The following is a 72,089-nucleotide window of genomic DNA, read 5'->3' as shown; positions in this document are numbered from 1 at the left end:
GCTAAATTGCGGAAAGAGACCAAAAGACATGGTTTGCCAGCAATGCATGAAATGGACCCTCCATTCTGAGACCTATTCAGAATAACCTCAAAGAATGACGTCTTTAATGAAGGCCTCTGAAAAAGTGTCTTGAAAAAGAAATGGGAGAACCAAGCATCATGAGACTGGGCAAAGTATGCTGTGAGGGGCCACTGGCTGGAGGGCCCAGAGGGCAATCTTGAGCAAATGGCTGAAGAACCCCAAGAATCTGAGGAGATCAGCAGTCCCCAATGGGAAGACATAAAGCCACCAACTGGAAGGTGACAAGAGGAACTACTTCTGTGAAAGACTTTGAGAAAGCTTTCCCTCACATACACACATACACACACACACACACACACACACACACACACATACACACGAGAATTAATTAAGAAGAAGGATGTTACAGCATCTCCTATGAGCATGAAGATATGAATCTTGGTGGGATTCAAACTCAGGTGGGAGTGAAAGAGCACACTGTACTTTATACAATTCAACTTAATGTTGATCTCCTGAGCTCTCTCCTACCAGAATGAAAGAAATTCAATCTCACGTTTCTTCAGGATCCCTTCATTTCCTGAGGTTGTATCAGTGACTCTAGGGTCTCACTTGGTACCAAGCTATTATGGAGATCCTTCCGTGGTTATAATGGTTTGCCCAGAGCCCTTTCTCCTAAGACACCCACCCCTCCCCCTCCATTGTCTAGTCTACATGGTCCCTTTGCATCTAACACCCTGCTGTGTGACAGCAGGTTTTCTGGATAGGGGAGCCCTGGTATACTGCTAGCCTCCTGGGTGAACCATGAAGAGATCCCCTCTAAGGTCTTACCATATGCTTAGGGTACTTCAGGGGTCAAGGTAAAGATCCCTCTGCTCAAAGAATCCACACTGACAACCCCTCTCTGCCCACAGCCTGGGTGAATTTGTCTTTCATCTGGGGGAATCGTTCTCTCCTCAAACCCTGTATCCCTTGGCCACACCAAAGGCCCACCTACAACTGCCAGGATGGGTTTTATTCAGTAGAGTGTAGACCTGTGCCTGTCTTAAAAATCTAAGTTGAATTAATTGCAAAATGTTAAATCAGGAGATTTTACACGGAGATCCAGAATTGTCTCTTCTTTGAAAAGCTCGAAGATCTGGCCTCTCTCGGACCAGAAACGTAGTTGACCATTCCACGCCGACATAGCACGCACTCTTCATTTTGCCCCAACCCCTTCACCACTGCTCATTAGATTTATGCGCAGCCTGTTTCCTCTGTGTTTTGCTTTTATCTCACCTACGTGACCCCTGAAGGACGTTGCTTTTCAACACTTAGCTTAGGCCGCAAACCTCCCATCATGAGCCTCCTGTTATAAACCTCTGAGATAAGGAGTTGCAGACTTTCTACCAACTTGAATGGGGGAAAGTGAAAGAGAAAGGAAAAGAGGAAAATCCAGGGAGACAAAAACAAATCAGTATTTGAAATGACCCTGCCTCAGAGCTATTAACCAGGATCATGCTGGGGGCATAAAAGCACACCTCTGGGCTTCTCAAATCCCTCAATGCCCATCTCCCTTGTCAATGAGGGAGTGAGGAAAACCTTCAGACGCCACCACTCTGCCAGCAAGACAGAAGGGCCGACGATGGAACAGTGCCTGCGGAGCCACCAAGTACTTTGAGGCCCACATTGCAGTGCAGCCCAGGGGCGGGAGAAAGACTTTACAGGGTGGTATCGGGCATAGGGATGTGGGTCCTCGGTGCCTACAGAGTGCGAGGAAAGGGCCTGGCACATTCTGGGCATCCAGTCAACGGGAGTCCTCATTATTTTAAAATTCAAAACGCCATATCCATATTTGTTCTCACAATAACCACAACTAGCTCAGATACTCCTGTGTTACAGGTGCAAAAACTAGGGCTTCGGGAGATGAAGCCTCAAAGCTTGTGAGGGGCAGAGAGGACTTTGGTCAGACAGTCTCGTTAGAACTCTTTGCACTATTTCCAGCAAGCGAAAGAATCAAGGACTCCAAAGGGCTTGGGGGTCCCAGATATTCTGGGCAGAGTCAAGGCACTTTAGGCACCAGCCGTGGAGCACTTGGCGTCGGAAAAGGGAGCACCCAGTGAAGAGTAGCAGCTGACGAGCAGGCCGCTCGCACACACTCTGGCTGGAGGGCTTGGGTTCCAACCCCTGTTTGGCCCCCGTTTACCCATGAGAGTTACTTAGCTTTTATGTGCCTCAGTTTCCCCTTGACGGTTTCCCCATCTATGAAATAGGGAAAGTGACAGTACCATCCTCGTAGAGTTGCCAAGTGTTTCAAAGTAGTATGGACATATGCCCAATGTTTGGCAAGTGTTGTACAGAGTGACTGTTGACTACGCATCCTCATGGCAATACAAGCAATGGAAGCAAAGCAAAGGAGACTCAACCACTGGGCACTGAAGACCTTACTATGTGCCGCTCACTTTTACACATGATCTTATATTACCTTCACCAGCAGAAGAGCAATCTGAGAAGACAGAGGGTCAAAGTCCCATGGGCCAGATGAGAAAACCACACTTCTGTGAGGACCTTGCCTAACATCTCATCACTAGTAACCAGTGGACACACGATTTGAAACCATGCCAGTCTAGGGGCGCCTGGGTGGCTCAGTTGGTTAAATGTCTGACTTTGACTCAGGCATGTTCTCAGGGTTCTGGAATCGAGCCCCACATTGAGCCCCGCATCAGGCCCCTCCCTCAGCATGGAGTGTGCTTGTCCTTCTCCCTCTATCGCTCCCCCTGCTCGTGCTCGCTCTCTCTCAAATAAATAAATTTTTTAAAAAATCTTTGCAACCACACCAGGCCAGCTCTAAATCCCATGCTCTAGGCTCTTTCCTTGCTGCCTCTGGAGAATTTGATGAGCTCTGTGCATCTGAAAAGCTGCACTGCCTAATACTTTTTTTCCTTTTGGGTATCAAATATTTATTAAGCACTTATAATGGGCCAAGCACTATTCTACAATCACGCTGGGAGAGATGGACCATACAGCTCCATTTTACAGGGGCAAAAACTTACCAGCCAGGTGGGAGAATCTGTTGCCCCGGCAAAGACCTCTCCCAGTGTGGACCTCAAGCAATTCTGTGACCCCAAGAAGAAGAAAGAAGAGCAAAGGCTGAGCTTATCTACCACACACGTGTTTTCACTCTTTCTCTCCAGCTGGTCTTATCTGCCCACTGTGCTCGAGTCCTGTTTGCAGGCAGAGCACATCTGAGAAAGCCTTTCATCTGCCTTCTCCAAATCTTCCACATACGATCGTTCTTGCAGGATCCTAAGAAGTTACAGACTGTTCTCCCATTTTTCCAGATGGAGAAACTGAGAGGAGGGGCTGAGTCTGAGACCACACAGGGAGCAAAGCCCACAGCCTCCAGGGAGGGGCCTGGAGTTCCAGACCGAGGGTCCTGGTATAGAACCCCTCTGTCCCCCCACTCAGGCCCCCCTGCACCAGACCCCACTGCCTCTGAGACAAGCAGATAGGCACTTTCACTTACCACAGTGACAGATGTGGACACTGCTTCAGTGAAACAACTGTCCCTTCTTAGACAGTTCACGTTATAACCTGTAGGGCTGTGTCAGGTAAGATGGAAGTTTAAGCTGGAATGCCTGGCAAGGTTGCTGAGCTTGAGGCCAGAGTGTCTCCTTTTTGTCCACCCAAGGAAAGATGTAGACCTTAACAAATGAAGCTCTTATTTGGCAAGAATAAACTTTCAAAATTTAAATCTAACCAAGAAATTCCTTTCCTTAAGAACTTTGAGTGCTCCAAACCACTCTAGTTACCATCAGGATTATGTCCAAGCAGCTTAACCAGATGTCAGGAGCTGACCTCAGCCTACCTCTCCAGCCTCATCTCCCTCTTCATGAATACTGTGTTTCCGTCAAGATGAGCAACTTGCCCATCTCCAAGTACCCCGTGCTGCAGAGTGACTCAGTCTTTTTGCTGTTGCTTTTCTCCATCTCGGGAATTCATAGCCTCCTTTCTATAACTGGACAACATGCTCTCAAGCTTTAAGACTGATGCTTGAACATCCCCTCATCCCATGGCACCATCCCTTAATGTACCCCACAACCATCATCACGACAACTTGATAAAATCCACACACATCACCCTTGATGTTCCCTTGCCTCCCACACCACACAGGCATGCAAAAATCTCCATGCTCTGGCATTTAACACTATCATTGTGTCTCTTCATTTTCCTATCTCCTTCCCCCCACCAAGACTGTGGGCCCTCAGGGGCAGGGTCTGGGTCCCATCAGACTCCAGCTGCCCAGTATCAGCACACAGCCTGGCCCTGGGTTCCATTTGGTGAGTCTGCTAAATGGTTGGGCCAACAGTCCTCTTCTCATGGACATTTTCCTCTCTGCTGAAACTTCAGGACGTGTGTTGAGAGACAGAGGGGGAGAAAAATAAGCAACGTGCCTTGGATTACAGTGGTCCTTTCGTTTGGAATAAGATTCCTGATGTCTGGCACTGAACTGCCATGTCCTGATCAAAGGGCAGTAGTGACTCAATTTTAGTAATGTCTAAGATGACTCCCTTTTCTGGTCTGCTCTGAAACCCACCCCATATCCAATCTTTCATCAAGTCCTAAGGGGTACCCTGATAGAATACATCTTGAATCCAAACACTTCTCCCTAAGTCCAACACTTCCACACAGGTCCAGACCATCCCTGTCCTTCATATGGCTTATTGCTATTGCCACCAAATTGTTCTCCCTGCTCCCAACTTTGTCCTCCTACAGCCCATTCTCCACCCAGCAGCCAGAGGATGGTTTTTCACAAACTGAAAGCCAGATCATGTTTTTCTTCTGCTTCAGACTTTCCAGTGGCTTCCACTCCCATTTATAATAAGATCCAAACTCTCTCCCACAGCCTCTGAGGCCCTCATAATCCAGCTCTGCTTCCATCTGATCTCATGTTCCTCACACTCTCACTCCCTCACTTTGGTCCAGATCCACTGGCCTCCTTGACATCCAAACCATGCTCAACTTATTCCCAACCTGGCACCTTTGTGATTGCTCTCCTCCTTGCCCAGGGTTGTTTCTCCCCCAGAAATCCAATGCCCCATACTCCTCATTAATCAAGACTTCTCAAATTTCACTTCCTTAGAGCAAGCTGTCTTGGTCACCCTATCTAAAATAGCATGCCCCATCCCGCCATCCCTGTCCTCTATTTTTCTTCAGAGCAATTGTCCTCACCTGAAATTACATTATAATTATATGGATTTTCATATTCATGGTCTGACTCTTGCACTTGAATGATGACTCCAGGAGAAGCAGTGAATCGGTTATCTTTTCACTGCTGAAATCCTAGTCCCTGGAATAGTTCTTGGAATACAGTAGGAACTCAATAAATATTTGCTGAATGAATACACAAATGAAAAATTAAGAATATGAATGTGATGTATATTTTTGGACAAACTTCTGAATCTAAACTTCACTACTTACTGACCAGATGACACTTGACAAGTGACATAGTGCTCTGAGACTTGGTTGCCTCACGTGGATAGTGTGAGGATTAAGAAAGAGTACTGGGAGGAGGTTGTAGTTACACAGGGGCAATGTAAGGGATCCTTGTGGCATTATGTGTGTTGAAATTAGCAGCAGATACAGAAACTACACAGGCGATAAAACTGCGCAGAACTAAACACACACACACACACACACACACACACACAAATGAGTATAAGTAAACTGGAGAAATGTGAATACAACTGGAAGATGATACCAATGTCAGTACTGTAGTTGTGATATCATACCATACATTTGCAAGGTGATACCACTGGGAAAAACTGAGTATACAAGAATCTCTCTGTATTTTGTTTTACAACTATATGTGAATCTGCAATTATCTCAAAAATTTCAATTAAATATTAAATTAATTTAAATTAGATTAATTAAAGAAAGTGGTCTGTGCGTTGAAGCACTCAGCTCACAGCCTGGCACATGGAATTTACTAAACATGAGTCCCTGCTCCTAAATACTTATTTAATCTTCTATTGGCTTCTTTCATGTTCTATCCCTAAAAGTGATTTATGTCTAACTATTAGTCCCTGCTGGCCCAATCTGGAGCCTTGAGTAAGGGATATAGCTTCAGGCTCCACCTTGCTCTGGTGGAACATTTCTCATGAAGATACACATTCCACCAGCAGGCATACCGTTGTGCGCATGTGCATGCGTGTGTGTGAAAGAGAGAGACAGAGAGATAGAGACAGAGTTTGAGAGGTATACTGAGTTAGGTGGGGAATTAGGGATCCGTACCTGCTGAACAGTTAGTGATCCCTGGCTATCCCTGTGCATTTTCCCAATCATTGCCAAGTTGTTGGGAATTTTGAGGGACTTCTGCCTCAGATTTTCTGTCCTATAGTGGGAATCCTGACACAAAATTCATCATGGTTAGCCAGGCCCTACTATCCTGCAAAGCCCTGACATAGTTCTCCTCCAGGAATAAGATCCTTGTTCCCCCTCAACACAGTCTGGAGTCCCATGCCCAGAGTCTTGACCTGACTCCACACCTACCCACCCAAACCTAAGACCCTTGGATTTGGGCAATGAATCCTTCTTGGAAAGTTTACTTACATTAAGTTAGCATTTACCATTTACTTGTATTAGCTTAGTTTGACAGTGACTCTGGGGAGTGCTGTATCCACAGAGAGGCCCAGTCATAAAGGCTCCGTTTCTACCTGTTTCCATCTCTTCTCCTTCCGCACAAGCTCAAACTGAGATTCCAATATGCCCTAAAGTTAAAGTCCCAAAGGTTTCCCCAGTACTAACTGTGCGTTCGGCTATCTGATTAAGTGTTCAGAGAGCAGTAAGATGCATTTCTCTTCCTTGAGCTCATACAGGCTCATGAAGAAGAGGGAGGAGAGAACAGATGATTCCAAACACTGGATATGGAGGTGTTACAAGATATTACGAGAGGATAAGAGAAGGAAGAACCTCATCTGACTTATGATGTCAGGGAAGGGAGTCTTAGAGCTGAGACTTGCAAGATGTGCAAGGATGATGTAAACAAGGTGAGGAAGGGCTTTTCCAGGAGAAGGATCAACAAGTGCGAAGGCCTGTGTTAGCAGAGCTGCTTGGGAAACACCAGGATGCTGGTACGGCGGGAGCATGAACTGCCAAGGATGAGAGTCCAGAGATGAGGCTGAGAGAAAGACCACAAGGGCCAGATCATGGACAACCTGGGAGTGCCTTCATCAGGTGCTTAGATTTCTAACTTGAAAACTAACAAGGAGGAGGAGTTCATTGTGTAACCATTAGATTAAAAAAAAAAAAAAAAAAAAAACTTTGGACACAGGTTATCTGGAGATGTTAGTAAATCAGTCTACATGATCCCATAAACAGCTGAATTTTACCTGGGTGCTGATTAACGTGGGTCACGTGACTTCCTGCAAGGTCCATGTTACTGGGAAGGTATTACTTACCAGAATTGCTCTTCTCAATTGCTGGGGCATAAAAAGGTAGGAGCCACAGGTGAATCTCCATGCCTCCTTAGCTAAACTCTCACAAAGAGAACAGCAGAGTGACTCATGGTGAAAGCACTCTGCCATGGAGCACTTTCTCAAGATTGCCATCATCTCCAAGAAAAAGCCATATCCTCTTGGCATTCAGCCAGCATATCTGGGCATCTGTTCATCAGATGCTCTTTCCAAAGGCTGGATACAATTGGCTTCATTGCTTTTGGTTCTCCATGCATAAAGGAGAGGACCCAGTGCAAGCACTGGTGCCAGGCACATCTGTGTTCACAACCCAGGTCTACCACTTACCAACTGTTCCAGTGGGGCAAGAGACTCCTAAGCCTGTTTCCCTATCTGTAGCATGGAAATAATCATCCTTGCCTCAGAGTGTTGTGTAATAATATAAAGCAAGGAAAGTACCAGGAAAATAAGAGCTTCTCAAAGAGAGAGAAAGGTATTATTACTGTTGTTGGAGGTCAAGTCCTGTGTTCAGCCCAGTCTGGAGAGTGAAGCATGGAGGACCTCTGAGAGCCAAGCTCTCTTCCAGCCACGGAGCTGTACGTCATCCCAGGGCATGCAGTGGCTCGGCCAAGGAGGAGGTGGCAAGTGGCTGGTCTTCTGGCATGAGCACCTGCCTTCCTCTAGCTGTTTGGCTCACCATCCAGCTATGGGGATGACTGCCCATATGACACTTTTATCACTGCCAAGGAGCTGGCCAAGGGATCTGAGTTTGGAGGATTGAAGGGCAATCCTGGGAAGAAAATACTTGCACAAACCCATTTAGAAGTCCGAAGTTCCAAGGCTGTCATTTCAATGAGGCCCAGAAGCAAATATCTCTCACGTCCACTGTGAATGGACTCGACCCAGCAGGAAAACACAGGGAATGGAATTTAATAGACATCTAGCAGCTACTATATGTCAGTGTGCCCCACGTAATCTTGGGCAATGACTGACTAAACGGCATTAGCCCAAGTTAAATGTACGTCCTGGGGGTGCCTGGGTGGCTCAGTCGTTAAGCGGCTGCCTTCAGCTCAGGTCATGATCCCAGGGTCCTGGGATCGAGCCCCGCATCGGGCTCCCTGCTCGGCAGAGAGCCTGCTTCTCCCTCTCCCTCTGTCTGCTGCTCTGCCTACTTGTGCTCTCTCTCTCTCTCTGTTAAATAAATAAATAAAAATCTTTAAAAAAAAAAAATGTACGTCCTGGTGTCAGAGAATGTCAGACGTGTTACACAGGAAGGGCAGTGGGCCTGCAGTGGTATTCTGCCCATACCTCAGCACGGAGTGATTCTTCCTGCCAACTGGGACTCAAAGGCTCTTCTGAGGGTCACAGCAGAGAATAGTCACCCTGACACAAGACATATTCTTCCAGATAGAGTGTAGACCAGAGTGTTCAAGTTAGAAAAAGACAGCTCCCCACATCCACTGTCAGCAGGCAGAGGACACAGACGGTATTTTAGAAGGGGAACTCTGCAACAGAAGTCAGTGAGGAAGCCCTTTCAGAATCTCCTTCGAGGAAGTCTTTAAGCAAAGACTAAGAACTGTCTGATTAGTGATAACGTCTCTGAAGGCAGAAGCAGGTGTCTCAGTACCTACTGCCTGGAGTCAGATGGCACGGAACATGCCAGAGAACTCCTGAGAGAAGAATCATCATGGCATCAGAGCTGACTCCTCACCCACACTTAGTAAGCTGCAGTTCCTGAACAATACAAGAGAGAACCTCATACCAACAGCCAACGTACAGCCCTTACGAGTAGTTGACATTACAGTCACACACGTCACCTTCATCATTGCTGTTGCCATGATCTTTACAGAGTACAGACTCGGTTCCCAACTCATTCTCAGCAGATCCTCTGTCACCTTCATAAAGTGCTAAGTCAAAGAACTATTCCAGGTACTGGTATGAAAAGATTCCTAGCTTAGAAAGACCCTACCTGACTCTCATAATCACGATTCCGGTACTCAGTGTGGATAAAACCAGGTAAGCAATTCTCTTAGAGACACGGGCTGTAGCCATGCTTATTTCTCTTATTACTTTAGAGGTGTGTTGCTTGTAACACCATGGCTGTGCTCAGCCTTCCAAACTGGGACAGATGTGGAGGGGCCCTGCTTAGATCCCCCTTCAAGAGAGAGCTTGCCATTCAGCCACAAGGAGAAGCAAGCTAATAGCTTCCAACCATAACACTTTAGGTTGCGCCTCAGCTTTCAAAGGAACCCTCTAGCCAATGACTGGGTGTAATGGGCCACTTCTACCCAAAATGAGACTCCTTGCACAGGTATTCTTTGCTCTAGAGCAGCCAACTGGGTTAGCAGAGACTCAATGAGATCTGAATCACTTTCTGAGGCTCTCCTTGTCTTGCTCGTCCTTTTCCTTCCATAGATGTCAGATGCGCATCATGGCCTAAAGGGTGTTTCTGTCCAACTCTGCTTCCTCCCCTGTTATCTGTCACAAGCAATACCCCTCCAAAAAACTGCATATACTCCAAACTCCATTTCATGGGCTGTTTCCCAGAGGATCCAATTGAAAAATACATGTCACCTTGCTTAACGTTACTACCACCTTGCAAAGTAGATGGTAATATCCCTATTTTACAAATGAGGAAATTGAGGACCACAGAAGTAGATGGGGAGCTGTAATTCAAACTCAGGTCTGCTTGACCAGGGAGAAAAAATGGGAGGCAACACTTCCTATTCAAATTGTCAGTGGAATGGAAAGTTTTGCTAGTGTTACCTTAGTCTGAGCAAAAAGAAGACAAGAACCAAAAGTGAGATAAGGGTTTTTTTTGCCCCTTTGGAGATCTGTCTGAGTAAAGGAGAGTTCTGTGTAGGGTCCTGGCCCCTGAGGCTTTCAAGAAACAGCTGCTACCATCATGACAGGCATCATTTTCTGTGCATGAACACTTTTGGCAATCTGATGACACCTATAGACCCCTTCTCAGAGTAATATTTTTTAATGCAAAAAATAAAATATAGAAGATTGTAAAGGAAACCAATCTGGATTAAAATGAAGTTATGAAAATAATTTTTTTAATCTGCAATGTGGCAATACATGTGCTTCTTTATTAATGCATTAAATAACAAGATCTAGCAGCAGGTCTTATAAGTACCATAATTTTGAAGTAGTTTTGAACTTAAACGATATTTTAAGATGTCTATAACAGCTCCAAAAGTGATATGAAAAATGATATGATTTACATTGGTGATAAATCATAGGTCATGCTAATGTTACTGTGATTCATTACATACATTCATAATTGAAAAACATGCTAAATTTCAGGTAGAGATTAATGAAAATAACGATGTAATTTATTCCCATGCAAGTTCACAAACCCAAGGTTAAGAAGCTCTTCAATAAATTCTGGTAATACCTGACCATGCAGCAAAATCTAACTCATCCAAACTTTATAATCATTCTCAAAAAGGCAGTATGTAGACCTTTAGAGAGGGACCAATGATCTCTAGGAGCCATTAAAGGATCCCCAAAAATAAATTATAGCAAGTAACCCTATTTGATTTGTGATAGGATCAAACACTAATAGACTGGGAAGTCCTATGTATAGCCATTTTATGTCTAAAAGTCCCTTGGCCCAAGCTCTCATATCTTTTAGTTAAGGTAAAAAGATGTGTGCTGGACACTAATGCAGTTGGTTGACTTCCCAGCCACTTCAGCCACAGTCTCCAAAGGGTCAAAGCCAAGCTGGACAGTATGTTCTAATCACATCTTGGAGGACTCAGCCCTCATCCCCGGCTGCTCCAACAGTTTTTTTGCAGGGACTTGGCTGAAGACGAAGAAAACCAACGGAGCCAATTCTCAAAGGACGTGAAGCCAGGAGGCTTGGTAAATACTCTGAATAGCAGAGTCAAAATCAGAAGTGATTCTAGGGAGCCAGAAAAAAAAATGAACAAAATTTCTCAAGAAGGAATTTAATAAGGGTGGATGCAAAGTCAGACACTGAAATGCACAAGTATAACTGCAGGTGCAGAGGGCGGCAGCGCCGGGGTGGGGGGAGGGCTCACACGCAATATACATGGGGCTGGAGACAGGGATGCCACGAGCCTCGCGTATATAAGCCTGTGCCACCTTAGGAGGCCAGCTATCCAGAGCAAGGGAGGTGAGACTCTCTCTTCTCTAAGCTGAATGGCCCAAATCCAGGGGTGGGGGTAAGTTGGGGTGTGTGCTGTACTAGGAGTCATACTCAAAAGACTTGTAATCAACAGGATTACACTCGCAGGAGAGCTGAAGGATCCAAACTCTATGACATACAAGTAGCGATTTAAGCCACCAACAGCATTTGGTCTGACGAAGAGCACTTTTGAAAGGAAAGGGACAAGAAGATATGATCATTTTTCTCCAAGGCCATTATATAGAACTAGGGTCAGCAAACATTTTCTGTAAAAGGCCAGATGGTAAATATTTTCTGCTTTGCTGACCTGTGGCGCATCTGATTCTGTCACAGCTACACACACTGCCATTGTACGCAAAAGCAGCTGTAGAGGGGCACCTGGGTGGCTCAGTCAGTTAAGCACCCAACTCCTGATTTTGGCTCAGGTCATGATCTTAGGGTCATGGGATTGAGTCCTACCTTAGGCTCCATGCTCCTCAGGGAGTCTGAGATTCTCTTTCTCCCTCTCCCTCTGCCCCTCCCCCTACCTCTCTCTCTCTCTCTCTCTCTCTCTCTCTAATGAATAAATATTTTAAAAAAACAGCCATAGACAAGACATAAATGAATGAGTACAGCTGTGTCCCAAAAAAGAATCTTCCCTTACAGACGGAAGAAACTGAGGCTCTTAAAAGGTGCCTACATTGGGGCGCCTGGGTGGCTCAGTTGGTTAAGCAACTGCCTTCGGCTCAGGTCATGATCCTGGAGTCCCGGGATCGAGTCCCACATCGGGCTCCCTGCTCGGCAGGGAGTCTGCTTCTCCCTCTGACCCTCCTCCCTCTCACTCCCTCTCATGCTCTCTGTCTCTCGTTCTCTCTCTTGCAAATAAATAAAATCTTAAAAAAAAAAAAAAAAAAAGGTGCCTACATTGAGGCAGAAGGAACTGACAGGGCCTGCTGGAAGCCAGGCCTGCCTCTGTGTCATTCCTCCACCTCGGGCCAGCAAGAATATTTACAAGGATATCAGCCACGTCGCCAGCCTGCACAGCTTTTCTTCAGTGATTACTAAAGGAGATTGATTTTTTTTTTTTTCTGTTTCAAATCAATGTCTAAAGTCCACTTCTACAGCAAACTGAGAATAAACTAACTGGATGGCCAATCCTACCCTGGACCCCCTCGGCCATTTTATTGCTAGAATCACCTTCCTCACGAGTAACTTCCTAGAAACAACATAGTATGAAGAAGAAAGCAAGGCTCTGAAGTCAGACAGACCTAAGATTTAATCCCAGCTCCGCCATTTATCAGCTCTGTGACCTTAAACAGATTGCTTAATCTCCCAGGGCCCTGATTTCCTCAATGGTAAAATGGGGTTAAGGGGAACCCTCTTACACTGTTGGTGGGTATGCAAGCTGGTACAGCCACTCTGGAAAACAGTATGAAGGTTCCTCAAGACGTTAAAAATAGAGCTACCCTGGGGTGCCTGGGTGGCTCAGTCATTAAGCATCTGCCTTCGGCTCAGGTCATGATCCCAGGGTCCTGGGATCGAGTCCCACATCGGGCTCCCTGCTCCACGGGAAGCCTGCTTCTCCCTCTCCCACTCCCCCTGCTTGTGTTTCTGCTCTCACTATGTCTCTCTCTGTCAAATAAATAAATAAAATCTTAAAAAAAAAAAAAATAGAGCTACCCTATGGCCTAGCAATTGCACTACTGGGTATTTACCCCAAAGACACAGATATAGTGAAAAGAAGGGGCAACTCCACCCCAATGTTCATAGCAATGTCCACAATAGCCAAACTGTGGAAGAAGCTGAGATGTCCTTCAACAGATGAATGGATAAAGATGTGGTTCATAGATACAATGGAATATTACTCAGCCATGAGAAAGGATGGATACCTACCATTTAGAGTGACGTGGATAGAACTGAAGGGTTTTATGCTAAGTGAAATAAGTCAATCAGAGAAAGACAATTATCACATGGTTTCACTCATATGTGGAACATAAGAAATAGCACAAAGGATCATAGGGGAAGGGAGGGAAAACTGAGTGGGAAGAAATCAGAGAGGGAGACAAACCATGAGGGACTCTGGACTCTGGGAAACACACTGAGGATTGCAGAAGGGGAGGTGGGTGGGGAGAGGGCACGTGATGTGATGAGCACTGGGTGTTACACGCAACTAATGAAATCATTGAACACTACATCAAACACTAATGATGTACTACATGTTGGTTAATTGAATTTAAATTAAAAAAAAAAAAGGATGGCTATTTTGTAAGCTGGTGAAATTATGAGAAATAATGGGCCAGGAAAAAGCAGTTGTAAAATGTTTACATAGATGAGATAGAGGATACACTGATAAATAGATGATAGATAATGATAGATACAGTATAGATGCTAGACACATGATAGATGACAGATTAGGTAACTAGATGGATAAATTGCAGCATGTAATATGAAGCTTATTTTGTAACTTGAGAAATGGAATGTTAAAAGTTTAGGAAAAGGAAAAGTAAGGACATTCTCATTCGGATGAGGGACCTGAGACTCAGAGATGATAGCTAACTTGCCTACCAGCAGTTATTAGCACACAGCTAATAACTGACCCCATCCCATCATACACCCCACACTTACATGCTGCCCAGCATGAACTAGGCACTCAATGAGCACTTGCAGGTGAATTAACCAAGGAATGATAGGATGTGGTCTAAAAACCCAGCAGCAAAATCCAGGAGTACAGTTCTCTGGTCTTCAGGCAGGATCATTCTTGTTGCATCTTATTGCAATTTACATGAGTTTTAGTGACTCCAACAACCTTTTCAAAGAAGAGAGGCTGGAGCTCAAGAACATAGGAATTTTAACTGCTCCAATCTAGTGTTTACGACTATTCTTAAACAAGTAAGGTCAAGTTCTCTTGCCCTGAGACTATTACAGAAATAGAATTCCACTTAATGATATTCAATACACCATCAGTTCTCATTTGTTTTAACGTTATAGAACTTGGTTGAGTTCCACAAACAGAGCCTTGATGGTATCACAGAAAGAGCGCTGGACACAGTGTTAGAAGACATGGGTTCAAATCTCAGTCCCTATGAACTCTAGGCATGAATCTTAGCCCCTTTGCCTCTGTCTCTTCATGTATAAAATGGAAGTTATACTTGCCCCTATCCATCATAATTAAGGATTAAGTGGTATCACGCATATTAAAGTGCCTGTCTTGATGCGTTGCACATAGAAAGTGCTTAATATTTATCCATTTGATGGAATGCACATGTGGCATCTAGCATAATACACACACTTAATAAGATGCTATCCATTCAGCTCAATCCTAACATTATACCTGAGTCCCTAGAAGGAACGTAACAAATGTTTATTCACTCAATGGAATATTTAACCAATGACTGGCGTAGTAGTTGCTTAACGAATGTTCATTCATTCAGTGGATTCCTAGCACAGTGCATAGCACTTGGTCGACACTCAATAAATGTTGGTTGAATTCAAGTAAGGAAAATGGAACATTATTCATTTAATGAGATTTTGCAATCCCATAAATATTATATGCTGTTGCCAGTGCTCTACAAAGTGAATCAACCATTGCTGAAATGTTCTCAGCTTGTGCTGGTTAACAGACCCTTGTGAACTATTTTCCAAACATCCAGCATTCCGTGAATGTGCCATAATAACACTGGTAATTCTAAACACCCCCGGACCCTAAATGAGGGGCAGGATAGTTCGGCATATGAATTAATTTGGAAGTCAATAAAAGATCCATTTTCACAGAGACAAATGCAACGGCACAATCCTTCCTATGCTTGCCCTGAGCTCAGCTTGACAGTTTTTCGCACAGATCATAGAGACACTGGATTCCAAGGAAAAATTCCCAAGTGTAGGCAGCAACTGTCAGGAATTAGAAATGCATATATGCAAATGTGTGCATACATGAAAGTAGATGTATGCCTAAAATCTTTTAAGGGATTAGTCCTTGAAAGTTTTGCTTTATTTAAGTTCTTTGCAACAATAAAGCAATTCCCTTAGCGAAAAGGGAAATGGCTTTTAATCATGCAGTTTCTCCTTTTAGAGACCACATTCTCCAGAATGATCAGCAAGCAAAAGCTTAAAGAAAGGAGGGAGAGATGACTTCAACAGATATTTGTTTCTCCAGTTAATCAGAGGTCCAGGAGGACCTGATAGGATTCCTTCACAGAGAAGGTAAGTGATACTGGAGTTCAGTTCTGAAGAATATGCATGAGTTCCACAGGCAGAAAAGGTGGAAGAAGAGCTTTCCAGGTCTGAAAGGGAAAAGGGCATTTAAGGTAGAGCAAGGAGTTCCGTATAGCTGGGAAGCTAGTGTGTAGGGCCAAGAGGTTAGTAGCACTAAGGGACACTGAAGAGGTGGGGCAGGCTGAGACTGGAGACTTGGAAGCCATGGCCTGTGATCTGTGAGGAATGCTATGCGTGCATCTCTTCTATAACACTTATCTCCATTAGTCTTATTTTAGACTTGGTTGTTTAATATGTGTTTTTTTTTTTTTTCACTTCCTTCTTCCAGTCTGTTATCCCTTGAGACCAGGGTGTGTGTGTGTGTGTGTGTGTGTTACCTTTATTCATATCTGCAAGTCTAGCTTAGCACATTACCCATAATAAGCACAAAACAAGTTCCAGAGTAAATAAGAAGCCAGGACACCCTCCCAGAAGTCAATATCTGTTGCCTACTATCATCGCCCTTTATACAGAGTCAGCGTGCTGGTTAGGAATTAACGCCAGAAAAAGTCCCTCTAGGTATTTTAAACCAAAGGGCATTTAACACAGGGAATGAGGGGCTTATATAATCCTCGAAAGGCTAGAGGAGCTGCTCTGGGGGGCTACTGGCTCAAGTACACACCTCCAAAGCTAAGGTTCAGAAGTCAGAGCACTGCTAATTCTGACTTAAACTTCCAAACACCTCTCATTCTCAAAGAGCCAGCAACCACATCACGTGCCATAAATCGGAGCCAATCTGCAGATACACATGTGTCTGTGACCCCACTTGCTGGCAGCAATGACAACAGGACTGTGGATTCCAACTCACTTCCAACTTGCAAGTCTCCTAGAATTTCATTTCATTGGTGGGATCGAATTTGCTTCCAGAACCCCTAACTGCAAGGGAGTCAGAGAAATGTACTTTTTAGTCTTCCAGCCCCTGGGGTAAAGAAAGATCCCTAAGGGGATGCCTGGATGGCTCAGTCAGTTAAGCATCTACCTTCAGCTCAGGTCATGATCCTGGGGTCCTGGGATCGAGCCCCACGACAGGCTCCCTGCTCAGTGGGGAGTCTGCTTCTCCCTCTCTCTCTGCCACTCCGCCTGCTTGTGATCTCTCGCTTTCTCTTGCTCTCTGTCAAATAAATAAATAAAAATCTAAAAAAAAGAGAGAAGGAAAGGAAAGGAAAGGAAAGGAAAGGAAAGGAAAGGAAAGGAAAGGAAAGATCCTTAGGAAAGGGATGGGAATGGATGCCTGGTTCTAACTGAAGATACCCAGCACAGTCAAGGCTGATACTCCCTGCTTAATACACATGAAGCATGTTCAAAACAAAAACAACCCAAAATCAAAACAAAAAGGAAACAAACAAAAAAACCCCACCTCCTTCTAGCCTGGATGCAATTTTCTAAGAAATAAAAAGATTATTTTTAGTAGCCTCATTTTTAACTAAAATGAGAAGTACCTGCTTTTTTCCCTTCTCCTTCCTCCTCCTCTTGCTTTCTCTTCCCTTTCCTTTCTGAATAATTCAGTCTGAACCCACTAGTTGGGACAAAGCAGGTCCAGCTGGGGTGAGAAAGCCATGGTGGTTAAGAGTAGGGTATCAGAGCTCAGTGTGCAGAGGGGCAGCCTGGCATGAGGTGTCAGCTCCTGAGCAGGATCAGGAGGAACTCCTGTGGGGACACAGACCAGCATGAGGTGTCAGCTCCTGAGCAGGATCAGGAGGAACTCCTGTGGGGACACAGACCAGCATGAGGTGTCAGCTCCTGAGCAGGATCAGGAGGAACTCCTATGGGGACATAGACCAGCATGGGGTGTCAGAGCCTATGCAAGGAGAAAAGAGCATCCATGTGGGGGGATGGCCCAAAAGGGGGAGTTAAAGCCCAAGAAAGATGAAGAGAAAATCCAGGTGGGGGGATTGTCCTAGTGCAGGGCATCAGCCTGAGCTGGGGTGAGAAGGCATTTACAAAGGAGGAGGGGACAGGGGCAGAAATGGAAGATAGGTTACACACCAGGCCAATCAATCAATAAATATGTTAGGAATAATGGAAGCCAGATTTTTCACTATGGGAGAAGGGAGTCACTATATAAAAAAGGAGAAAACTAAAACGAATCCTATGGTATTAGTCTGTAATAGAACTATGAGTGTAAACTCATTATTTTCAATATATATGTAAATAGACATAGAAAAATGTATATGTAAGTATAAATTTGTGTGTGTGTGTGTGTGTATGTGTGTGTCTTGGCTCTGTGCACACAAAGGACCTGTGAACAGTGACACTTCAGTGAGCACAATTAGCACCCAAATCTCGGCTTTCAAATAACATTCTGTACTAATAGGTACCTGGGTTCAAATTAGCACCCAAATCTCGGCTTTCAAATAACATTCTGTACTAATAGGTACCTGGGTTCCTTGAACAAATGGCTGATTCCAGGACCGGGAAAGGGAAAGTACAAGATGAGCCTGAAACATCTTGTTGTGCCAGAAAATAAGGAAAGACTCAAAGGATGATGGGGACATGCTAAAAGGACACAGAAGCCAGAGTAAAAAGACTCTCGCTGGCCAAATCTGGGACACTTTGAACATCAAATAAATGAGAATAAAGGATGATAATTCCTTAAATAAAATAGAAAACAAGGAGTCTGCCTTGGACATTTGACCAAGAATAAGGTCTTTACATGGTTTCCAAGTAGCTCCCCACAAAATTACAGAGAGAAGAAAGAGGACAATTTGACGTTAGAGAAGCCTGGCCAATCATGCCACAGAAAGTCATCATAATGAACACGATGGGTGATGGGACAAACCGGGACTGCGCACAATGTCACGGAGTGCAGTGAGAAGAAGGGGTGATACTGCTGCCAGAGATGCACAACGGGGGTCACATCATGGAGCAACATCAGACCAACTCAATCCAACGGAGGGACGTCCTATGGACTAACTGACCTGTAATCCTCACCAGTGTCAAGTCTGAGAAACTGTTCCGTGCTAAAGGAGGACAAAGAGATGTGACAACTATGGACAATGATTATAAAGTGGAGTTTTTGAGAAGCACTTACAGGGCATGATTGGTACAATTGGTGAAGTTGGAGTGGAGTCTGAGGGCTTGCAGGAAATACCCACTTAAGTGTTCTGGGGTCGTTGAACATCAGATCGATAACCTATTTCCAAATAATCCAGAAGGGGGGAAAATGTTCTTTGTGTTGTATGTGCAACTCTTCTGTAAGTTTATGGATATTTCAAAATAAAATTTATTTTTTAAAAAGTATAAGTATGCAAGTGCCAGGGGAACCTAAGTTTATGAAATCAATAACCAAAAACCTGACCTGTCTTACAGCTTCAAAAGCATACTCCATTTAAACTCTCCAAACAGATGAGAGTCCTTTGTTTTTCCACATCGGATGTGGGTAATATAAAATGAATCTCTCCTGATGGGTCTTCCGGAACAGGCAGTCCTCCTGGAGGCTGCGCTGGATACATACCCACCTCCAACCTTCCAGTGTCTGTCATAACGTGTGGAAAGAAAACCTGGTTAAGGGGAAGAATAAAACAAGATGAAACCAGAGAGGGAGACAAACCATAAGAGACTCTTAAGCATAGGAAAGAAACTGAGGTTGGCTGGAGGGGAGGGGGGGTGGATGGGGTAACTGGGTGGTGGGCATGAAGGAGGGCACGTGATGGAATGAGCACTGGGTGTTGTGTACAACTGATGAATCACTGAACTCTACCTCTGAAACTAATAATACACTATATGTTAACTAACTGAAGTTAAATTTAAAAAAAGGAAACCCAAAAAGAGTAAGACGACCCAGAGTCTGAATGTCATTTTCGCCCCTTCCTAAGTATGCCACTTTGGGCAATTGCTTACCCTCCCGAAGCTTTGGTTTCCTTAACTATAAAATGGAGATAATAATATTTACTTCACAGTATTGTTGGAAGAATTAAATACAATAATGGGTGTGAACCTGCCTACAGAATGACTGGCATAGGAGCACAAAGGTTTTTGTTCTGTTTTTAATTGCACAACAATTTATAACCCAACAAAGTTCCTTTGACCCTAATATAATTTCTCCTGCTTCAAGCTGGACACATCTGCCATTTACTCATTCATTTTTACTCATTTCTGTACTTACTGTTTGACAAATACTTACTGGGAGCCTATTCTACCCGGTACTATGTTCCCGGTTGGAAGAATAAACCCCAAGTTACCTTTTTTTTTCCCCCTACAGAGAGGAAGATGCAATGGGAAACAGTGCTTTACATACAGCTGTGGATTATGAATTTAAATCAGTTTAATAATCCAACCCAGGGTGTGTTTGCATTTCATTCCCCCTCTTTTATTGTAGCTATTAAACCCACCCGCTTCTCCATCACATACATATTTATTTTCCAATGAGTTCTGAAAGACTTCCAAGGTAGAGCAAGAGACAGGGAATGCAGCTGACGTCTGCCTCCCCCTGGGAATTATGTCACTCCTTGACTTAATTCCTCCTGACATTTTCCCCATTGTACTTTCTGCTCTTCATCAAAATACATCCCTCTCAGAAAACAAATGTACTTATAGACTGTCCAGGACAATCTTGGAAACGGTTGCAACTGGTCATGTGTAGAGTTAAAAAAAACAAAACAACAACAACAAAAAAAAAAAACAGGCAACAAGATGTGGAGACCCATTCCGTAAGGTCTACAGAGCACAAAAGGGTCAATTTGGATATTCAGAGTCCTGGGGTTTCTCTGCAAACCCCACTTAGGCAAGATAGAGGGATTTATGTTTCATTTTTAAGCCACTGACAATTTTGTTTGCTAAAGCTTAATTGTTCCCGGATATTGGGAGAGTACAGAAGGTGACTGTATGTTTGATTTTAATGACTCTTTTTGGCCTTGATTTAACATCCTTGCTGAAAAAATTACCAACGTACATGCAAATAGGGCTTTTCTTATTGTTTTTCAGTTTTCTTTTTCCAGAAGAAATTCTGACGGAGGTGAAATGCGGATAAAATCGAGCTGTGCAGCCCAAGCCCCTTCTGTGAGTGGACAGTTGTCCATGGCTGAGCTGGACATCACGAGCACAGAGGCTGGAGAGTGCCATTCTCTGTCACAGCTGAGCTGACAGCGACAGTGCCCTCAGCCAGCTAGCGGGGAACCCACACGCCTCCCTACCCTCGCATCTCCCACTTGCCCCTCTGCCCCCTGCAATCTGACTTCTGCCTACACCATTTCTTCCAAACTGCCTTGGACCAGTGGCACTGTCTTGGGGTCACACCCTCCCTGACTGCCCAGGGACAGGACAATTTTAACTGCCAGAAATGCGGCAGAACTTTCAGAAGGAGCATGAAATCAGCTACGTCAGTTGTGAAATAACTATTGTGTGACACCCTCAAATCGTGCAGTCAAGGGCCCCTGGAAGTGGGGAGGTGACCTCCACCCTCCCACCCGCCAGCATCTGGTCCCATCTAGGTACAGCAATGGGCACCCCACAGCCTGCCCTTCCAGCCTCATGTCATCAGGCAGCACCTGGCACAGGCGGCCCACCCTAAAAACCCTCTCCTCTCTGGGCCATTCCCCACTCCGCAGCCCCTCCTCCTGCACCTCTGCAGCCCTACCCTCTCTGGTGGCTCTCATCAGGCTCCTTTCTCAGTCCTCCCTTTTAAAGTTGGTATAATCCAGGGGCCAGGCTGGGTGGCTCAGTCATTGGGCGTCTGCCTTCAGCTCAGGTCATGATCCCAGGGGCCTGGGATCGAGCCCCGCATTGGGCTCCCTGCTCGGCGGGAAGCCTGCTTCTCCCTCTCCCGCTCCCCCTGCTTGTGTTCCCTCTCTCGCTGTGTCTCTCTCTGTCAAATAAATAAATAAATCTTTAAAAAAAAAAAAAAAGGTGGTGTAACCCAGGACTCAGGGAGGAGGAGGGAGAGCAAAATGCCAGCCATATCAGAAGCTCGGAGATAGGGTAAATAGATTTTGAAAAAGTATATTCAATAGTATTCCTTAATATTTAATAAACAAAATAGATGTCTATTTTTTTTTTTTTTTTTACTACAAATCCAAAGCTCAGCAAAATCTCTTTGGTTGTGAAGGCACAAGAATGATGCAACGATTCTCTGCTGCACCCATGACCCACAGAATTCTATCAGTTTGTTTCTCTAGGTTCTTTATGTATGTGCGGAGGGGGCGGGGGGCAGATGTTTACCAAAACAGTATGAGCGTTGCATTGAAGGTTGAGAAATGCTGTTCTCAATAACCTCATCCACTCCCACGGCTTCGATTATACCTAAAAGCGACAACTCCCAAAGCTCTATCTCCATCCTCGATCTCTCTATGGAACCTCCAATTCATGTATGGACTGCTAGCTAGATGTTTCCATTTGTGAGTCTCAAACCCAGCAGGTCTGCAGGTGAATTCACCATCCTCCCCACACCCTGCTCCCCATCTCTGCAAGTGGGACCACCACCAGCCCCATTACCTGGGCCACAGACTGGGGATGCCCCCCTTGGCCTTGCTCTTCCCATGCAAGGGTCACCTCTAAAACATCTCATATACCCATCTTCTCCTCTCCTTCACTGCAGACACTGCCTCAGTTCTGGCCCTCCCTGCAGGGTCTCTTAGGAGAGAATAACAGTCTCCAAACTGGGTTCCTTGGCTTCAAATCCTCCTTCTTGCCTATCTTCCACACCATTGGAAAATGGCCCATTTAAAATACAGGTCTAAGCAGTTCACTCACTCCCTTGCTAAACATAGTCTGGTGGGCTCTTTGTCGCTTACAGAATAAACTTCAATATTCTCAGAACCACCATTGGAAGACTCATGGCAGTAGGGCTCCATCCTACCTTCTCTGCTTCTTTTCCTGCCAGCCCTCCTTCAAATGCTACTTTCCAACTACTTTATTTCCTCAGCCCCCACAGTCCTTCTCATCTGCAGATTTTGATGCATACAGCTACCTCCACCTAGAATTCCTGCTCCCCACCTGGCTACCTAGTGAACTCCCTATATCTCCTGCAGAACCCAACTGAGTGTCAGCTTCTTACAGTGCCTTTCCAAACTCCTCCAGGTAAAAATAATTGTTCCCTCTACTGTTTTCCTGCTGTACTACCCATGGGCTTCTTTAAGCCTTTGTCAAATTTGTAAGTTTAATTATTTGGTTAGTGTCTATCTTCCCCTGAATATCATGTACTCTCTGAGTATGGAAACTTAAGCAGCATGTACATCTATGTTTCCCCAGAATTTACTAGAGAGCCTGGTACAGAGTAACTACTGAATGAATGAATGAATGAATGAATGATGCACTGAGGGTGCCTACTACCTTTTCCCAGGATTACTGTCCTCTCAAGTCCTCTGGGACATAATAGGGCCAGACAGGGCCATGAAGGATTGCAGTATCTTTTCAGCAGCTCTCTAATGCTGCATAACAAATTACCTCAAACTTAGTGGCTTAAAAATCAATCATCATTTATAATCAATCATCATTTATGCTCCTCATGGCCTATGCAACTCCTCCAAGTTGAGGAGCTCTGAGGGAGGCAGTAGGGTCTCCACAGTAGATCCATGCTAGCCCATAATAGCAGAGGGCGATGTTCCTTGAAGAAGATACCTCCCATAATAGTTGCAACAGAGACCATCTGAACCCATAAAACCAAAAATATTTACTATCTGGCCCTTTACAGAAAAGTGTGCTGACCTTGCTCGAGACTAGACTAAATCTGTTCACCTGCTTGCATCCATCACAGCGCTGCCATTTATCATGCATTACCTACGGCCAGCCCCTGTGCTGGGACTCCTTCTGTGTGTGATCTTTAAGCTTTACATAGAGCCACCAGGGAACTATTATTATCTTCATCTTGCAGATGGAGAAAACCAAGACTTAAGGAGGTAACAATTTTGTACAAAGCCAGTGGTGGAATTCAAACCCAGGTCAGTAGGATTCCAAAGGCCATGCTCTTTTCTTCACACCTGTCAATAAAAGCACAGGGAATAGACCCTGCTGCTTCCTGGCTGTCTGGGTGAGAAACAACTGCTTTTCTGGCTGGAATCTAGAAACTGTTGTACATGTTTATTAGCCTAAGGAATCTGCACTCGAGCAGAACCACTTTTCCCAGATGACTGCTTGCAGTGGAGATGATTCATCATCTGGGGAGGTGGGGATCCCAGAGGTTGCCCCCGAAGCCCGTGGAATGAACAGAGAGAGATGGGCCACGAAACCCACAGCACGTCCTTCCCACCAGCTGAAACAGGGGACTGGAGCTATAGACACAGAACTGTGGAGACCCCGCTGCCTCGCTCAGAGCGCCTCAGCTTAGAGGAGTTGCACAGGCCATGAGAAGCATCAGGTACAGCAGGCAGCTTTGTCTGGACCGTAGCCACTGCTGTAAGGACACTCCCATCAGCACTTGCCAAATTCCAGGCATCTCCGCTTCGCTGGGAGCTGTGCCCCTGAGTGGAAGTCAGCTCCAAATGGTTAGCATCCCTCCGAGGTGGGACAGACAGATGTTTGGGCGCAAAGGGCAAACAAGACCATGGGCATCTGCCAGATGGTCCCTGAAAACTCACCTATCTCATCCTTATTGACACTGAGACCCAAGTCTTAGCTCTGCTAATGAAAAAGAGGGCTTTGCCTACGGTATACCAAGGTGGGTTTCCACTGTTGCCATTTTTTTTATTCTCTCATTCGTCACACACATTTTTATTGAGCACCCACTATGTGCCACTTCTAGGCATTAAGGATAAGCAATAAATAAAAGAGAAAACATTCCCTGTCCTCAGTAATAATTCTTGTGTGATTATATGCCAGATATTCTTCTAAAACCTGTACAGGTAGAAACATCTTTAAAACTCACCGCAACACTATGAGGTAGGTCCTAGCATCGTCTCATTCCACAAAAGGAAAACCTGAGGCACAGGAATGTTCATTCATTTAGTGAATATATTACACACGCACACATGCTCACAGGCACACATACATACTACTGTGCTCATATTCACAAACACTGGAATGTATACAGTTGGAACCCCAGAGTTTAAAAATAAAATCCTTAACCATACACATTTACACACATTCCTGCTCATTCCACCCTCCCTACTAAGAAGGCCATTTTATGGATGGTAAAGTCCTGAGAGGTTTAGGGGGCGTAAGACCACACAGCTCGGTGTGGTACAACTGTCAGGCCAACGCTGTTCCACGGACAGACTGGATGAAGAGATACAAGAGGCACTTCTCAGCTTTAGAACCTGAGGGATAATTCCCAAGTGCCTTGTTCTCCCACCCTGCCCTGTGTCCCCTCATTAGTCTTCCCACCACGCCCAGGTACCTTCCCACAGAAATTAAATACCACTCAAGTGCAAGGTAAACCTAGAAACCACCGCCACCGCCACCAGGAGGTGAAGAGGCTGGGAACCAGCCGCCTGGCTTCAGAGTCCTACGGCTTTGCTTTAACTGTCAGGGCAGAACTTCCCCACCCAAACCAACCCAGTGGGGCAGCCACGTGCTCCCACGGGAGGCTCACGAAGCCACTGCTGCAGCATGTTTGCCTCTGCCCTGAAAGGCCATGGGGGACTCTGACTATCTGAGAGGCGCAGGGGGAGCAAGCCATCACCCACAGGGAGGAAGGAAGATGGCCTTTGAGAGAGCTAAAAGCAACTTGGGAGTGAAGACAAGGTGCATGGGGAGCTGGGATAGGATACTGTGCCCCCAGTGGAAGTGAGCCTGAAAAGCAGCAGGTCTGACTTCTCGTGCTACTTGTAAATGCATTCGGGAAGCTTCTTGTGAGGCTCTCAGAATCACTGAGGTCCGCTTTCTGGGGCACGGGGCGGGGAGGGGGGTGCCTGAGAACTGTCTCCCTAGACCGGCCCTTCCACAGGGTTTTACTGCCCTGGCTTAGAGCTAGTGCCTGTAGTGCAAAAACAAACTTATTAATGCCAACATCAACATCAAGAGTTGAGTGTGGTGTCCCACCGTGAGGTAGTGCTACTCACTGTGCAGATGGGTTGTAAAGACAAAATGGAGTCAGCTTAGGATCTCAATGTGGGTTTGCTCAATCACTGATTTATTCAGGAAATACTTCTAGAGTACAGAGTGTCAAGCATCATCCCTTGTTGCTAGGGATACAACGGGGAGTAAGGCAGCAAGGCACATCCCTGCTTCTTCTGAGGTACAGACAAGTGAGTACACAGTGTACCGCAGTGTGATACGAGGAGGGCTGGGACTGCGGGATGGGCAGGAGAAGCACGAACTCTGATGGGATCAGGAATGGGTTGGTAAGACCATCAACACTAGCAAATACTTGTTTGAGCTACGAGCCCTTCAGCAATTTAACTTCCTCATGCCTCAGTTCCTTGTCTGTAAAATGGAAATAAACCAGTTGTGTCCTTGGAGATGTGTTGTGAGGATGTAATGTTAATACACATCAAGTTTCTAAAGCAGCACCTGGCACATCCTGAGGATCATTTACGAGTTGCCACTATCAAACAGAGGCTGTTCCCTCCTGGCCTCACTCACCTCCTCGCATCCCTCTTTGACTATTCCTCCCTCCTGCCCCTAACTACCAGCCACCTATTCTTTTGATGGAACACTGGTGGTCACTTTCACCTTGTCCGGCTTCATGTGTTCAGAAAATACTCTTTCAGTGTTCCTCTTCCCCTCTGGAACCTTTCCCCACTTCCTCCCCAGGGGCCTCTTCCTCCATCCATCCCTCAATACTGGTGTTTCTGGGGCTTCCACCACTGTCTCCTCCTTCCCTCTTGGCACAGTCTCCCAGGGAACCATGTGGCCACACACTGACAACACCCACCTTGATGAGTCCAGAGCAGACCACCCTTTTGAGCTCACGGCCCATGTCCCCATCTACACCTCCATGTGGATGTCCCAATGCCACATGTCCACACTGGAGCTACCCTTTTCATCCCCATACCTGCTCCTCCTCCTGGTACCCCAAGCTCAGTAAGCAGGACCACAACCCGCCCAATTGCCCAAGCAAGAAACTGGGAGTTGTTCTAGAATCTTCTCATCTTTCTACCTCCACATCTAATTAGTCATCGGGTCTTGTTGATTTCACCTCTTTTGACACTGTCCCCTTCTCTCCAGCTCCACCGCCCCTGCCTAGATCAGGCTCCTGCCATAGTTCTTTCAGTTTGGGTATGGCTTCCTAACAAAGATCCTACACCAGCCTTTGCCCACCTTGAATCCATCCTTTCCATCACAGACAAATATTTCCCATAAAGGACCAGACAGTAAATACTTTAAGTTTTGCAGCCATAGAACCTCTGTCACAACTAGGCAACTCTGCCATTATAGTACAAAAACAGTGACAATGCATAAATGGGTATGACTGTGTTCCAACAAAATTTTACTTAGAAAAAACAGGAGCTGGATAGATTTGGCTCACAAGCCATAGTGCGTCAACCCTTGTCCTAGGTGGTCGCCAAGGTTGTCAAATAAAACGAAGTGCCTTAAGTAACATGTATTCTGGGTCCACTTAACTCCTGAAACTCTGCCCTACAAATTAGGACCAGGCAGGTCACATTCAGCAGAGCAGCCCATTAAGAATAGCAGCCCAAATATATATAAATCTCAAAACACATGACACCAAACTCCTACTAAATAGAGTTATGGAGTTCTAATTACTAATTCAAGAAAGATTAACAGTGCACCTGTCATGAGGATCTTGCAGCTACGGCCTCTGCCTACAATGTGCTCACTATGCAATGGAACAGTCAGAATAGGGCATGACTACAGGTGAGACACACGGAATGTGACAAAATAAGTCTTTCAGGGATGTGCTCCAAGCCGTTTGCCATAATTGTACACCAACATTCGCAGTCTGGTGCCTACTCTTCTAGCCTCATTTCTCCTCACTTCCCCAGTGCTTCTTGAGCTCCCCCCGCATGGAATCCCTCCCCTTCTGGGGCCTCTCACAAGTCTGTGTTCTTGTTCATGCTCCTTCCTCTGCTGGAATCGCACATTCTCTCTTGCTCATCATGTATCACTCACACCCAGCTCATAGATGAGTGCCCCTGACAGCTAGCAAGTCCTTAATAAATCGAAATGAATACTGAAACTAATGTAACAGTATATGTTAACTGGAATCAAAAACTTTTTTAAAATCTGAGTGAATAAATGAAAGGCCCAACTCAATTGTCTACCTTTTCTGTGAAGCAGAATTAGTCTGTTGCCTTCTCCATATCCTATTCTCCTCCGAGGCGCCACCCCCATATTGTTCCACACCATATTGGTCCACTTGATTTTGATTTTCTGGAGCAGAATTAGTCTGTTGCCTTCTCCATATCCCTTTGTTCACATCTTCATCAAAGCATGTAGTACGCAGTACTAAAAATTATTGATTTATGTGTCTCATGGCCCAATTATCAGTTCCTTAGGAGTAAAGATAGTATCTTAGATATGTTGGTGGACATCTCTCACTTCCCTAATAGGTGTACCCTTCTCCCTGGAATTATCACTACTTGACACATATTTTCTGCTCATCGCTGATTGATAAAGCAATCACTATCAAAAAGAATGAATGAATAATGGATATAAAATAGAATCGTGGATACGAATAATCCATATGATGCAGGCACAAAGAAGAGAGGATTCATCCTTACTAAGGATATCAGAAAAAGCTACACAGAGAAGATAGCATGAAAACTGAGCCTTGAGAAATTCTTAGAAGTGTGCCTACTAAATAGGAGAAGGGAAAGCACCCCAAGAGAGGCCACAGTGTGAGCAAAAGTAAGGACGAATGAAAGAACATGGCAGATTTGGGAATGATGACTACACAGACATGGCTGGAGCTAAGGAGGAGTGGACCAATATGGTGTGGAACAATATGGGGTGGCGCCTCGGAGGAGAATAGATTTTATCACGGGGCCAGCGGAGAGCCACCGCAAGGGGGTGACGTGGTCAGATGCACATCCCAGGAAGGTAAGTGTGGGCTAATGACAGGCAAGAGATCAGGCGCCAGGAGACCCTTCCGAGGCGGCTGCCCTTACCTTTGTCTGAAACACTGATAGAGAGGATGTGGCCTAAGACAGTGAATGCGAAGGTGGGGAGGAGGGATGGCTCCATTGATCTTTAAGAAAGGATTCAACAGGAGCGCTATTTTGCAGAAAAACAAGCTCAGATGCAGAGAGAGAGGAACCAATGAGAACATGAACTAAAAGAAGTGAAATCATATCAGATGATCTGAATTGCCAAGGGATCAGCCTTCTAGAAGGAAATGGTGCAAACTCTGGAGTCAAGGAGGTGTTATGGTGAACAGGAAACTCGACCGCAGAGACATTCCCTCCACGTTTTACAGGAGCTACAAGATTGGCGAGGAGAGCCGGGTGCTTGGCGGAGGTTCATACTGCACTGATGATCCAGTGCAGCACGTGCATGACTAACAACCCTGTAACAGGCCCTTCCTTAGGAGCTGTAATGGGAGACAGATGGGTCGGGTGTTCCCAGCAATCCTCAGGGAGGGACAACTGTAGGGCTCACTTACGAAAACAGGTGAGACTCATTCTTGAAACGTCCTAGCTGTTGCTGTGTGAGCGTGTTAGGTTCCCTAAGCATCCCGAATGCTCCTTTTGCCCCTTAGGAAGGGAGTGATCCCAGTATCTTCTTAGCTGTGACACTGTGAGAGCCTTCCCGCCCTACTGGGCTCACTGTCCTCATCTGTAAAACAGAAATTACTGTCCAAGCTACCCTGAAAGGTGATTGTGAGCAACTGATGAGGAAAGGGATGTGAAACCAGGTTCTCAGGAAACTAAGAAGCACTAATAAATGTTGGGGGTTAGTATTATTATTTTATAAGCCATGAACTGTACCTGACATTTATTTCTCCATATTTCTGAGAAAAATGTGGTTTGTTTCTGTCCAAACCATACAAAGTGTTAGCAATTTTTTTTTTCCTGATAGAAAGTAATTTCTTCTCTTAAAAGGGAAGTGATGCTTTGCTAATGGCAAACACACTGGAAAGTTTGAGTGTGGTCTTCCTGATGCCACTCAGTGACAGAGGACCGCCCAGCAGCGTCTGCAACGCTCTGAAGGGGCAGAGAGCAGATGGAGCTGACCATGAAGCAAGGAGAGAAGACTTCCATGGCACATTTCTCAGAAGGTTCCAAAAGAAGCCCCCAGTGGCTTGCCACATCTCTGCCAGAGCTTGGAAACTAAGAGCAGAAAGAACTCTTAAAATGTGCCACCTCTGATTAAAAATTGACATCTATGGGGGAAAAATGTAGGCTACAGAGAGCTGGAGAAGCTTTTTGTATTATTCGTAATTAGTTACCAGATCGTTTTTCCTTTGTGACAGTACCTTCCGTCCATGGGTTTGTTAGAAAACACAGCTCTCATTCCACACAGTCCTCAGTGAAGCCGTGAAGATGACCATCCCTCCAATTGTTACTGCTCACATTGAAGAGCTGGAGAAACTGCAGCCCAGGGTGATGTGCAGTCGGTCGCAGGACTATGACGCCTGACTCCCAGCTCACCACTCTTCGTGTACTCGGCAAGACGGCAAGGTGCCCGGGGCAGGACCGAGTCTTCCATTTCTTACCGCCTAACCTCCTGCTCCAAGCGGAGACTTGGGAGCGCATTCTAATTAAACCACCTTGTTTGTATTCATTCCAAACATATGTAGTGGGCACCCAGTAAATGCCCATGAGGATAATGAAGAATTTACATGCAAACTAAATTCTGCTTGAAACCTGGTAGCAGGTGGTATAGGGAGAAGAAAGAGCAAGAGCCCACAATTATTTCAGGTTGAACGTATAGGAAGAAACACAAGCACAAAACAGCATTTAAAGAGATGGAACTAGTCGCCTTTGCCAATGACGGAAGAATGCTGTTGGGATAAGAGAGAGGACCTTGGCCCACTTGCTGTATGCCAGTGGTTTTCAGACTTCGGTGGGTGGAAGAATCACCTGGAGAGCGACTGAAGAATGCAGAGGCCCAGGCTCCTTGAAGTAGGATATGGCCTGGCCTTAGTATTTTACCAGAGTTCCCCAGGTGACATTGGCCAAAGTTTGAAGAACGCTATTCTAAGCAGACTTTTCTTAGGAAGGAAACTCCACAGGCAGTGGCTCTGAATTTTCCCTTCTTCTTCTTCCCTGGTATGATAAGGGGCATGAGGCTGCTAGTGGAGGTCAGTGGTTGACCTCTGCCCATCAGGGGCATTACCTGTACATGAATCCACAGGACTCAGTCAAGGTTGCTAGTCTCTAACTTAGGACCTAGGGGGAAGCTCTCTTCGGTGCTCCATCACTGCTGGGAAAGATATTGTTCCAGTTACGTTCTCGTGACACCTTCCCCAAAACACACATTTGCTCTTTAAACCATGTTTTTTCAGTGAACATTGACCAGGCCACTACCAAGAACTGGGTCACTTCCAGAGGTGAATCGGGCAAGTTCCTACCTTCAAGGGCCTCCGAGGCTTGTGGGAGAGACCAGAGACCTATGGAGTAATGTTGTAAATGCTAAGAAAGACGTGAGCCAGGGGAGGGAAGACCAACCCAGACGGGGCCAGGGGAAGCTTCCTGGGGGAAGTGACGTTTGAAAAGTACAAGCATACCAGTCAAGGAAGGGGAAGCAAGCTCTGGGTAGAGAAACCAGCTGGTAGCAAGGCCATTGGGCTGCCCTGGGCAGAGCTTAGCTAATAGACTAGTGTGGCTAAGACGCAGGGTGTGCCGGTCACAAAGGAGGGAGGTGGGGCTGGATGTAAAGGGCCTTGAATGCCACACAATAGTTCAGGCTTAATCTTTAACAATTGACAGGCTTCCTTTTCTGTTACCTTCCCCCTCCCACTTTTTCTCCTCTCTGCTTCTCTTGTCTTCCAATCAGGAGGCTAGAGAAGAGAGAAAAGCAAAGGAGGAAGGGAGGGTGTTCAAAGAGAGAAGGGAGAAAGGAGGAGAGGAAGAGAGACATTCCAGTTCCTTTTTTTTTTTTTTTTTGACCCCACCTTGAAATGCTGTTGCTTATGTTTTATAAAAAATTAACAATTTACTGATTCCTGGCTTCACAAGAGACTTCAGTGCTGAACTTCAACTCAGGAGGGCTGGGTTCAGCTCTGAAGTAGAACAAGTACAGCTTAGGGTTGTGGTTCCCAACCATTTGACTTCAAGGGCTGACCCTTGCCTGCCATGGTTTTATTTAGGTTTGCAACAACTACTGACTAAGAAAATATAAAAAGAAAAAAAAATTCTGTTAATTCAGGAGCACTCTAGAGTAAATTTATATTCATTCTATACAAAGTATCCACACACTTGAAAATTCATTAGTGCACATTAACCTACATCAAAAAACAAATAACATACATGGACAAATATCTGTAACATATGTGATAGGCCAAGGGCTAATGCCTTAATATATAAAGAGTTCTTACAAATTAATCAGAAAAAAAATTAATAAGAAAAAGACCAACCCAATAGGGGAAGAAATGGATAGCAAGCGGCATCTGCAATGGTGTTCACAGAAAAAGAAATATGAATATCTTAATTTTTCTCATAATGAAAATATTTCTATATATGGAATACCACTTTCTTAATCTGGTAGAGTAGCAAAGATGAAAATATTTGATACTCATGGAGTAGAAAGGAGGTGTCAAGAAAACACTTTCTCGCATCACTGGGAAAATGTAAATGGGATTAAATTATTTATAGGGCAATTTGACTACATCTATTAACAATTTTTTTCTTTTTCACATTTATTAAAATATTAAATATATTCTTGTTTGCACAGAAATTCTACTTCTAGAAATTTATGCTATATGTAAAATCACACATGTTCACCAAGAATGTCAAATGAGCTGGACTCAATCAGGGGCAATATAATGCAATTTTTTTTTCACCCTACGAGCTAATTCACCTGCTCCTTTAACTCACAAAAAATTTCTGTGATTTCAAAGCATACTTCAGTATATTTAACCAAACTCTGAACAAATTGACAAACTGCTTTTTTTTTTTTTTTTTTTTTTTAGAGAGAGAGGAGGAGGGGCACCTGAGGGGCTCAGTTGGCTAAGTGTCTGCCTTCGGCTCAGGTAATAATCCCAGGGTCCTTGAATCGAGTCCTACATCAGGCTCCCGGCTCAGCAGGGAGCCTGCTTCTCCTGCTCCCTCTGCCTGCCGCTCCCCCTCCTTGTGCTCTCTCTCTCTCTGTCAAAAAAATAAATAAAATCTTTTTTAAAATTTAAAAAAATAGGGCGCCTGGGTGGCTCAGTTGGTTAAGCGACTGCTTTCGGCTCAGGTCATGATCCTGGAGTCCCTGGATCGAGTCCCGCATCGGGCTCCCTGCTCTGCAGGGAGTCTGCTTCTCCCTCTGACCCTCCCCCCTCTCATGTGCTCTCTCTCATTCTCTCTCTCTCAAATAAATAAATAAAATCTTTAAAAAAAAGAAAAAAAAATTAAAAAAATATATTAAAAAGAATAAAGAGAGAAAGACAGAGCATGCATAGGTTGGGAGGGGTGGATCTTAAGGAAGCTCTGCACAGGCTCAATTCTCATGACCTGGGCCAAAATCAAGAGTCGGATGCTTACCCGACTGAGCCACCCAGGTGCCCCTGAACAAATTGTATTTGAAAGTTGCTCCCCTCCTCAGCTCAGGTCTGCTTCAAGGCTGGATGCCAGTGTGGGCAAGGGAGGCAAGACTGTCTTCTGTCTTCCATATCTCCTCTTCTCCCTCCCCTCACTGCCTCCATAGGACAGGACCCAGACAAAGAGGACATAGGAAAGGGGGCAGGGCTTCCCATGGCTGGCACTGCTGCTCTCCGGGCTGGATGACTTGTGTGGGTGTCCCACATATCCCACCTTGGGAATGTCCACTAGCAATTCCCTAGATGCCAGGGAGGCTCCTCCCTCCCACTATTTTCAACTTCTGCCTTAGGCCATGGGCTTTCAACACTTTCAACACAGTTGGGAAGAGTCTCTCTCAAGGTGGCTCTTGTCTGTCTTTCTCCTGCTGGCCCATTTCTAGAACCGTGGAACACTGGTTCTTTTGCTTGCCTCTGTGGGTGGAGGGTCCCTGGCTCCCAGTAGGGTGCTGTCTCTTTCTCTCCCACCTTAGGCCAGCCCAGCCTCTCCTTACTGCCCTAGGCTCCCAAACTCAGGTCCCAGGGACTGATGCCATGTTCTTCGAAGGTTCCATCTAAGCCTTTCTCAATTGGTTTAATTCAGCCTCTGCTCTCAGGGGAGATGGGAGTAGGGAGAAACAGGAGACACACTGACAACACTCTCCAAAGAAACTCTTGCTTCCCAGCCTCTCCAGTCTCTGCCACCTCCCGAACGCTGGAGTCAGGTGATGGTTCGTGCTGTTAAAAGGGGTTAAGCAATCTCAGTGGGGCCTGTCTCGGTGGGCTTGCACCTCCTTTAGGATTTCAGAGGGAGATATTCAGTACTGACTGTCCTGTTTCTAGGGATTTGGACCCTCAGCCAGAAACTGAGATTAAAACAGTCCCATTTTAACATGCTGTTATATGCATTTACCACATACATCATTTATAGCATTGCTTATAATAGGAAAAAATAACCTAAATGTCTAGTAAGCAAATTATGAAACAACCGTATGATCATCTGTATATGTCATTATAGGAAAAACTCTACATGATATATTATTAAGTTAAAAAAAAAGCAGAGTGCAGAATACCATAGGATTCCATTTGTATGTAAGTGGTTTTAGGAGGACATTTTGTTATATACATGGTTGTGTCTGCACAGAAGAAATTCTGGGGGGTGAAATAGTGAGCAGACCTACTATTCACTGTATATTTTTTATAATTTTTGAATTTTTACCATGATGTATTAGTTTTATCATCTTAAAACCTATTATTAAAAGAAAAAATAAAGACAAGCATAGTGCAGTGTTCCTTTTTAGAAAGCACTGCTTTTATTTACAAAAGCAAAATGCCTTCAATCAAACAATACAGGAACATTAAAAGAAAAAAAGAAGATATCTACAAAAAATATCTATAAAGAAAAAAGTAGAAAATACATACCTCATAAAATTTTTTAAAAATCCATTTCCCACCCACTCTGCCCTGCCCGGTTACCACTTTTACCAGTCAAGTGTATATCTTCTTCCAGGTGTTTCTGTATGACTTTACAACATGTATAATTTTCTTTACACTAAAAACAGAATCACACTATACAGAATGTTCTTAAGCCTGATTTTTTTTTTCACTTTAAAATATATCCTGGACCACCTTCCATGCCATCCTACTCTTCCTAGTCTTTGCAATAGTTTACCTCTGTGTGTCCCCAACCTATATACAGTTTATTTGACCATAACTTGAGACAGCTGCTCTTTTAAGCAAAGCTGTCGTGGCCACCCTTACACACGCACTGTAACATCTCCACCATTAGATCCCTTTGGTAGGACTGCTGGGGCATTTAACATGGTGACAGACACTGCCAAAATTCCATACACCTCCTCTCCCTGCCAGCCCTTCACCACAAACCCCTCTTGGACAATGGCTACAGCAACGTAAGCCACCTTCTTGACACCATGATAAACCACACCAAGAGACTCAAAGAGCTTGTCCATCAGGACATGACCATCCCTGCAGCTACGTGGCAGAAGAAGATGAGAGAATGATAAGGAGTGTTATACTACACAACCACGGATTAAATTTGGAATGAAAAGACAGAGTCTGCATCATCATCACTACGGTAAAACATAAATTACCCATGAAATGTTTTGTTTGCGCTCAGCAGCTTTGAGCTGTGCCTCGGACCCCTTGTGGTTTCCCTGTCCACTCTCTTCTGCCCTTAGATAAGCCTATGGGAATTTTCCAACCTTATGGAAAAGTGGAGTCAATAACCAGTCCCGTGAAGATTCTGAACACCATGTGAGAAAGGAAAAAACGCCACTTGGTCTAGAGAAGAAAACAGCCTGGGAGTTATGAGGGTTGTCATCAAAAATCTCAAAGGTATGTCTCGAGGACAGAGGGGCAGGCTAAGTATAGAGTAAGAGTGAAAGTTTGGAGCAACTGGGAGGCTGATTTTCAAGCTAGACCAGAGAGAATTTTCTAACCATTAAAACTGTCCAGAGCTTCTAAGGGAGGCCTTCACAGCAGCCAGGACTAGAGTCAATGACATCTTTGGAAGCCAAGAGAGAAAGAGGACAATGCGCATGTCAGCATGAACAGTACTGTCTGAAGAAATCCAACTGGCTGTCCCCAAGGAGCCACAGCAGTCTATATTTTATTATTTTTGTGAAATCCTCCTACCCCAAGATTCAGTTATGCTTTTCTAAATCAGAAACCTGATTTGATTAGAACACGAAGAGGTTAGTCTCTCACAAAGATTTATATCAACCAAGCACAAAAAGATGGATGTACAAACCAGAATGTCAGTGCATTCATTTACATTCAGCTATCAGGTAGACCAGAAACTCATGTTTGATGTTCCTCATCAAACATCCTCCTTCCATTGGCAGATAGACTCAATGGGAATAGTTGTGTCCATGGAATTTTAATTCTCAAAGTGTATCAGTCAAGACTTTGGCTTGGCCGATGCCAGGATGGGTTCTACCCATACACTGTTGTGACTTCCCTCAATCCTCATTTGCAAGGATGGTGAAACCCCTTTCAGAATGTTCTGCTCCATCTTCTCATACTTAAATACCTCAATCCTGTCACTGGTAAGTCCTGCTAGTCCAAGAGACTCTTTTTAAAGTGACTTTATAAATTTCTACTCTTATTTATTGCATTTGAGTTTCATATCTCAAATCTCACAGGACAGATCTTTTTCTGGTAAAGAAAACATCACTTGCATAAGGGGAGTAGAAGGAATTCTGCACAGACGTACTGAATATTGTACTGAGAGGCAGTATGAAGTGGTAACTGAGAGCGCAGACTCCCCAGAGTGAATCCCAGTCCATCATTTACTATGTGACCTTAGGCAAGTTACATAATCTCCCTTGCTTCAGCTTCCTCTTCTGCAAAGCAGGGATAATGATATCTGCTCATGGGGTTTGTGGTGAGGATGAAATGAGTTAATAAATAACATCCTTACAGCCATGCCCGCACCGAGTCTGTCCCATAGAATGGTTTGCCACTATGATTACCAGGCCCTGATATAAACCCGACCTATGTGATCCTCACCATGAGATAAGTTGTATTCTTGTCTCCACTCTACCAATGAGAAAGCAGAAGCTTAGCAATTCCAGAGAGGAAGCTGGAATTGAAACTCAAGTCTCTCTCACCGTGAAGCCAGAATCCACTTGCTCACCCTCATCTCACTGTATCTCTGCACGGACGGTGGGACCACTTTTCTCTTCGGGGGCGGGGGGGAGTGGGGCGGGGGGATGGAGTCTACTTTCATCACCACAGTTCATCCTTGAGCAAGAAAAATGGTCATGTTCTCTGCCTACAGTAAGGCCAGAGCTAGCTGGTGAGAAGTATAAGTTGTGCAATGTAAGCAGCTGTGTCCACAGATGTGTCCACAGCTAAACACAATGGAAGTTTCATTTCCAGAGTCAAGAGAAAAATACCTATCCTAAAATATTCTCCATGACCTTTTCAGAGGTGGATGGGCTGAAGCAACGGGCAGCCCTTATTCGTTCTCTGCTGTAAAAATTGCCAAAAGTACAACTCTGCCAGCTCCCCATACAGCCATTGGCCCTGATCAAGGGTCCCTAGTCCTCCTGGGTTTACTGAACATTTGAACACAGCTCACTGAACCTATAAAAGAGAAAATGGTAAGAGGAAAGGAGAGCCAATAACTTTAAGATTGAAGGCTCCAGAAGGAACGCTATCCATTGAAAGCAGGATAGTACAGGAGAAGGGCTGGGTAGCTGGGCAAGTCTGAATTTCAAACTGTCCTTAATATTGTTGTATGACTTTAAGCAAGGCATTCAACCTCTCTGACTTCTGTTTCCTCTCTACCTTGAAGGTTTATTGTGAGAAAGGGCAAATGTACATAAAATGCTGGGACTGTTATTATGGAGATGTAAAGAACCTCCATTAACCTAGGACAATCAAAGACTAGGATGGATAGAAATATTTTTCAAGGGACCAAGAAAGCTAAACACTGAAATTTTTATACATGTAAGTTAACTGCAAAGGGAAGAGAGAAAAGGAACAAATATTTTTAGTACCTACTACAGGCCAGAGATCTCATTAGGCCCTTTACCTACACTAAATCTCACAAATCCCATGTGGCAGGTTTTATTACCCTCATTTCACAGATAATGAAACTGATCATAGGGGAGGCTTTACAAGACCACATAGCTAGTCTGTGGTATGGTGAGGCCGGGAACCAAGGGCTTTCTGACCCCATCCAGACCTCTTTCTGATCCATCATTCTACATCTGCCTCCAAAGTGAAAATGCCAGGAACTCCCTGAAGGAGAATAATGCTTGACATTTATAGAGTAGCCCAGAACAGTGCTTCTCAAAGTATCTTTGGGGAGAACCCACTTTGTTTTGTCTTGTTTTAATTCACTAATCTATCACAGACTGTGGCATTTATGAAACATAACAGAAATAAATTATTAGAAATGTAAAATTTTAAAGGACATACAAAATACTCAACTTTTTTTCCATTAGATTCAACACACACAACATTACTCTGTCAAATTCTTATAAAATTTCCCAAGCATTTGCTCTCAGTTTTATATCTTGTCATGGACCAGCCTTGTAGACCACACTTTGAGTAGCACTGTCCTACAGTTAAAGCTATGCACATATCCTGGAGAGAGATCTCAAAAAGTCATCTGGGTTTGCCTCCTATTTCCAGGCAAGGATTATGGGAAACTCCCAATGCTGCTGGGCTCTTTCCTTCTTGAGAGCATCTGTTGAAAGCCTCACCCCCAGCAGTGCAGGCATAAATCACTCCACCTCCTAGTAGCCTCTGTCTAGTCTGGAGCAGAACGTTGGATTCCAAGGTTTATCTGAAGCTTCTGGTTCAGACCTCATCCCTTCTCCCCTAGTGTCCACACCCCGCCCCAATGATGTTTTCCCCTCATTGTCTTCTCTCCTCTGTAAACACCTGGCCATTGTCAGGTCTCCTCAGGCCATGCAGAGGCAGGAGGTAGAGTGTCAGTGAGCAGGTGAGGGAGGTAGGACAGGTGGAGAAGAAAACCCACAGTCACCACGTATTTCGGTTTTCAGGTGTAAGCCTTGCATATAATAGCTCTCATTATCTTCATCACACCCTGTAAGGCTAATATCATTGTCCCAATTTTATAGATAAGATTTGAAGATCAGACAAATGTTGGAGCAGGGACTGGGACTCAGATCTATCTGAGACTTGCCAGCCTAAGCCCTTAACTCCTACAGTGCAATGCCTAGTGGAAGGGAACCAACCGCTCTCAAGGCACTACCATGGCCAACCTCAAGCTCTATGCCCTCCTGTGTAGTGAGCGAGCCACACCTGCAAGGCCCACTGTGCCTATTCGCTCTCGCATGGCCAGATAGCAACAAATATGCCAATGGCACTTCCTCACTGCCATCCCCAGCATCCCGGGGGAAATTAGGAAAGGTGTCCTCCCTCGGACCACCAGCTCCATATTGCATAACTAAAGCAGAGGCCAAGAGAAATACTTTGCAAGTCTCCCCTTTGCCTGCTCACCCCAACTCTCCCTTAAGGGCTCACCCAGGCTGAGGAGCCCCACACAGACACCACCCTGACCTCTTTCCCTCAGGCTGGACGGGGCACCCTCCTCCTCTGCAGCAATGATAGCAACCATTCGCTGCAGACCTGCTCTTTCCAGATTCTACATGTATCTTACCTCACTTCATTTTTACAATAGCCCTTTGAGGAAAGGTTCAATACCCCTGTTCTCCACAGAAGGTAATCGAGGCTCAGAGAAGTTAAGTAACTTACACAAAGTCAAAGAGATAGTAAGGAACAGAGATGGGACTGGAACAGAGGTCCCTCCATTGCAGGGCACTGCCACCTATCACGATAGATTTGCAAAGAACTCAGCTCATGGAAAGTCTCAATAAATAATTCCCTGACACCAACCAAAATCAGAAGCACTGGGCAAAATAGGAAATGGGTTAACATTTTTATGGCAGATCCAGATAATGGAATACTGCTCAACCATGCAAAATGATATTATAGAATAGCTACCAGCATGGAAAGATGTTCTGCCTGTTGAATGAGCAAGGCAGGCTGCAGAAAAGAAAGTACAGCCTAATCCTATTTAATATACCTATTATCTAGCCATATAGATAGGTATGTACACACACACACACCCTTTCAGGAAAAATACAACAAACGTCAATAATGAACAAATCTATGTGATGAGATTGGGAGTGGTCTGTGTTATTATTTTTGTCTCTCTACATTTTCTAAAGTTTTCATACTAACTACGGCCTCCCTAGCCTTGAAAGATCATACCTGAACACAACTGGAGGGATCACATCGAGAGAGGGTGTCTGGCAGTAAGTACAACAGGTTGTTTTATTTTGCCTTTTTTTTAATGTCGGGTGAGTGACTTAAGTATATCTCGGTCTTTCACCACCACTAATCTGGAGCACTATTTATTCCAAAAGAGTCCAGTGATTGAAATGTGGAAGGAATTAGGATCTCCCAAAGCCAGAATTTTTAGTGATCCAAACTGAATTTGCTCAATGTCATTCATTGTTTATTTCTGTTGGATGCTCCCAGGGCCTGTTTATTTACGATGAAACTGTTTTCCCGATCAGTTGATAATGAGGGAAAGCAGAGAAACCACCCACCAGCTCTGTGCTTTTATTATACTCGATGTCACTATCGTGAAAGGCTTTGGGGTCTAGAGGTACACAGTTGTCTTGGACCCCAGGAAGTGAAGGAGTTGTTCACTGGAGTGTAAGAGAGGCCCCTGAGGCTCCGCAGCTGACCTCCCACCAGACCTTTCAGCCAAACTCTGTTATCCCCAGATGTGGACTTGCAGAAGGACTCTTGATAAGCTTACTGAGATTTTTACATGGTTATCACGTTTTCCAAGCCCCCAGTTGGCTATGAGAGAGGTAGAATATTGAGGAAAATACAGCCTCTGGCATCAGAAACACCTGGATTCACATTCCACTCTCACTTACTAGCTGTGTGACGATAGACCAGCCTCATACCCTCTGCTGACTTTCACATCCTCCCTGTAAAATGGGGATAACGCTGGGTTGTTCAGACCCCTAATTCAGCTAAGCTATGTAAGATGCTATGGCCTTCCCCAGCTGCAGCCCCCTGTCAGTAGCTTTTCAGTACACAATAAGCTGCTGTTACATGAGTTGGCTAAGGTTGGAAACGCCATTGGAATTTTTATTAACTGACTTATTGACAAGTTGGAGGTTGTAGCCATAGGTGAAGATGCTGTGGCTTCTCCCAAATTTGTGGGACAGCTCTCAAAACTGAAGCCAGTTTTGAGGTATAATGTTTTTTCCACCTCTTCGTTAAGCAGGTAAAACATAGTTACTGTGAGAAGTATATGGATACATTCAACTCTTGTACCCTTCTTTACTCAGTCAACATCAAAAACATCTTTCCATGTCAGTACCTTCTCTTCTACAACATCATTTTACATGGATGAGATATAATTCAGTAACTCACAGGACGGTAAAGAAAGACAAAGGCAAAATACAATAATAGCCTCTCTACATGAGGCCCCTGTTGTGGTACTCAGGCAGAGTCTTCCAAGGCTAGACAGGCTAGATGTGGCACAACAACCCTCCCCCCCCCCACCCCCAATGCACGCCCACCCCTCAGCCAGAGCCCTTCCTCCGGCCAGCTCTGGCCAAAGTTAGAGCCGTCACATGGGAGCCCACTGTGAGGAGGAGGCTGCAAGACGGAGTGAAATCATGTTCTAAAATACGGCGGGTTTTTAAGGAACGACCGGGCCGGGCGGGGGGGCTGGGAGATGGGCTGGTCAGGAAATGCCAGTTTAAAGTTAGCTCTGACCTATTAATCAGCAGCGGGGACAATGATGCAGGAGGGGCGGGAAGGCCGGACATGTGCTCGCGCCAGATTTATGGGCCCAGAACAAAGGGTGGCCTGCTCGTTTAGAGAGTCTCTTTCCCTTTTCCTCTGGCAAAACGAGGACATTGTTTGAAAAGCCAAAAAGAACAAATATTCTAAAGACTGAGGTCATTTCCAGAGATGCAACAGGTCCTGATGGGGATCCATACCCTGCTGGGGGAGGAAGACTGTACAAGGGAGCTCGGAGAGGCAGGTGGGATGCACAGTGTGAAGCAGAGGCCGCAGACCCCTTACCTGTGCTCTTGGAGGAGCTGGGACCTCTGCCTGGTGCCATTCCGAAGGCATCTAATGAGCCCACCTGAAGCCCCTCAGGAAATCAGAAGGCTTTGAGAAGGTCTGCTACTGAGGCTGAAATGATCTCTCTCCTTCCTTCTCTGTTCTTGCAAGATTTTCTGGAAGGCTTTCCTAAGTGTGGGCTGCATAGGATGGCATGGCTCTCAGCTACCCTCACATCCAGGAGATGGTCGTGTTTCAGAGCCCTGCGTCATTTTATCAGACAAGGGGAGAAGAGTCAAGTCAGGAGAGTAGGAAGTGAAGAAAGGAGAATGGGCTCATTACAAAACCAGCCAACCCAATGGAGAGGGAATGATGACTCCGATTCTCTCAGTCTTTCAGGGGGTGAGGACCAACCAGCTGAGGCCTTACAGCCTCTCCTTCCCCATGGTCACCACCTTCGGTCAAAGGCTGCTTGCCTCTTACCTGGAGCTGCCAAAAGGGTCTCCTTCACTCTTGCTTTGCTTTCCTCCCAGCTAACCTGTGTACAGGATGAACTTCCTAGACACATGACCATCTCTTTCCCGGCTAAAAAGTGTTTGGTTACTCTGCATTTTCTTCAGAAAAGAGGTTCAGAAACCTCAGCCTGGTGACAGGATCCTTCATGTTATGGCCCCACCTGCCTTTCCAGCTCACCTCCCATCTCTCTACAAGCCCTACCATGTCCTTTAGCTCCATAGAATTATTTTCTGTTTCCTGAACAGAAACAGAATAGAAAAAACCTAGCCATTCTTTAAGACCTAAGCTCCCTCCATGAAGGTAACCTCTCTTATGCTGAGACCCTATGCCATGTGCTGGCTAGATTAACCGCTTCTTTGTCTGGGGTTCCGCGCATGTGTTTACACTGATAATAATAATAATAATAATAATAATAATAATAATAATAATATAGCCCTTGAAAAGACTACTCGCTTAACTGGGGGTCATTTGAAGGCTTGAATTCCATTGAATGACTTTCCAAATGAATGAATGAATAATGGCCTACTAGACAAGGTTACCCCTAGGGTATGTGGAGGCCCATGCAGATATCTTTGTGGGACCTATATATACATAGGTTTATATATATATACATAAACATATAAACAATTTGAGTCACCTAAAATCAGTGTTTGAGCACCATTCTGACAGCCCAATTTCATGTGATTCTGCAAAAGAAATACACTCTGGCCAGCAAAAAAGATGCTTTAACTAAGCAGCCCTCCTGGAACTAGGCCTAGTCATGAGTCCCTGGGTTAACCCCATAGGCACACATCCTGAAGCTCCTCTGGGTTACCTGGTCAACCCCATGCACTAACTAGAGGATTGCAGAGCATGCCAAAGGGGAGAAAGGAGCACCAGGACTAAAGTGGGTTCAAGCTGGATTCAACAGCACCGTTTGGATGGCACAGCTGGCTCTGGCCAATCCTGATCACTGGAGGGGCTTGGAAAATGTTGGGGATGGTATTCCAAAGTTCGGGGGCCCCTGAGGCCTAGGACCCAGGCAGATGCCATACTTGCCTAGGTGGTACTGTTCCTTGGTAACCATGTGATTTATACATTTTGTCATTCCATAAACATTTACTGAGCACCTACTACGCACCAGGCACTTCACTGGAAGCTGAAGTTACATATTTAACATTATTTACTGCTTGAGATAGCAAGTTATCTCTGTCAAGAAGCAAAGTTAATAACAATACACCAAGACCTGCAGAGTGTGGGAGCATAGCTATCATTCTGCTGATCAGGAAACTGAGCCGGAAAGGGGCTGTCATATATTCCATGAAGGTCCAACCATGTGCTCTACTCCTGGGTGTGGTTAGAAAAGCAGCAGAGAGGTTCCTGAAAGAAAGCAAAGGGCAATCCATTGATCTCACTTCCAAAAATAAACCAAAACGTGAGGAGAGAGAGAGAGAGAATGATCACTTAGAGCCTATTCTAAGGTTCAACGGAGGATGGAAATAATGATTAAAATACATGCGAATGGCTCCACACTGTGCTTTCAGAAACTGCAAAGGCTGAGTCAGCTGGGAAAGCCTCTCAGAGCAGAGCAGCGGCGAGCGCAGTAACCCGAGGGGCAGCGGACAACGCCAGCTTCTACCTCTCTCTCTGAGCCTCCGTTCCCTCATCAGGGATCAGGACCTTCACCTGTCGTAGCAAGCTTCAAATGCTATCAAAGGTCATGAACAAGCTGTGGGTGCTGAAAGCACCACCCCTGCATTGCTCATTATTAATAAAGGGGTAGAAAGACTATTCTGTGACTTTCTTACCTCACCAAACAAAAACGCCCACAAAGGGGAGTCCCACAACGTGGGCTTTTACAAAAGATGAGACAGTCAAGGAAAAACAGATCTCTCCTCAGACTAAACCTGAAGCCCTCAAGAACACGAGTCCATCTTGTCTTCTCAGTGTTGCCTGTGCGCATCCTCCATAACTTGATCCTTAAACATCCCTTCCTCCAAGCCATGCTTCTCATCCTAGGGGAACTAGCACCCCAGGGAACACTTGGCAATGTTGGGAGGCCTTTTGGGTTGTTACACCTCAGATGGGGAGAGGGTGGCTGGTTACTAGGATCTAGTGGGTGGAGACCAGGGACACCGCTAAATATCCTACAATGCACAGGACAGCCCCCACAACAAAGAACTACCGGCAAAAAATACCAATAGTGAGGTTAAGAAACTCCACTCTATGCCTTTGTTTATGCTGCCTCTTCCATTTTAAGTGTTCTCTTTCCTCTTCTCTGCTTATTTAAATCCTACCCCTCCAGGGAGAGGAAAGGCCCGATCACGAGCTGTTGGAGGTTTTAAGCCAATATAACCTTTTTGGTAATTCGGCCAGAACCAACAGAATTGTAAACACCCATACCCTTGGAACGAGTCATTTCATTGCCTAATCACACAAAGTCCTATGCACAAGGATGTTTACTGCAGCACTGGTGTGATAAGGAAAGAGTAAACACAACCTAACTGATGCCTTCAGGAGGAATCAGTCTTCGATACAATCATTTATCTACAGCCCTTAAAAGGAGTAAGGTCATTTCCCAAAAAAAGGCTGATAGGGGAAGGTCACTCAGAAACATTGTTCAGTAAGGCAGCAAGGTTCAGGACAGCCTTATTTATATGTCCCACTTGGTAAATAAGCAAAAGGAATGTTCATAAATATCATGATGTATATCTGTGGAAAATATCTATAAGCATGTATAAGAAAGTGCTAATAGTGGTTGCCTTTGAGGAAGAGGACTTGGTCAGGACAATTAGAAGATTCACTTGCCATTTCATTATCCTTTAGACCACTTGGATTTTTTAACCATATGCAGGCATTTCTTTAGGAAAAAAACAAACAGTTATTAAAAAATTCTTAACTGCTGGGTGCCTGGGTGGCTCAGTTGGTTAAGCAACTGCCTTCAGCTCAGGTCATGATCCTGGAGTCCCAGGATCGAGTCCCAGGATCGAGTCCCGCATTGGGCTCCCTGCTCAGCAGGGAGTCTACTTCTCCCTCCGACCCTCCCCCCCTCATGCTCTCTCTATCTATCTCATTCTCTCTCTCAAATAAATAAATAAAATCTTAATTGGTGAATTTAAGTGAAGAGGACATACATGAATTCATTGCACTATATTCTTGCAGCTTTTCTTCTGGTTTGAAAATGTTTCAAAATAAAAATTCTATGAAAAGCTTCTAGGAAATAAATAGGAGAACATCTTCATCACCTTGGAGTAGGTAAAGACTTCTTAAACAGCACACACACACAAAAAAACTAACCTTAATGGAAAAAAATTTTGACATACTGTTTTCCATTAAAATTGAGAATTTCTTTCATCAAAAGAAACCGTGAAGAGGAAGAAGGCAAGTTATAGACCCGGAGAGGAGAATTGCAGTATGTGTACCTAAAAAAAAGACTTACATCCATAATACATAAAGAACTCCCCCAAACTGATGAGAACAGGTGAACTTTTTTTTTTAAGATTTTATTTATTTATTTGACAGAGAGAGCAGGAGAGCACAAGCAAGGGGGAGAGGCAAAGGGAGAGGGAGAAGGCTCCCGGCTGAGCAGGGAGCCCAATGTGGGGCTCCATCCCAGGACCCTGAGATCAAGATCCGAGCCAAAGGCAGTCACTTAACCAACTGAGCCACCCAGGCGCCCCAAGTGAACATTTTTTAAATGAGAATGTGAGTTGAACAGGCACTTAACAAAAAGGATATTCAAATGGCTAATAATCATATGAAAAGGTACTCAAAATCATTAGTCATTAGGGAAATGCAAAATAAAACCATAATGAAATAGCACTGCTCTCCCACCAGAAAGGCTAAAATCAAAAAAGACCACCAATATCAAGCAAGGATGTAGCATAACTGGATTTCTCATACATCACCAGTGGGAGCATAAAATGGTACAACCACTTTGAAAGTTCTTGGGCCACATCTACAAAAGCTGAACATTCCAATCTCACCTCCCTGACCTACCAGATTGTCCTTCTATAATCTTTCTGATCTATATCATGAGTTTACTGCTCTTTAAATTCTTCTCTAAGCTCTCAAACTTTGGTTCTGTCTAAATGGTATTTGCTGAGCACCTACTTAGTGAAGCACTTGGAAATCTTATTACTGGGAATAAGGAGATGACCTATTTTACATGCCATGCAAGACCCATGGACTAGAGGGAGGTGGAGACAGACAGACATTGTGGAAGACAGACACCACTTTAGACTAATCTTCTCTTCCCAACTAAATCCCAAGTTTAGATCCCTGCCTCACACTTCCTTCATATTCTCACAGTGCCTGAATCCACAATGATCTGAAGGAGGAAATGAGAAAGTAAAAGCTTGCTGAGTTCATGCAGTCAGCATGTGCTGACAACAGCAAGAATGATTTGGGCTAGGTAAAGGGAATAGATTTTGGTCACTGACAGCTTCAATAAGAAGATATTTAAAACCTAGCACCGTGCTGGCCAATTTTATATCTATTAGCTCATCCCATCCGCAGAATGATTCTGTGAAGTAGGTATTATTACCATCATTTGGCAGATGAGATAACTAAGTTTAAGACAGATTATGTTATTTGTCAAGGTCATGTAGCCAAGAACTGGCAGGGCTGGGAGCCAAACACCTGACCCCTTATTTTAAATTTGGTTCTTTCCACTACATCACGTGCATCAGAAGCAGTCCTATATAACTCCAGAGATGTGTAAATCTAAATTTGTCCCTGGCTTTGGTCCCTTGCACATGTTTCTCCTTGCGCTGAAACACTATGCAACCACCATCTTTTCTCTCCTCCCACCTTGCCTCCTCATGACCAATTCCTCCTCCTTCTTTACATCTCAATTTTAATTTTAGTCTTTCCAAAAGGCCTTTTCTCATACTCTGAACAAGTTTTGATGTCGTGGCCATGCACAACCAAAGCTCCATATACCTCAGACCTTCCAACACCATATATTGTCATTAACAGTTTCAAGTTGTCTTCCCCTCCAGGCTGTGAGCTGCTCTCTTTCCTGTTTGCTGCAGAGTGCCCAATGCCTTGCACATAGTAGGGCTTCATTACATATTGGTAAATGAATGAATGGATGGAAAGTAAGAGCATTCTTCTGAATCTAAGTTGAACCCTAACTGTTCCTCACCAATCCTGTCTACCAAAACCTGGTAAGATCAAAAAGGGAAGACCCTATACATCAGATGGATCAAGAAGGTGCAGATTCTCCTCCTGTTCTTAGACTTATTTGCTGGGATATCCACCCCCCCTTCTGTAACTTAATTTCACCAATTGTACAATAGCAGCATCATACCAGAGTAATTCTATTACCTTGCCTGGTACCATTGCTCTGGCACCTTCATAGGACTTGGCCAGGCCCATGCTCAACCTGTGCTAGGAAGTCAGCTCTGCCTAGACCCATTTGCATTCCCATCTGTGGGAGATCAGCTACTATGGCTTCATCTGGTTTTGTGGAAAATCTGTGGCTGCGAGGTAATGCATGGTGATGAAATGAATCTCATGAATGATAATATGTGACCCCTAATATTCCCCTGGGATGCTTTCTTATAACAACCAGTGGTTCAGAACTATTTTAATTTAGTGCCGCCAGCTCTGCCACATCAACTTCGGTCCAGTTGTACTTGGAAAGCCCAAATTTTAGACAGTGTCACAGTTTTGAGAAAAATTCTCTGGGAAAAATGAGTAGAATTAAATTATTGTTATCCCATTAAAAAATCTGCCTCCTCGCCCTGTACAGTATCACTGTCAGGTGGTCATGCAATCCATCTCAAAAGTCCCTAATTATGAGCGATCTCACCACCTTCGAGGCAGCACGTTCCACATTTGACAGTTCTAATCGGAAGAAAGTTGTTTATTATGTTTAGCTGAAGTCTGCCACGCTGCAACTTTTCTCCCATTGGGCTGGTTCTGTCCGTGTGACAACCATTAAAAATACGGAAAGATGGAAGAAATTAATAGAATTGGCTACATAAAAAATTTAAAAGTCAGTTAGCAAAACAACCAACAAAAACAAGCAAACCACCATAAAGAAGTTTAATTGGCACACTGGGGGAGAAAATATGTGTGTGACATGTATAAGAGGTAAGGTGTTATATTACACATACAAAGAACTCTTATAAATTTATTCAAATGAAAAATGAGCAAAGGATATTCATTGGTAAGTCATAATAGGTGCAATGGTAATAAACATCTGAACAAATATTCAAATGCACCAAAGTAATCTAAGGAATGTAAGTAAAAACAAGATAATCTCAGAGTCCAAACTGGTTCAATCTTTCTGAAGGACAATTTAATAATATCAAAATTTTAACTGTGAAAATATCCTGACCCAGAAGTTTTACTTCCAGGAATTTACCCTAAGAAGATAATTAACCAAATGGACAATCACATAAGTCAAGGATATTGATTAAAATAGGTGTTCATAACAGCAAATATATTTAACTAACTAAATTTCTACCAATAAAAAATAGTGGTAAAACCACATAAAATATGCTAAAACCATACAATGAATTTCTAAACAGCCATTAAATATGATGACCTAGTTGACAGAAATATGCCCATTACATAGTGTTGAGTGAGAAAAAGATTACTATTATACCTTTTATGTAAAAGTGTATGCATATTGTATGTGTATGGGTTTGCAAAGTGCTCTCTAGAAGCATGTTCATCAAGACATTTAAGGCACTCCTCTTGGATAATACAATTCAGGGTGATTTTCATTTCTTATCCTTTTTTGGTTGTGTTCACCTTTTCATACTATCTGTAATTTTATAATTTAAAAAATAAAAAAGGTATTTTTATTCTGAAAATACCTGAAAAACGCTTTTAATGTTCCTCTTAACTTTTTTTTTTAGCTAAGCCTCCCAACTCCTTCAGTATTTTTTCAGATGAAAGGAACTGAAAACCCTGCTTTCTTCAGAAGCCCCTACCTCCAGGTTACCTAGATCCCCCTTAAGTACAGTAGCAAGAACGGAACATAGTGGATGTAGATATGGTCTGTCCAGCCCAGAGTGTAATGACACTCACCTCCAGATTAGCACTGATGGCACCACACCTCAGTGCTGATCTACATGAAGCTTCCTGGTCTTTTTCACACATGGCTAGTTGTTAAGCTACCCACACAGGGATGCTAGGTTACTGGGGCCCAGGTCCAGAACTTGACATCTATCTCCATTGACATTTCATCAGCCTACACTGGCTTCATCTTTTCAGCCTGTGAAGAGCGTTATGAGTCTGAGTCACCCAACAAGCGCCTTTGCTGTCCCCCTCAGCAACTGAGAATTCTGAAATGACATGGTCATTTACTCCCACGGTTACCCCAGTTCCTCCTCATAGAACAAATTTAGATGGATTCCCCAAGCTGCTCTCTCTATGCTCTGGTAGATGAAATGGTCTACTCCGCAAGTCAAAAGCATATATTTTCTCCAGTCCATTATTGGTAGGAATGTAGGCTGATACAGAGTTTTAGGAAGGCAACCAGAGCATGTTTAAATAAACATTAAATGTAGATAACCTTTGAAACTAAAATTACACTTCTACATATGTTTCTTCATGCATTGTCTTAATTATATAATTTGACTTTAAGGATAACTTCCTAGAGGGACGCCTGGGTGACTCAGTCGGTTAAATGTCTGCCTTCAGCTCAGGTCATAATCCCAGGGTCCTGGGATTGAGCCCCACATTGGGCTCCCTGCTCAGTGGGGAGTCTGCTTCTCTCTCTCCCTCTGTCTGCATTCCCCCTGCTTGTGCTCTCTCTCTCTCTCTATCAAATAAATAAATAAAATCTTTAAAAATATTTTTTTAAAAGAAGAATGAATAGATAAAGAAGATGTGGGGGGTGTGTGTGTGTGTGTGTGTATTTGTATATATATATGTGTATATATATATTTGTGTATATGTATATATATATATATATATATATATATATATATATATATCCATAATGGAATATTACTCAGCCATTAAAAAGAATGAAATCTTGCCATTTGCAATGACCTGGATGGAACCAGAGGGTATTATGCTAAGTGAAATAAGTCAGTCAGAGAAAGACAAATACCATATGATTTCACTCATATGTGGAATTTAAGAAACAAAACGGATGAACATAGGGGAAGGGAAGGAAAAATAAAATAAGATGAAAATTGAGAGGGAGGCAAACCATAAGAGATGCTGAACTCTTGGAAACAAATTGAGGGTTGCTAGAGGGGAGGTGGGTTGGGGGGAAGGGATAATTGGGTTATAGGCATTAAGGAGGGCACTTGATGTAATGAGCACTGGGTGTCATATGCAACTGATGAATCACTAAATTCTACCTCTGAAACTAATTTTAAAGATCAATTAATTAATTTTCTAAAAATTGGAAGCAAACTCTTAAACAGTGGACCAGATAATCAATGTATGACAGTCTATACAATTACATACAACACAGACACTGAAAATGATGGCATAGTACCATAATCGTTAACATGGATATTAACAACATATTAAATGGAAAAAAGTATGATTAGTTCAAACTCTCTTTAAGAAAAAGATATACAGAAAAGAAAAATGTTTGAAAGGACAGGTTTCAAAGTTTCAAGAGGTTATTTCTAAATTGTAAATTACAGCTAACCTTCACTCTCTTATTATGCTTTTCCATAGTGCCTACATTTTCTATATTAATCATGTACCATTCTTTAATAACTAGGATATCAATAATATTTATCTGGGGATTCTTAAAATATGTGTTTCTCTGCCCATATGCAAATGATGGCTTATACTTAAAGCCCCATTTACTGTTATATCCTACATTAATTTTTTCTGTAAAGAGCCAGATAGTGAATACCTCAGGTTTTGTAGACTGGACAGTCTTCATTATAACTACTTAACTCTCATGTTATAGAACAAAAGCAGTTACACTATGTAAACAAATGAGTTTGCCTGTGTTCCATTAAAACTTTATTTATAAAAACAGGTTGTAGGTTGGATTTGGCTCATGGGCAATAGCTTGCCAACCCCTATTCTAGACCCACATCAAAAGTGCATTTTCCTTTTCCTTTTCCTATGGTGTTTGCTATCTGTTGCATATACCTTGTATCAATTAGTTTTTGCTGCATAACAAGTCATCCCAAAACTTAGCAACCAAAAACAATAACCATTTATTCATTCAGAATTCTAAGAGTGAAAAGTTTGAGCTTGAATCAGCTAGGACAGCCCAGCTCTACTCCATCTGGGATCAACTGGGCCCACTCACATGTCTGAGGTCAGCTGCCCATCAACAGCCTCACACATGTCTGGCTGGCTGTCAGCAGGGGTGATGGAAGTAACTGGGCCATCTGTCTCTCATCATCCAACATATTGCCTGGGTTATACTGCGAGCACCCAAGAGCAGCCAGAGGGGGCTATCCCTAATGGGAAGAATTTTTCAAGCTTCTGACTACATCACACTTGCTAGGATCTCACTAACCAAACAAGTCACACAGCATGGCCAAGTCCAGATTCCAGGGTTGGAGGTCCCACCTCCTGATGACAGAAACTGCAGTCACATGCAAAGGGCTATGCATACAGGGTGGGAAGTAAGTTGTGACCATTTTTTGCAATCTGACAGAGTCCCTCGACAATCTTAACTCTGGTCCTATAGCCTTCCAGAAGTTCTTCCAGGCATCTCCCACTCAGGTAGTGGCTATCCTCCAGAGGTCTCCTCCACTTCTCCTTGAGGAAGGCCATTGCAATATTTTTGGGTCGAGAAACACAATCTCAAACATCTTTTACAAAGTCAGGACCATAATTTTTCTCACCTGCAATCAATTGTGACTCATCCTGGAAAAGTGAGTTGAGCAGCTATTTATAAATCTACTTAAACTATTTCTCCATTCTGATTTCCCTCTTCAAAACTTATATTTAAATCATTAGCCTGCATCCCTTCCCATTCACTGAATTTTCCCTGCTTTCCATGTGTTCATATTCAGTCCTTTGAAAACTGAAGATTATAAAACTGGGACAGTTCCCATGGTGACATATTGGCTTCTTTGATCCTCTTACTGTCACATGGCAAGTGAACCACCCAGACAGCTGAGGCTCATTATAATCCTTTCTGTGAAGAGGGATCATGCCTTCTTCATTCACCCTCCTTCCCCCCAACAGCAATATACAAGACTGCTGGCAACCTTTAAAAGAAAAGACTTTTAAATCTTTCTCAACAACCATCACTGATGGCGATACTAAGCAACAGCTGAGATGTACAGGAAAGAGCACTAAACATGGAGTCAGAAGGTCCAACTGGGTTCACAGCCAGCCTCCACCACCATTGGTGGGGCCTGGGACAAGTAATTTTCATTTTTCTCATGTGAAAGCACCCAGCATAATATAGAGAACAAACAAAGTGCTCAATAAATGTTTGCTCATTCATGTTTGCCCACAGTTGTGTGCAAACCACTATGGGAAAGGACCACAAAAGGTTCAGAGATCAGTAAGACCCAGAGTGCAGCAGGGAGCTCACAATATGGTGGTGAGTGCAAGCTCACAGCCCAAAGCTTCCATTTTTTCTTATTCTCAATAAAAAAATGACATAGGAAGAAAATACTTTTAAACATTTGTGAACTTCTGAGCTTAATAAGGAAAAAATGCATGATAATGATAATTCCCTTCAGACTCATTTTGTCATCCAGGTCATCCTCATCTTCAACCCCAAGTCCTGATTTATTTCCTATGGAAGAAACTCTCCAGTATCAGCCCACTGTCAGTGCAGCTTCTGGCATCCCGTCCTTGATAGGCAATTCTCAAGTAGGGTTTAGAAAGCTCAATTCATCCAAGGAGCAGATAGAAATGGGTAATGAGGTCATGGAGTCACAAATGACAACTGCTTTGGCAAGAGAATCTCTGGATAGAAAAGAGTAAGTGCAAAGAGCAAAGGCAGCTATCTTTTTACAAGAAATAAAAGTGATTTCATTTTGGCTCATACCACTTGGTTGTTTATTTTCATTCTGAAAAAAAAAAATGACAAGAGAAAATTGAAAATAAAGATTCAGTTTAAATTAGAGTTTATTGCAAACCCAATCTGTTTTTTGGATGACTGTGAGAAAATTAAACTCTCTGAAGCTTAGAATATTCATCTATAAAATGAGGATAATTATCCTTAGAATATCTGATAACATATCAACACCTAGGAGAGAGCACTCCAAAAATAAACAAATAAATGACAAATATACTGTGCACTATTTGGTCTTTGGTACCCCCAAAGCAGTCTTTAGGAGATAAAGAGAGAGAGAATTTTGCACCTAACATGGAGAGCTCCCAGGAAAGATGGAGAAAGGCGCTTTCTATTCAATAACCCCATCCTCAGCAACATTTATCTTCAGTTTTACAGATAATGCTCAGAGAAGTTAGGCAACTGGACCAAGATCACAGAGCAACTAAGAGGCAGGTGTTCCTAACTCTAGAACTAATGCTCCTTCTCAGTCACTGCCCAAAATGTGCTTACCATAGCCATAAACTAGAGCAGAACGAGGCTTTGGTAACCCACTGGGAATGTTTCTCCCACAGAAACACCTGGATTAGAGCTTGGTGGAGGGGAGGGGTGCCTGGAGAAGGGTGGAAGTGTCTGGCAGGCACCCTGGGGAGCCGTGTTCGGTCTAGCCTCAAGCACAGTCTGCACCGATGAGCAGGAAGAGGGTGTCGCTCTGGTTCTAATGAACTTCACAGATGCTGGAGACATGTTGTAAACACCAGTGGGTGTGGGTGACCAGGAGGGTGGAGGGGCCACGATGGGCTGCTCCAGGCACTCAGAGCTGGTAGAAATATGGGCAAGAGGTGATGAAGGAAACTCCATCCACTGGGGCTTGTTTGGGAACAGAAGGCAGGCCAGTGACACTCTCTGGACAAGAGGCAATGGTCTGTGGAAGCAAGAGTGGCCCTGACTCCAGAGGGAGAGCTCCCAGGAGAGATGATAAAGAGACCCTAGGGCTCTGAACTGAGGGGCCTTCATCCACCAGCAAGTGTTGGTCGAGAACCTCCTGGTACTCAACTCTGCAGTGAAGGTCTGAGTCTAAGACTTGGTCACTGTTCACCAAATAATAGTGCAATTAACATTAATTAATTTGAATCCTGCCTCCCCCGCTTATTAGCTGGGTGACTTGGCAAATCACTAGCAACTTTAAGCTCTACTTTTCTCAACTGCAAAATGGGTATAATAATTAGTACCTTCTACCTGCAGTCATTTTGAGGATTAAATGACATAATACATGTGGGGGGAAAAAAACATACTTGGCACAGTGCCCAGCCCAAGCAAAGCCCTTAATAAAGGGTGGCTGCTAATATTATTAAGCCTTTCTTCTGTGCCCACGTACTAGGCTTGACATTGTCTGCCTGCTGGCACAGGAAAGCAGATGACACACTCACCTGGGACACTTAAAATAAATTTTATTAAAAAGATTATTTGTTGAGGTCTGGGTAGGATGAGAGGGAATAATGATGGATTTTGAGACACCCAGGGACTAACAACATTAAGGACCTAATTTCCCCCCACTCCTCCCACCCAGCCTTTGTTGAAAGCTAGAGTCCAAGGATTTTGGCCATCACCAATGAGAGCTGGACCTGCAGTGCGGAGTGAGGCATGCACTATTGGCCAAGAACCAAGCAAAAGAATGGGGAGTAGTTAGGGGAACCCTCCTCTCTCCCCACATGCCGTTCAATCTTCTGCCACTACCTCCCCCTGGCTGAGCTCCAGGGGAAGGTGGAGGGCAAAGAGTGCTGTCACAGTCAGCCTCCCGGGAACCAGGGAGATAGAGCTGAGGACGGTGGAGCACAGATTTGGGGGGAGAGCACACAGAACAGCAGCCCAGGCTCACAAACCCATTTATTGGTCTCATTGACCCTAAGAAAGTTGGTGTCATGATCTTCTTTTTTCAGATGACAGAATTTGGCACAGTGAGGTGCAGTAACTCATTAGAAACTCAGCTAAAAAAAAAAAAAAAAAATGGCAGAGCCCCCATTGGAATCCAAATCCAACTCACCACACTGCCTCAATGGCCCCAGTCATGCCAATCATCAAGAGAATAGATCTGGAGGCCCCTTGCAGTCCAAAGGGATTGAGTGGGAGGGTTTTTCTACATGAAACCAAAAGGTTGCATAGGATTTTAAATAAGTGTAGGTTAAGGGGTGGTCTATAAAGACAAGCTGCATTTAAAAATGGAGCCCTGTGTGCCCATTAGGCTTAGGCGTTCATCATCCCTTCAACAGACATGTCCTTGAGCACTGTCAGTGATCCCCATAGGCCCGGAAGTGAGATGATAGCTAGCAGGCACAGCTTTTATTCATACAGCACTTCCAAGTGCCAGCACTATTCCAAGTACTTTATGTGTGTTTCCACGCTTTAATAGTAGATTTAATTCACTTAATCATCAGTAAATCATTAATCAAACATGGACACTGCCCTTGAAAAACTGGCACAGTCCAGGATAAGAGATTTATTTACAATTTCGGCAATGTGATCATTGCTAAGTCAGAGGGGCAACCAGATGTTTAAGAGCAGAGAGAAAGGTCCGTAAACCAATGGTGTGCGGGAGGTAGCTCTTACCAGCTTCCCAGAGCCCACTCTTCCTAAGCATTCAGTGATCGCATTGCTAACTTGAAATCAATCAGCAATGGTGGGAGTAACTGGTAATCACTGTAAATGAAGGTGGTTGCTGTTGGGTGTTTGCTTGCCTGTTTGTTTGGAGGAACTACTGTTAAACATTTACCCACATATTGCCCAGAGGGCTGCCCAGAAGAGGAAGTACTTGAGGCACTTATTTATAAGGAGATGGAAAGGTGCCTTCTTCCCCTTCTACTTCCTTCCCACATCCCTTGTTCCAGCCTCGTTGAGGGAATCAAGACACAACTCCACTCAGCCCCTGTATGCTGCTCTGCTCTCTGCCCTCTGCTGGGAACTCTTCCTCTTATCCAGCAGAGAAGCTCTTATTCCTGGTGAGTCTCCTTGCAGATGTTGTGCATGCAAACACCTGCCCAGGACCCAATACCAGTTGAACAACCTTGGCCATCCTCGCCATCTCAGAACCCTGTTTTCCTAGGTTATAAAAATGGAGGAAATACGAGCTGCCCCATCCACTCCACAGACTTGTGGAAATGGAATAAGATGGTCCAAGGGCCACACAGGAGAGGTGAGCGTCAACAAAGGCATGTAATGAAACACTGGACGTCAATAATGGGAGCAAGCTCGGAAACCAATCTTCTCAATTTACAATTGAGAAAACCGAGGCGCTTTTAGCTAGCGTGTTCCTTGGCTAGGTTACTTAGGGCAGTGGAAAAACATGATCCCGTGAGTGTCCCAGAAGGAGATCTCTCCTGGGTGCCCACCACAGACTTGTGGGCACCACCAGGCCAGACCTCCCAGGAATGAGATTCTGGAATCAGTGCAGAAGTAACAACGGCCCAGAACTTTCTAGGCAGTGGGCCAGGGGGAGGGCTGCGTCTTGAGGGAAGAGAGAACCAGGTGGGCCAGTGCTATGCAGAGACCTGGCAGGGCCCTTTGGAGTCTCCCCTAGTATGGCAGCGTGGCTCATACTATCTCACCCCTTACCCCAGAGAAGAGAGGAAGGAGAAGAGACAGACAGGGGGGTGAGGAGAAATGGAGAACTGTAGCACAGGGTCTCTCTCAGACACGGGGCCCTGGGGGCAGGTCTGCTCTGGGGCAGGTGAGACAAGGCATCACATAACAAGGGTAACACTGAGGCAAGGTTAAGTCTTGGGGGGCAATCTCAGGGGAGACACAGGTGTAGAGCAGGGTACACACAGGGCAGGTGGGCACCAACAGGGCCCCGAGATAAGAGGTGGATACCAGGGCGCCTGGGTGGCTCAGTCAGTTAAGCATCTGCCTTTGGCTTGGGTCATGATCCCAGGGCCCTGGGATCGAGCCCCATGTCAGGCTCTCCGCTCAGTTGCGGGTCTGCTTCTCCCTCTCCCGCTCCCTCTGTGATCTCTCTCGCTCTCTCTCTCTCTAATAAATAAATCTAAAAAAAAAAAGAGGTGGATAAGGAACTGAAGAGCTGGAGGACAATGCCTAGGTCCCTGAGAAAAGGCAGGAAGGGTGAGGCTGTAGTTCTGCACACTCTCCTCATAGGAGTTCTCGGTAAGGATTCAGTTGTGTTTCTAATGATGTTTTTATTACCCCAGTACTGCGTCAGTATGTTCTCAATGCTAACAATTCAAATATAATAGACAAAGCAGAAACCTCCCTTGCTATCTACCCCATCCTACCACTCTCCCCAGAGGCTCATTTTGATAGACATCCTTCCAAGCCTTTGTCTATGAGTTCGCATCCATAATATGTTCACAGGGAAATATGTGGCTGTGTGCGTGGTTTTGTAGGAAAGGAATCAACGATGCACACTTATCCAAATCTTATTACTTGAGATGGCTGCACATACACACATGGCAGAACCACCAACTTCTTTGTAAACGGCCCCCCCCAAACAATTCCATGGTCTGGGGGAGTGAGGGATTATCTATTCAAGCCCTCATCAATGGACACCATAGACTGCTTCCAGTTTTTCGTGTTCAAGTAAAGTTCTAATGAGCATCCCTTCACAAGCCTGTCACCAGAAAGCAAACTATATTTCATATATATTATTTTTTTATTTTATATATATATATATATATATATATATATATATATATACACACACACACACACATATATGTGTGTATTAGGGAAAAACTTATTTTCAGTAGTGAGAATCACATAGGAGAAGTGTGCACCTCAACCTCTGATTGATGCACCCCCTGATTTCAAACCAGTCTAGACAGAGTTTGAAAGAATATCATCAGGAACTCTGACTGCATGAATTCAAGTTGGGACCAAAGAATTTCATAAGTCATTACCGTCTCCACTTGTGAGGACTCTGTATATTTTCTGTCCCCTTAGTCATCATTTGGGTGAGTTCTACATATTTATGCTTGTTCTTTTTTTCATCTGTCCTCGTAAATCAATCCCTGCAGTCTCCTAATCAAAGCCAGCTTTTCAAACGAAACTGTAGCCGGGTGTTTAACTAACTAAATATTGTTTTTCCCCCAGCACTGACAGAGAGGGGGTGGGATGCGGCCTCCATAATTGTCCTCCCTTCCTCAGCGACCCCGGGAAACCACGTGCAGCCCCAGCAGTTACTGACAGAGCCCCAGGTGGGCGGCAGCAGTGGGTCTGGAGAGAGTGCAGTTGTGAGGCTTTCCTTTGCTCTCTGGATTTTGCTCTCAATATCCCTGGGATCCCCAGGAAGTAGGTCACCCACCCCTGGGCCACCCTTAGTAGAGGAAGCTGCCCGGAATGGCAGCCAGCCAGCTATATCGCCCGTCCAGGGAGCAAGCAGGCAAGCCTCCCGCACTCTCCTTTCCCCAGCCCTGCCAGCCTCAGGCTGCAGCTGTCCTTGAAGAACAGATGCCAGGTCCTGATACCCTGATTCCAAAAATCTCCTACTCAGGTCTCAGGTGGCCACTGGTGTGACCTCAAAGCCAATGAGACTTTGTTCGTTCCCCCCGCCTCCCGAAACCTGTTCTTAAACCCCACCTTGAAACTCTCCTCTACTCTCCAATTTGCCCGCCCACCCCCAGCCCACTGTCTAAAGAGTGTTTCTCAAAGTGTGGTCCCTGGACCAGCCACAGCATCATCTGGGAACTCATTAGAAATGCAAACTCTCAGGCCTCACCCTAGACCTATTGGATCAGAATCTCTGGGGCCGGGGCCCAGCCATGTGTGTTCGAAAGAGCCCCCCAGGTTCACCCTAGACCTACTGGATCAGAATCTCTGGGGCTGGGGCCCAGCCATGTGTGTTCGAAAGAGCCCCCCAGGTTCACCCTAGACCTACTGGATCAGAATCTCTGGGGCTGGGGCCCAGCCATGTGTGTTCGAAAGAGCCCCCCAGGTTCACCCTAGACCGACTGGATCAGAATCTCTGGGGCTGGGGCCCAGCCATGTGTGTTCGAAAGAGCCCTCCAGGTTCACCCTAGACCGACTGGATCAGAATCTCTGGGGCTGGGGCCCAGCCATGTGTGTTCGAAAGAGCCCCCCAGGTTCACCCTAGACCTACTGGATCAGAATCTCTGGGGCTGGGGCCCAGCCATGTGTGTTCGAAAGAGCTTCCAGGTGATTCTGATGCAGGCTCATGTTTGAGAACCACACTCACGGGACGATGGCCAAGCTCCTAATGCAGACACCCCAGCCTTCAACGCACTGGCCCTGCCTACACCTCCAGCCCTCTCTCTCCCTGCTCTCCCTGCAGAATTCTACAGCGCAAGGAACAAACACACCTAGGTTCTCATCTCTGTGCTTGCTGTCCCTCTGTCCGGTATGCCCTTGCCCACCTGCCCCCAGGTATCAAATGCCTACCCCTGTCTTTTAAGTACCAGCTCAGTGTCCTCTAGAAAGCCTTCCTTCGCCTCTCCAAGAAGAAATAAAAATAACTAACTTCTATGGGGGCTTACTCTATTCTGGGTACTGTTCCAAGAACTTATTTGATAAAATGTAATCCTCTCAATAACTCTACAAGGAGGGTGTGACCATTACTCCCATGGCACAGATGAAGAATATGAAGAAACAGAGGCCCAGAAAGCTGAACCAATGACCAAGTTAGTCAGAGGTGAAAGTGGCATTTGAGCCCCTGGCTCTGGAGGGGTTCTTCTTTTGTTCTATTGCCTCCTGTCATGTATCAAGCCCAGTGGTTTTAGTGCCTCACCTTGGGCGCCCTCAGAACACACCGGCTCCCCCTGCCTCACCTGCTCCCCCTGCCTCACCTTGGGCCCCCTCAGAACACACCTGCTCCCCCTGCCTCACGACAGCCCTTCGGTTGTGTGAAGAGGACTGCCGTGTGCTTCCGCAGGCCAACACCCCCTGTTCACTCGACTGGCCTCCATGTGACTTGGCTCCCCACCCACAGCTGCCAGCCCTCTCAGCACAGCTGGCTTCTGAGCGGAGGGGGCCTGCTCGCTGCCCTCTCATTGGCTGCCTTTGATTTCTCTGATTTCCTGCTTCAAATTGCAGGGCCCAAGCCTCTGCATCAGAATGATGACATGACATGCTTTCTGAAAAATCTCATTTTCTAAAGGCATTTCCTATTGATTTCCTTCCTTATGGAGGCCCCTCCCAACCTGGCTTGTGTTAAAAAGGAAAGAAAGTGGGGAGAAAAAGAAATCTGTGTTTTTCCAAACTCAACTGGGCTGGCAGAGTGCTGCCCGAGTCCCCCTGTGGATGAGCTGCTCAAGCAGTGCTTCCCCAAAACCATGGGCTTCAGAACCATCTCTGAAAATCCAACCACCAAAACTTCCCCGAAGTCCTTCCCGCTACCACCTGTGTGGGATTTGTGGCAGAGTCGTTCCTCTTAGGGAATTCTCTGGCTGGAAAGATCTGCCTTGGAACTGAGAGGACCCCCTCCCATCTCTCCTCGGCTTAGGGAGTCGGGTTGCTCCTCCTAGAAGGCCCACTGCTGTGCTCATGAGCACTCCCACTTCTCACTCAAAGGGGGTCTGAGCGCTGGCTTTGGAATCCGATGAGCCCGCACCTGAACTGCAGCTCCCTGTTAGCTGGACAGCACTGAAGAAGGCTTCTAACCTCTCTGATGAATGTCCTCATTTGTAAAATGGGGCAAAGATAATGCTATTAGTTTCCCAGGGCCATTGTAACAAATGCACACGAGCTGGTGGCTTAAAACTCGGACATATGGTCTTTCACAGTTGTGAAGGCCAAGAGTCCAAAATCAAAGTGTTAGCAAGGTTGGGCTCCCGCTGAAGGCTCTAGGGGAGTCCTTCCTTGCCTCTGCCAGAGGCTAGTGGTGTGCCTTGGCTTCCCTGCCTCATTCCTATCTCTGCCTCCGTCTTCACACAGCTTTCCTCTCCTCTAACCATGGGTCTCTTAGCAGGACACCACTTGTCTGCATTTAGGACCCACCTGATGATCAAGAGGACCTCAATATCCTCAATATCCTCAACTTAATTATATTTGCAAAGACCCTTTTTCCAAGTCAGGTAATATTCACAGGATCCCAGGTTGAGACATAGGCATATCTTGTGGGGGCCGCCACTGAATGCACTACAAATACCTACATCATAGGGTCACGGTGCAGTTAAAATGAAAGCACCAATAGAAGGTACCTGGTGGAGTGCCAGCAAGTGTATACATGTGGTTTCCCTCTCCCCGGCCTCTATCACCACCTTGCCCACTCCCTGTCCTGGGAATCTGACCTCAGCTTGGCTGCTTCCAGCTGGCCCAAGGCCAGTAACGGTCACAGTAACAACCTGTATGGGACTATGGCTCACAAAGCCCTCCTTCATATACAGACCCAGCTGACTCATATCAAAAGCCTGGTGAAGTAAGCATGGAAGGTTCTTAATTTATCCCCATTTTACAGATGGGTACGTGGAGGCTCAGAGAGCTACATCACTTGCTAGACCTACTCAGCTAGTAACTGGCATATCAAATGAGGCTACTCAATTTCCCTAAGTTCTAATGTGTGAGCAGAGGGGGACCCTGATGATGATGCTCAGCTATGGGTCATCTGGAGGTGACAAGAATGCAGAGGGCTGCCCAAGAAATGTCATTCCTGCCAAAGGTCAAAATCCACCTCTGCCTTTGCTGACAGCCAGATGATAAGTAGAGACAATACAGCAATCCCTGCACTTCTGTCAGGGCACCTGCCCACTTCACCCCTCCACTGATGTCTGAATGAACTCATAGTTGATGTTCTTATTTCAGAGTCTTGTTGTGGTCAAAAGGGTCAGGCAGAAAATGACTTCAAAACCATGAGTTCCTGGCCTACTGCAGGTACTGCAGCAAACTTTTGCAGGAAGAAGGGAAGGAAGAAGCTCTGCCTGGATTGGAGGCCCAGCTCAGATGCTCACTCACAAGCTGTGTGATATTAGACACATACCAAGCCCTCTCTGTGCCTCAACCCAGCCACATGTGGGCAAAGCAGGTTTGACTAAGATGCTAGCCCAGTCTTTCTATGTTGGCTTGTCTGAAAAGATGCATGGAGATGGAATGAAGCTGGGTCCGTGGAGTCCGAGACTTCTCACTCCTGCTGCTTCCTAAGGCTGGGTCTCATTGCTTACCACGTCAATAAGATGGCAGTAAGGATGTATATTTCTTACTTAGCTTTTCCTGCTAAGCTGTGTGACTTTGAGCAAATCCATCTAACCTCCCTGAGCCTCCGTTCCCTCATCTACACATTGGAACAACAGCAATAACTGTATTATTGGATTAGATGAGGGTTAAATAGAGTCATATGTATGCAGAGTCCAGGACACAGTGTCAGGTACATGAAAAGCACCCAAACAATATCATCATTACCAGAGTCTCTTAGCCCTGGGTTTATTCCACATGAATGGCAGCTCAGATATAGTTCCACCAAATCTTTCCACAGGTTGTCCTGGTCCCTTTGATCTTCCTAGGTTTCCAGGGCTGACCTGGGAGAAGCTCTTCTGCTGCCATTTTGGGCCTCTTGGGTTGAGCTGAGCCCAGGAAGATGCTCTAACTCCAAGCCAAGAGCTGAACCCTGGACAAGTAACCAAACCAACTTTAACTGCCATTAAGGGAACATTCTGGCATAGATCTGGCTGCTGGCATTAACCTCTATAAAAAGATAAGCTCTCGATCTCTGCATGTGTGTGTGTGCGTGCACGCACACAGATGTGTGTTTGGTGGGGTTGGGGGATCTTTGTGTCCAAGCTGACCTGAGCCTAGTGCTCCCACTCCTGGCTACAAAACCTCTGCTAGTCACTTCCTCTCCCCCAGGCTCGATCACCCTCTGGTGAGCAGGGAGAATAACGGTAGGATGACTCAGTGATGTAAAGCGAGCATAGGCTTATATTAATAACTGCATTTTCTCTCCACGTCAGGGCCAGGGAAGGAGTCCTGGTGGCTCAGGGCTGGGGCACATGTCTGAGGCCCCAGAGCATGCCACAGTCCTATCAGATGGGCTGTGGTTTTCATAGAGGATGGGCTGTTGCTTCATTCATTCTCTTATTCATTCAACAAATGTTGAGACCACTCCATAAGTTGAGGGCCGTGCATACCTGGGAAACAAAGACAAACAGGATCTGGGCCCCACCAGGAGGAGCCCACTGATCACTGGGAAAGGCAGGCACATCCACACATTGATGCTTGGAGTCCAGTGAACACCACAGTGAAGTCTAAGCAGAGAGCAGAGCACAGAGGAGGGAGGCAGCGGTCCCTGAGAGGAAAAGCAGGAAAGGCCTCAGAGAAAAGGAAGGCTTGCATCTGGGTCTGGAGGGGGAGAAGCTCACAAGGCAGTGAAGAAAGGGAAGGGACATTCCAGCAGAGAGGCAGTTCTAACAGCATGAGGACCTGGAGGGCTATGGGGTGTCAACCGAGCAAATGGGGAGAAGTTTGGTGTGAGTTAGCTAGAGAGGTGAGTTGGGCCAGGAGAAGAAAGAGCCCCATGGGCCCTGCCAAGGAGCATGGACAAAGAGAGCCAGAGACAGAAACAGCCCGGAATTTTCCACACTGCAGTTCAGTGTGCTCTGTACGCCAACAGCAGCAGCACCAGGAGCTTGTTAGAAATGCAGATCCTCAGGCCCCACCCTGCAGCTACTGAATCAAGAGCTATGGGGTGGTGCCCAGAAATCTGTGTTTTACCAAGCCTCCAGCTGATGCTGCAGCATGATGGAGTCTGAGAAGCACTAGCATAGAGTGTAATAATGAATGGCTCCTGTTTATGGAACACCTTCTTTGTGGCAGGCACTGGGCTTAGTCCTTTACATGCTTTATCTGATTCAATCTTCACAATAAGCCTATGAGATGGGTCTGTCATTATCCCCACTTTATAGGTGAGAAAACTGAGGCTCATAGAGACAAAGTAACTTGCTGAGGTGGTAAAGCTACTAAGTAGCAAATCTGGGATTTAAACTCAAACTGTGAGACACCCAGGCCCATGCACCCCAGCAGAAGCCCTCTGCCTCAGCAGCCCTTGCTAGTTTTCACTCCAGGAGATGCAGAGGAGCATCAGAGAACCTGAGATTTTCTGGGAATAAAGAGCAGGTTCTGTTGACCTTGAAATGTATGGGGAGGAAGCAAGAATAGACAAGGAAGACCCCAAGCTTGCTGGGTTGAGAAACAGAGGTCACGGAGACACCATTACCTCACACAGGGACAGCAGGAGAAGACTGGGACGGAGACATAAGGTTTCCCATTGGGATGTGCAGAGCATAAGGGGAACATCAAAGATGGAAAATGTGTCCATGAGAACTGGAAAGCAGGGCTGTTATCAACCTCTTGGTGGACCACAGGTCCACCAAGCCACAGGTATATTGGATCAGACCAAAAAGTACACTTGGGTCAAATTACTATAGCTTAGAAGCATCAAGCATTGGGTTGGGGTGGGGGGGGGAGGCTAAATCACAAGATTTATGAGTGTGTGGGGAAGGGGCTTGGGTTAGGAAATGCTGTTCTCACCATGAGCAGTGGTGAGGAGAACCCAAGTCTTTGGAAGCAGTCCAATTCCTCCAAAGGTGTACAGCCTTGACCTTGATGTGACTTTTTTTTTCTGCATCTCAGAAAGAGAGGTGGGGGGAGAAAAAAACCTGCCCTCATGGTAGAAGGTGACAGAGCAATTAATAAGGCAGATTCTAAAGCTTCTGAAATGCCCCAAACCAAGGACCCAGGTGTTGAATTCATCTGCTCTAAAGATGAGAAAAGAGAAAACTCTTTTGGTTCCTATTTGGGTAAAGCTGGACATAAATCATTCTTTGAAAAGGTGTCGTGGGTGCCTTTGGTTGTAGGGGCTCAAGCCCTTTCCAAACGTCACCTCATTAATCCTGGCAAACACCAGGAGAGGAAAGCCCGACAAGCGGGACCTTCTGTGTCACTGAACAGATGAGACTTGGCCTCTAACTTAAAGACGCAGGAAGGTTCCAGGTAGACCTGGCATGAGACCCTGCTCACTGGCTGTTAGCTACGCTGCCACTGGAACTGGGAGAGAGCAGGGGAGAGCAAGGAGTGTGTGTGTGTGTGTGTGTGTGTGTGTGTGTACACGCTCTGTGTGTTTTTCGTCTTCTTAATGCCTATCATCCCATGAAAAGAAAGTGAGGTCGCAGCAGTGGGAGTTATTCGCTGGGTGGCTGGGTGACAAGTTACTGGAGAATCTACACTCTCCTCCAAAACTGCCAGATTTTTGCAAGGATTTAATCCCATTTTCTTGGTGAATTTGTCCTTGATAAATGCACCTGGGTAGTCCCAGCCCTTGCACATGTTTGTACATTACTGCGACCCGCAGGGCTAACCTGAAAAAGGGGATCCAGACAAGAACTGTGAAGAGAAAGAGCAAACTCAGACGGCAGGGGACAACCAGTGTCATTTACTCCTGTCGGGGTGTGGGGAGGTTGAGTCCGGTTTGGTTTTTCAAAGTAAGGGAAAGATCTAAAAGTACCAGGTGTCTTAGAAATGGAAGTCATTTGATGTGATCTCTCTTTTTCCTTTTAATAGAGAAGGGAGAGGAAATAAAAGAGAAAAAGAGAAAGGGAAGGAAGAAGAAAAAGAGAAAGGAGGACAAGGGGAGGAGGGGAGACTGAGACAGAGCGAGGAAGAGGGGTCGGCAAGCGCCCGCCAGGCAAGCGCCCGCCCGGAGTCCGGTGAAATCCGGCTTCCTACCCGGAGAGCCGAGCGTTTTCCGCAGCGGCCGCGGGCTCGGAGCTTTTAAGGGTTTCTAATCCTGGAAGGCTGTCTGACATCACCCCGTTTCTTGTCGGCTGATGTTTCGTACAAGCCTCTCATTTCCTCAGTGTTTTCGGAGCCACCAATTACTGCAACAATCTCGTGTTTATGTTTTCTCTCTCCTGCCTCGCTGGCCCTCGGCCTGGAGCCTGTGCTGCTCCCGACGCACGGAGCCCAGCGGGGCTGGGTGGGGGGAGCGGGTGGGGGGGCCTGGATCGGGCATCGCAGAAAAAGGGAGGGGTCCCCCTTAATTTTTTTTCATTGACTTCAGCACCATGTGATCAGGAAGTCTGGCCTCCCTCCATTTCCCCTCCCGACTAAAGGGAAACATTGTGTAGCAGCCGCCGCGGCCACTGGTGGGATGGCCTTCGCCGCCTGACGTAGGGAGATAAAAATAACCGGCATATTTAAGGCCGGAGCAGGAATCCCGGCGCTCACACGCGGCCTGGTCAGTTCCCGAGGCCGGCGGGCGGCGCGCTCCTGCGCGCACAGGGGCCGGGGCGGGTGCCAGCACCAGCGACCCTGGGCCGCGGGCCCAGCACCCAGGCCCGCCGAGCCTCGCGGAGCCTGGGAGAGGCCCCGGCCAGGCTGGTCGCCGGCCGCCTGGCTGCAGCGCGCCCGCCCGGCCTGGGTTCTGCGTCCTGCCTCCCTGGAGATGGGGAGGAAGTTATGTGGCGGCAGACGGAGGGTGGCCCGGACCCTGATGCCGGGCAGGGGGGAAGGCACACTCCAAACTGCCGCCACAAAAAGCTGCCACCGGCAAGGCCCCCAGTCTACACACAACACTGTACATACCCGCACGCTCACACTCAAATCAAGTCTCCCCTCTCCATCCCCTTTATCCCTTGGAACTAACTGCGCATGGCAAAGATTTGCAAACTGGAAACAAGAACCAGCTCATCAAAGAAAATGGGGGGAAATCCTTGCAAATACCTGGCAATTTCAGAGGGAATATAGATTTCCCAAGTAGCATGCTACCCAGCCACCTACAGGTTTCCTCTGAGCTCCCAACCACTGCCACCACTTCTGACCTATCAAGGGACCCAGAACATAGAAAAGGAGGAAGTATCCCTGTCCCCTGGCTGAGTCCACATCCCTGGTCTCAGGAGCACAAACCACCGTGAACAGCACTTTACCCCGGATGTCACTAACCGGTTTCCATTTTCTTGCTCTTACTTAAACCTCAAACTGCCCCACATTGTAGTTCTATTAGTCTAGTTTTACATAAACGGAAACTGAGGCTCACAAAGATGAAATGATTACCCAAGTCCACACTTGAGGAATGCTCCCCGCCACATCAGTTGCCTCCCTTGACTGCATTTACATGGCCACGTTGGTTTATCATTCTGGAAACCACCTTCCTTCTGTTCCTCCCACTCCCTGAATAAAATTAATACCAAGCAAAAACAGTGATGGTGAGCTTTCTGCTGACCTGTGAAATCACAGTTTTGCCCTTGCTCTGGACCACGAAGAAGTTTTTACTTCCAATTAATAATGGGAAATCTCCCGACCTTCTGATGTTTAAAGTAACAAGATATTTCAAAATTTCTGGCAGAGTTTTTCACCTAAAAGCCAGATGTGCTGACGAAAAATGAATCAACACTCACCCCTAATTTTTTCAGCATTACAGAGATAACAAATAGCTATTTTTCTGGGTGGAAGAGGCAAAGGACTTCCATTTAGAGAGATTCAGGAATTTAACCACCCATGTGGAGACCCCGGGGTCTGGCACGGTCACTGCTAAATCCCCAGCACAGTGCCTGACATGGAAAGTGCGCAACACATAATCGTCAGACCGAATGAACAATGGGTTGTGGGAAAGTGAGGGGCAACACTCAGTGACACGTCCAGACGACAGGAGCTGGTCACGCGTTTAGGGATTGTAAAAGCATGCTGACATGTAGTCCTTATAGCAGTAGCAGCCCTAGGCGGTAGGCATCACCACTCCCCCTGCCTTGCATAGTGTGAAACTATAGCACAGAGAGTCACCTGCCCAAAGTAACACAGCTTAGAGAGTACCAGCATCGGAATTTGAGCCCAGGCAGTCTGACCCCAAAAGCCAATCCCTTAACAGGCTAAATGCAAAGAAGTGCCCCCATGAGACGTCAGAGAAAGGAACCCACCATTTACTAAGCACTCCTTCTAACTCAAGTTCCATGCTTGCTACTGGAAAGGTGGGTCACACACCTTTAGGCTCCAGGTCCTCACACAGGTGAGCCAGGAAGCAAGACTGCACTCGCTGGAGGCTCCTTGCGGGCAGCCTCAGCTCTCATTCATCTCTGTATTCCCAACATCTGCTCTCACAAATGCCTGTTGAGCTCTTCCTCCCAAAGCCTTCTTTGACCACTGCCAGTCTGGTATATTCTGCTCTCCTGACCCTCCAGGAGACACTGCACATGACTACATCAGAGCACCGGTCACACATTATCCGAGCTCCTTGCTTACCTGCCTGCTCTGCCTCTGGGCTGGGAGCACCTTGAGGGGAGAATCAAGATCTGGTGCAGCTCTGCACTCCCACTGAGGACTCTGGGATGGCCGCTCGCTAAACGTTTACTAGTGAATGAATGTGTATTAGACTTCCACTTGCCTCCCCATCGGTACAGGCCCCCTATCACCACCACTCCCGATTTTGTCTATCTTAGCACCCATTCTGTTGCCCCTAGAATTTGTTTCCTTCCCGTCTCCCATAAACCCAGGAGCCCAGGAGCCACATCTACTTCCCCACCATAGCATACCCAGCATCTGTTAAAGTGCCACACGCATTGCAGGCACTCAATAAACACTTGTAGATTAAATAAGTAAATGAATGAATGAATCAATCAATCATCAATCAACACTCCTTAGAACAATTCTTACCTTTTCCATGTACAGTAAGTTTATTCTAAAGTCAATCATAATTGGGCAAAGCCACTTGAAATAATGTCACAACCCAGATTGTCTTCACAAAGTAAGTGCTTTCTGTTTGGTGACCACTTCAAAATCCAAGTCTCATCCATATTGATGATAAGAAAGACTTAAAAGGGGGCTATTGAATGGGGCCCTTCTTCTCATACAATGTGGGCTCCAGTGACCACTATAGTTGGAGCTACACACAGACTTCCTTTATGCCCCTCTGTTTTCATTAGCTCGGGTAACTTGCCAAAGAGTGATCCTTTTGGGCTGAAATTTTCCATGCTGGGTCTTGGCAAAAGGTGAATTTTGGGGGAAAGTTTGAATAAAATCCCTTCAGCCATTTTTTAGTTTGATGAGCATGAAAAAAAAATACATTTTTTTTCTTGCTTTTAATTGAAGACATTTTTAGGACACAGGAAACTCCAAACCAGTTGAACTTTGAAAACTTGAAACTCATGTCCAATCCCATCTAAGGAAACTGTGGAGATCATTTGGGGCTCAAAAAATTTTTTTTTTTTTTTTTTTTTTTTTTAAAGATTTTATTTATTTATTTGAGACAGAGAGAATGAGAGAGAGAGAGCACATGAGAGCGGGGAGGGTCAGAGGGAGAAGCAGGCTCCCCGCGGAGCAGGGAGCCCGATGCGGGACTCGATCCAGGGACTCCAGGATCATGACCTGAGCCGAAGGCAGTCGCTCAACCAACTGAGCCACCCAGGCGCCCAAAAAAATTTTTTAATTAAAAAAACAACAACAACACTAAGAGGTAATTGAAAAATCTCTTCGCAGTCTTAGCAATCAAGGCATTTTTTCCCCCACTTGGGCTACATTAAGTCTTTCTGTGATTCTAGCAAATCATAAAAGCTCAGAACTGTTTAGGAAGGATTATAAAACTTGGATTTCAACTCCTCTACCATCACCGATTATATTATTTCCCTCTTTCTTTTGTCTCAGAAATCTTCCCTCAACATCATACCAAGAATATATGATTTAAACCATAGCCTCCGAAAACAAAAAAGCTAAAGTTCCTGGAATATGAAAGGACCACTCCTTCAAAGCCAAATATACAACTTGCTTTCCAAAGCTTTCTTAGACAAACGCTAACCAAAATATTTTATCTTATGCTGGATTTCCTCAATACTCCAGTCAGTATCAGATTCTTGCTTTCTTATTCACTGGAAACTACCTTAGACTAGTCATATTATAGTTCTTGTCAAAGGATTATTTTCAAAAAGCAGTGCTGAGCTGGAAAGTCAGAAAGACCCGAGTTTGACTCTCGGCTATGATATTTACCAAGCAAATACTTGAACCTCTCTAAGACTCAGTTTATCCACCTGTAAAATGGGATAATGGAATTACTTTAGGCCAAGTGCCCCCAACAGGGCCCCCCCAAAATAAGTGCTCAATAACTGCCCCTCCTTGGCCAACCCTTTATTCACGCTTGTCCGGTCTTCATACTACCTAGTTGGCACTTCATGTCTTCTGGTTTTCAGTTCTTCATGGTGTCTAGTATGGTATCTAGTACAGTCTGACATGCAGAGACACACAGAACGTTAAGGGAGTGCTGGCCATATTGTATATTTCCAGTGGCACCAGCAAATGTCTTATCTTTACCTTTGTACTTGCCTTTCTCTCCTACTAGAAGGATCCCTTTCACATTTGTAAACCCAGGATATAACTGGGTAAATTAGTGGATAGATGAACAAACCACTAAAGTCCTCCTGTTCCCTTATAGGATCTGAGGACTGGATCTTGGCTTCGATTTTCCAGTAGTCTTACTTTAGCTCGGGTATTGCCTGACAGCCAGGGTTTGTTTGAAATCTCACTTACCTTGATTATATATTCAAAATCAGCCCCATCTCAAATGAACTTTACTTCAGTTGTATTTTTATTGGTAGGCAGACAGGGGACCTTCAACTAAAGTCCTCTGCTAGGGCAAAAACTGTCCCTATTTGAATTTCCCACTGCACAGACATAGAACCACCCCAAAAGAGGAAAACACTACAGGAACTCAAAAAGAAAAGGAAGGGAGGGAGGGAGGGAGAAAAGGAAAAAATGGAAGGCACAAAGATCCAGCGTACCTCCACCTACCCTGAATAATCTAGGTCTAATCATTTGTTTGCATGTTTGTTTATTTCCTTCTACAAAGTTGGCTGACCTTCTTGCCTCCTCTTCAATAGTTAAAAAAAAATTTTTTAATTAAAGATGATTGAGTTCTAACTATGTGCCATTTCTTTTGGCATATATCATAGCCTATCATTTCATCCTCGTCTCCTTTTATAAATGGGAAATAGGCTGGGAGAGGTTAGGAAGCTCACTTTCCCTCACATACCTAGGTGTCACTGTGCATTGTAAAGTGTTTCTGATTCACAGGGTCTCTCCAGTCTTCCCTACCACCTCCTGTCCCATCCTTATAACCCTGACCCAACATAGTGCTTGTGTACACTTAGGTTTTACAGAAAGATTCAAGAGTGGAAGAAGCCGATCTATCTAAACAATCCAGGGTTAAGTATCAGCATGGATGGATAAACTGCAAATTCACCACAGGGTTTGCTCCAGGGGCATGGAGAGGGGACAGCTGGGAAAGAGTGCACAGAATGCTTCCACTGAATTTTGTAAGTTTCATCCCTTTGGCTGGGTGGTATTTATACGGCTGTTTTTATGTTGGACTTTATAAGTGTTCATTTGTCTTGCATGTGTCATAATACATTTTTTGAAGATTTAGCAGCATTGCCTGGTGCTTACTCCCAGTTCTTGCCATTTGCACACACACACACATCCTTAAACACACACACACACACACAGGGTCACAGTCAGTACACACTCCCGCACTGATGGGTGTGCTCAAGCACCGACACATACACACTGATCATAAACATTCGCATTCACCTGCACATATTCGGTCACAAGGACCCACACATCCACTCACGTGGACAAACACCCCCACACACGCGCACACACACACACACACACACACACTGTCTGCCAGCCCCAGTCTCTACCCACAACCCCTCTCCCCAGCTCAGGGGCAGCAGGGTTACACATGGGGGCCCGGAGGTG

This window comes from Halichoerus grypus, chromosome 14 (genome assembly GCF_964656455.1).
Source record: "Halichoerus grypus chromosome 14, mHalGry1.hap1.1, whole genome shotgun sequence".
NCBI lineage: Eukaryota > Metazoa > Chordata > Mammalia > Carnivora > Phocidae > Halichoerus > Halichoerus grypus.
The sequence above is the reverse complement of the archived record's forward strand: the minus strand, read 5'-3'. Positions refer to the sequence as shown.